General features: G+C 41.1%; 2 protein-coding genes across 3 annotated transcripts; both read right to left on the bottom strand.

The window, feature by feature from the left end:
* Positions 1-23,563: 23,563 nt before the first annotated feature.
* On the bottom strand, positions 23,564-37,990 carry LOC309359854 (F-box/LRR-repeat protein 21-like). Of its 2 annotated transcripts, none has more exons than XM_081894095.1 (7): positions 37,788-37,990; positions 36,871-36,956; positions 34,128-34,227; positions 28,495-28,954; positions 27,140-27,262; positions 26,524-26,695; positions 23,564-25,423 (listed from the first exon to the last, which is right to left on the bottom strand). In XM_081894095.1, the coding sequence occupies exons 4-7, from the start codon at positions 28,864-28,866 to the stop codon at positions 24,780-24,782; spliced, it is 1,311 nt and encodes a 436-aa protein (XP_081750221.1). In that variant the 5' UTR covers positions 28,867-28,954; positions 34,128-34,227; positions 36,871-36,956; positions 37,788-37,990; the 3' UTR covers positions 23,564-24,779. The 2 variants fall into 2 exon arrangements, with proteins under 2 accessions (XP_081750221.1, XP_081750222.1); XM_081894096.1 differs by having other exon boundaries at positions 34,128-34,222.
* An 11,985-nt stretch (positions 37,991-49,975) lies between these two features.
* Positions 49,976-58,897, bottom strand: LOC309359276 (uncharacterized protein; the record flags this gene model as incomplete). Its single annotated transcript, XM_081892743.1, has 7 exons — positions 49,976-50,201; positions 52,296-52,430; positions 57,553-57,579; positions 57,670-57,702; positions 57,803-57,849; positions 58,606-58,660; positions 58,880-58,897. 7 exons carry the CDS (start codon positions 58,895-58,897, stop codon positions 50,079-50,081), a joined length of 438 nt encoding a protein of 145 aa, XP_081748869.1. The 3' UTR covers positions 49,976-50,078.
* Positions 58,898-59,142: the final 245 nt, after the last annotated feature.

The raw sequence follows: 59,142 nt of genomic DNA, 5'->3' as shown, positions 1-59,142 counted from the left end.
TCCCATTCCCTTCAGATGTAGAGTGTAGTGCTGGCATGTGGGAATTTCATGCATTTCTGACTTGCAGCACACTGACTTAGGCAGGTCCTAATCCAAAACAAACATAAGCAGTCTGGAGATCTGCTCTTTTGTGGTTAAATGGGCATCAGGTTTACAAAGACTGCTGTCAGCTATATGTAGTCCAGAGAAGCAGCCAGGTGTTTCCCTACTATGATTTATGTCCGAATATGTTTAAATAAAGAGGTGCTAGTTGATGGTACTCAAAATGTTGGCTAGGCAATAAAATGCCTTGTATGCAGTCGATTGCTGCCATCTTGACCAAGGCTGATCAGCATCTGGTGAACCTGAAGATGAGGATGGAGTTCCTACCTGTTCTCCCTCCCTTATCCTTGTTAGCTGAAAGGCATTTGAAAATCCTTCCCAATTTCCTTCCTGGTGTTTGGCCACAGCATAGAGGCCATTTGTGTGCATGTTTGTGCATTTGTGAAATCACAGTTGCTTTGCCATCACCACCTTTCTTTTGCTTTTCCTCAATGTAAATCAGTGGTTGCAACCTCCTGGTGCATATCCTAATACCATGAGTCTTAAGCATGCATAACTTGCTGCAACCTCTGGACAGTGTTTCTAGTAAGTAGGACACCACCAAAATGAATGGCCCTGGCACTGCTTATGCGCAGATTTAAATCCCATTGGTTTTCTTGAGGATTTAAGCAACCCTAACTTTTATTTTTCATTTCTTTCAGGCATTAGGAAGCTGGCCCTCACGCCAATATCAGCACAGCAAATAGCTCATCTATACGGGATTTTGTTTTTTTCATTATGTTTTTGCCTTCCAAGTTTTCCTCGTTTTTCCAAATGTAGCAAAAGCTAGGCCAGTTCCTCTTTTTATGAGCTCTTCACATTCCATTCCCTGGGACAAGTCATTTGAGAGACATTTCCCCACCTATTCCAGTTCCGTAATCTGTTTCCTTTTCATATGGTTTCTTGATTAACCATTACGCTGTATTCTTTTAGTACTTATATACATTGCGGGTTCAAATAACATTTATTTCCTAACTTCCGTGTTGTTGGCATCTCTTCCTTGCATTTGAATTCTGTTGCCAGAATGTGAGCTGGTGAATCCAAAAGGGGTAAAAACGAATTAAATTAGCATTGCCACGGTGGCCTAGGACTTAATGAGATTTTTCTCATAAATAATTTCCAGATGTTAAGTGCAAGGAGGTTGCCACACACTGACATGAGCTCATGACAAGTTGCTCCCTCTTTGGTAATGACAGCTACCGTTCCCCGGGAGGGCAGCGTATGATTTCCTTCTACGTTTTCACTAAAAACGCCAAAGTGATTTTGCAGGAGTGTTTCTTTTTTCTGTTGCAAGCAAATCAATCAAACTCTTAGCAAAATGGCTCCTGCATGAATACTTTACTAAAGTTATGCTGCAGTGCTCATCATATCTTGAAAGTGAAGTTCCTTCAGATAAATTTGGTTTCAAAAGAAAAAGAAAAAGAAAGAAAGCTGGTGTCAGCACCTAGCACCCTTGGGAGGCTGTTGGGGCCGCAGCATAGTGGCAGGGTCCACTGCCAATACTTTCTCTGTTGTTGTTTAGTCGCTTAGTCGTATCTGACTCTTCGTGACCCCATGGACCAGAGCACGCCAGGCACTTCTGTCTTCCGCTGCCTCCCGCAGTTTAGTCAAACTCATGCTGGTAGCTTCGAGAACACTGCCCAACCATCTCGTCCTCCACCGTCCCCTTCTTCTTGTGCCCTCCATCTTTCCCAACATCAGGGTCTTTTCCAGGGAGTCTTCTCTTCTCATGAGGTGGCCAAAGTATTGGGGTCTCAGCTTCAGGATCTGTCCTTCCAGTGAGCACCCAGGGCTGATTTCCTTCAGAATGGATAGGTCTGATCTTCTTGCAGTCCATGGGACTCTCAAGAGTCTCCTCCAGCACCATAATTCAAAATCATCAATTCTCCGGCGATCAGCCTTCTTTATGGTCCAGCTGTCACTTCCATACATCACTACTGGGAAAACCATAGCTTTAACTATATGGACCTTATATCTGAAGAAGTGTATCTGAAGAAGTGTGCATGCACACGAAAGCTCATACCAAGAACTAACTTAGTTGGTCTTTAAGGTGCTACTGGAAGGAATTTTTTTTGTTTTGTATATGGACCTTACTTTCTCTAGAGCCCATCATTTATTGTGTGTGTGACCTGGCGCCCTGAATACTGCCAGGAGGCTGGCTCTAGCCACCTTTTGATTTCCCACAATGCCCCTCACCTAGCGTCACTCTGGGGAGTTGTAGAACTTGGAGCACTGCCACCACTTGGGCCTATTGACAGAGGATGGGGTCCTCTAGAAAACACTTTGCCCAGGTCCCCTCCAACCTGGAAGGAAAGAGAGGCCCCATCCTAGAACACTATCTTGGCACTTTATTAGATTTTGTTCTAGTTAATGTGCTTATTCCCACATGCATGTCACAATGTTTAGGGAGCACCTCTTCCTATAAATCTAATCTCCTCAATTGGGCCAAAGGCATGCTTGGTCTCAGTCTACCTGAATGGTAACATCTGTGCAGATGTTTTCTGCACATAATGCTAAGCCTTGGTTTATTGAACTGTGGTTTATTAAACCATGGCTTAGCATTTGGGCTGAACCCTGCCCATTGGCTTAACTGTGCCTTGTTCACTACAAACAAACCATGATATGGAGCCATGGTTTGTTATCGGCTCATGGACCTTGGTTTAACTATGGCTTGGTGTTACATGTGAACCCACCACCTCTCCTTAATCATTTTTTTTTTTTACTACTCCACCTCAGCCACTCCCTAAGCTACAAAACTACAAGAAAAGAGCATGAAAACTTCAGAGGAACAAGCCAACATTTGCTTGCTATCTGGGGGACAACTGTGGTTTACTTATGATATGTTTAGAAAACCATGGTTTGGCATTTTATGTTAACCAGACCTAGAGAGCAGAGCGTTCTTGGTGGTAGATTCCCTTCTATGAAAGTGCCACCCTACATGGAAAAGCAAAGCTCTGATCAAGCCCAAAAGAAAAATGGCCTGGCCCACTTTGGTTTTGGATTTTGATTCTGAGTTTTAGTCCCAGAGCAATCCTTTAATATCTGATCAAACCCAGATCCTGGCAACCCCTCCCCCCATTATTTCTGCTGAGATTTGTGAAGGGACAAAAGAAAAATCTATCCCGTTCCCTCTGCTAACCACCACCTATATTTTATATGAGCAAATAATATCCAATACAATAGCTCATATTCTATTGGCAATAATATTCACTTGAAATGCCAAAGCTTTTTCCTTCTATGTAATTTGAAAAATATTATTTGACTTTCTCATGCCTAATAAGATGTAGCTGATGTTCCGCTTCATAAAGTCTCTCCTTTTTGATGAGAGAAACTACTTCAGGCTTTGTGTCCTTGGGCACTTAAGGCACTATGTCAGTTTTTACAAAAGACAATCTTGAAATGTGTTCTGATGGAAATCTTCACATTCTACTATAAATTTACTGTCTGGACTTTTTGACACAAGTTCCTTGTCTTAGTCCTGTGGCTTCTACATGCTTAATTTCCATTACCGTTAATATAAATCATCGGTACAAACCTCTGCTGAATTATGGGGACGGGAGGTTTACAAAGCTCTTATTCCCCCGCCCCCCGCAACTGGAACCCATCCTGTCTTGATTTAATTCCCAAAGGTGACCTAAGGGACATGTGGCTCAAAACAAAACAGTGTGAGGAACGGAATGCACGAACGTATTTCCAGAAGCTGGTGTGTTTGCGCAATAATCGCTAGAGGTCTATAGCCTCTGAATAAAAATGGAGAGTGATACAACTTCCTTCCATTGGATTATAAACCTGATACCATAAAATATGCCATCAAAGACCCGAGTGAAGCTTACACTGTTTCGGGGGAAGTATCATGAAAAGGAAGCCACACACAGGAGGCAGCCATCATTACCTGGAAACAACATCATTTTTGCTTAATGGGAGAGGGGATGAGTGGGTGGTGAGCCTGGGGCTTCACAGGTGCATTGGCCAAACTGGTGCTCCCACCAGTGCTTCCACATGGCCCCAACCCTACCTTGCCTCTCCTGCTTCCACTAAGTGGCAGTGAAGCTGCTTCTGGGAGACTTGCTGCAGCCGGGCCAGCTGCCATGTATCAGTCTGCTGCTTGCAGTGCAAAACTGAAGCTTAAAGCATGGTGTCTGAGAGCTGGCTCAGGTAGTTCTTGATGTAGCAAGCCCAAAAGGCTAATAAACGACACACATGCCAGGAGTGCATTCACAAATGATAATAAGACTGGTGGTGTACACGCCATACATTTAAAGTCAGAAATGAGCTTTAAATGTATGAAGCCATTGTGCTTTGGATTTCAGTACATCACTGCTAACGCAGTACAGAAGCTTTTGGTAACACAGCAATTGGGAGAAACTCATCCATTTCCCATTTAATGTGTTCCTTTCATTTCATTTGTGGACACAGAACATTAAATCCCAACTTTTTGGGAAAATGCCACGGGACCACATGAATGCCTTCATCTTATTTTCAGCATAAGCACATGTCATAGCGCTGTCTAATAAATGCCTTTTGTTTAAAAAAGAAAAAAACAAGACAAACATTCAGATCGTGTTATTATACAATCTATAATCTCAACCCATTTGCATTCCAAGAATAGAAGACTTGGTGCTATTGAAGTCTGCATCTGAAGGACTGCTTTTAATTTACATCCCCAACTGAACCCATTAAGGGTAAATGTGAGACGGTAACTCATGTGTCCATTTTAGGAAGTGATGTAAGCAATTTCTTTGTATAATATTAGAACATGATGTGGCAGCAGTAAAGGCTGCGGAGTATAAACAATATGAGACTATGACGAAAGAAAGAGGATGAAGAAATCATGACAGCAGACATAACAAACATATTCTCTTTCTATGTCCTTTCCAGGGCATATCTACACTACTAGTTTAATCATCATTTCTCCTCTCTCTCCAAGGAACTCTTCTTCCTTGGGTTAGGATCTCCTGCAAATAATTCTCAGTACCCCTAACAAACTACAGTACAGTTCCCAGGATTCCTTGGGGGAAGGCATGACATGTAAGCTGGCATTAAATCATTATAAACTATGTATGGTAAAGTTGACTTTAGAGTGATTATGGGCTGTTGCAGAAACACTCTGCATCAGTCTTCTTAACACACACCGCTGCACTAAATAAACAGGACCCTCAGCAGCAGTAGCGTTGGAGCATGATGTCAAAATATGCCCCCTTAATGTTTTTACATGCAAAAGCTTGTCATAAAATTATCTAACAATTTCAATTAACACAAGTTAATTGAACACAAGTCGCAAAGCAAAACACACACACACACCTCAACACACAGACTGTAAATGTGCAAAACACACACATTTGGTGCATAAGAAGTAATATGAAGGATTTTGTTAATTTTTGGTTTTATTTAACACAAGGCTAGGTTTTCAGCCTATATATTATTTTCAATATGGTAACATAAATCACATGAAAATTGAGAGCAGATGTTACATAGCAAAAGTAGCTTGGGATTAGTGTGCTTAGGTTGTACTTTCATGGAAAATACCCACAGCAGGCTTTGAAACATGTTTTACGCATAGAGTAATGTGGCTACTTGAAAAGAATATTTATGTGTTGGACTCTTTTATTACAAGAGGTAACTCATCTTGTTAGTCTGGTTTCAGATGAGTCAAACTAAATTTACAGATTGTTTGGCTGGAGAAATACTTTCCAGTACGTTGTCATTTGTAATTGTCTATATCCCTTGGGTATAGAACCTTTTCACAGCTTCGTCTCCCAACTCTTTTTTTTTTTTTACAGTCCACAGAAGCCACTCCCATCCAATGTATATAGATGATTTTACTTTTTTCCATATGAAATGGGCTGAAGCTTCCCTTTCACTGGAAAATGGCAGGTCTTTGCTCCTCTTTAGACTCAACCACAGGGCAAGATTGTAGGAACGGATCAAATGGTATGAGAGGGCCAATATATTACCGGCCCAAGTTTAAGGTTTTGATAATGGTGTACCCTACACAACTTGGAGGGGCTGCAGAGCTGGCTATAGGAACACGTTTGATAAAAGCACGTGACAAAGGAGACACTGTTTATGAGAGATAAAGCGCGTGAGAGATACAGTGGTACCTCGGGTTAAGTACTTAATTCGTTCCGGAGGTCCGTTCTTAACCTGAAACTGTTCTTAACCTGAAGCACCACTTTAGCTAATGGGGCCTCCTGCTGCCGCTGTGCCGCCGCCACAAGATTTATGTTCTCATCCTGAAGCAAAGTGCTTAACCCAAGGTACTATGTCTGGGTTAGCGGAGTCTGTAACCTGAAGCGTATGTAACCTGAAGCGTATGTAACCCTAGGTACCACTGCATATGTTTAATTGCCATGTTCTTATTGGAGAGAGAGAGTACTCCAAATGAAATTAATGTAAGACTTAGGGAGTATATCTGCACACACTCAGCTGGGCCTAAAGAGCAGTGAGAAATTCTATTCCATTTGCATTTGAAAGTGAACGTACCTACAGTGGTACCTCAGGTTACATAGGTTAAGTACGGACCTCTGGAATGAATTAAGTACTTAACCTGAGGTACCACTGTAATTCACATATCACAAAACAAGATGTGAATGGAAATGCAACCATTTTTTCCAAATGAGCACTTCTCCGAATTTTGCGGTGCATTTGCCCACTCAGGTAATGCCTGCAAAACTGCATATACTAATATAAAGTGTCCATACAAATGCACATATACCCGTGAAAATAACACAGAGAAACGCATTACGTCGGGGGAAATTGCTTTGCATACATGTGTACATTAGGAGAAATTTGCACTAAATTTTATGGGGACTTAAAAAAGTCACGAAATGACGTGGAGAACTGATCTGAGGACAGGAAAAACGAGAGAGCAAGAGAAACAGAAATGGCTCTACTTGCCCATCCTTACCTGGGAGCAATAGGGTCTGGTACAGCTGTGTCGTTGGGCTTCCCTAGCTTGTCCTAGCTGCCCAATGTCATGCCATTCTGCCAGTTACCAAGGTGTGGGATGTGGCGGCAAGGCAGTGATGAGCTTGGGATAGGCACAGAGGTGGGGGCGTTGGGTTTTCTCCATCACTGCACCTGCGCCATGCTGTCCACTCCCCTCTCCTCTTAGTAACCAGCAGCAGTGTGCAGCACTGGGAAGCAAGGACCACAACACAGCCCCCTGGGAAGAACTCCCACAGAACTCCATGGGGCTTACTTCCTACTTGCCTTGTTTCTCTGGAATAAGCTCCACTGGACACAATGGGACCTACTTCTAAGTGAGTGTGCAAAGGGAATATGTTGCAACACAGAGAGAAAAGTAATCTCCAATGACAAAGGCTCACCCATTGCAAACCCTCCAGTCAAAAATGGTCCTGGGTCCATCAGTTGTAATTAATGGTCAGTGCTAGGGATTGCCAGCAGTTCCATAATATAATACAAATCCTTATTAGTCTAATATCTTGACTAGCAATGTGTATGGGCACCAAGGAGACCATATATTTATTCATGTTATTCTCCTTTCAGAGGTTATGCAGTTGGCCCATCAAATGTAGGAAGCACCTCTGATTTGTTGTGTTGCATATAAACAAATCAACAGCAAAAAAGCACCAATCCTTATATTGTGAAGGCTCATCAAACAATCCCAGACATGCCTTTGCTACCCACATCCTTTCCCCTTGACAGTTCAGTGCCCTGTCTTTCCCCACCCATGATTTATTTAAAAGTATTGCCTTTTTCAGTTTGCCTAACCGAACCTCATTTGACTAATCAAATTGTCCCAACCTTGGCCAACTGCCCCACAGTTGTGTGCGCAGCCCTAATTTTATGAAGCTTTTGAAAATCACCACATACGTGGAATTACATGTTCCAGATCCTACTACTATTTTTTTTTAAGGATGGTTCATGATTAAATAGAATGCTTAATCTGGGATTACTTTGTTCATAGCTTTGTAATTATACCTTTACTGTGCCAGGTTTCTGCTAGAGATCTGTCTTTCTTCAACCTTGCTTGTTCATGCAGCCTCTATTCCTTGGGGCTGCTTCATATCTAATTATTTTCCTGCTCTCTGTACAGGAAAAAATGTCTATGCTCCTCCGTACTGACTTTTCATGGGGTGGAGCTGCAGCTGGTGCAGAATGTGGTGGTCTGTTTGTTTGTTTTTTTACAATTTGCTGAAGTTAGCATATTTAACTAGTCCCTTGCAACTGCATTGGCCTATCATAAGGTTTTGGGAGCATTTCAGGTGCTGTTGCTCACCTTTAAGCCTGGATCTCTCATACACCTCTCCAAGCATAAGAACATATTCAGCTTAGAATTGGGGTATATATGTCTCTGTGGAGCAGGGCCTTTGCAGTGGTGACTCAGGATATTTGGAACTCTTTACCCAAGGGACCCAAAGTTTGCTGACTTTTCAAAAAATTCTAAGGTAACAATAGGGAGGATTAGCATGCTATTTTTAAGCTAGAACACTTAAATATCAGAGTGTGTGCATGGGCTGGTACACATGGCTGGGAACACATTTGATGCATGCCAGGAAGTTTAATCACAGAATGCTTGCTTAGGCTGCCTTCCCCTTCCCTGTGAAGCAGAGGCCTGACTCTGCCCAAATGAGTGGGAGGATACCACCAGGGTAAGATCCTGAAATGGGTAAGATCGACTGGTGGGGCCAGAGCAGGACTGGCCTGGCCATTGATCCATTGGATCATATGCCTGTCTAACTCCTGGAGGGGACCTGATTCAGCACCTTCAGTCATGCTAGCCTGAAGCTAGTGCAGCAAAAAAGACACCCTCCCCCTCCAATGCGGCAGTAGCTCCTCCTCTCTGATCATCGCTAGGACTGCTCTGCCCATTTCCTGGTTAAAATATTTATACCTCCAACTGTTAGTAGATTATAACAGAGTTCTGCAAACAGCCAATATAGTAAACAGTAAAACTCAATGAAGCGGCAAAAATAACTCCTGTTAAATCATTTGCATTTATTGTAAAACTCTTATGAGATTTTTAAAATTTTATTTTATACATTTTATCTCATTTTCCTCCACTGTCACCACCTCCTGCAGGATAATGTAGTTAGCAGCTTCTGTATTTTGTTTTGTTTGATATATTTTTATGGATAGAAGCTTCGCAGAGTCTTCTGGAGTACACAGAATATAAATACAAAGGAGTAAACAGTATAGGGTATTGGTTGTGTTCCTACTACAGGCAAACCTACTGAATTTGATGTGTTCAAAACTCTCTGCAAACCAAAACACAGCCATCTTCTGAAATTCACATTTCGCTGAATTTTGCAGTGCATTCTTCCTGCCAAGTCATGTGTACAAAAATTCACATACAAAAGGGAAGTTTGCATAAAAATACACATACAGTGGTACCTCAGGTTACAAACACCTCGGGTTACAAACACTTCAGGTTACAGACTCTGCTAACCTGGAAGTAGTACCTTGGATTAAGAACTTTACCTCAGGATGAAAACAGAAATTGTGCGGCAGCGGCGTAGCAGCAGTGGGAGGCCCCATTAGCTAAAGTGGTACCTCAGTCTAAGAATGGTTTCAGGTTAAGAATGGACCTCCGGAATGAATTAAGTTCGTAACCAGAGGAACCACTGTATTAGCAAAGATAACATACAAAACATATTATAATAGGCGAAATATAAATATCAGGGGAAATATGCTTTACCATGTGTATACTGGGAGAAAATTGAACTAAACCGCTGGTGAATTTTCATGAGCACGTTATAAATAAATATTCTCAAATTTATGTAGAAATGTGCAGAACTAAGAAACTGAGAGAAACCCAAACTGTCAGATTCACCTATCGTGATCCGAGAGCAAATGCCATCACAGGCCACTTCTCAAAGTGCAGGTGGAAGGGTGAGGAGGAAGAGAGTGGGCTTGATGTGATTCATCTGCACCAGTTTTACACACAAAGCTTAAACTCCATGCATTAAAATAACACTATCCATTGCATTAAACAATTTTCCACATTTAAGAAAAGAAAAATCAGAAGGCAGGTTTGTTAAGGAAGTGCCAGGATCCGTACTAAATAAGCCACATGGCTTTTGGCCATTGACTAAGAACTTTCCATAGTACAGTTTGCTAAACATCATAATTCCCATGGTAACCAATGCATTGCATTGCCATTCCTCTAATATATTGTGTACATTTTTCTGTTTGGAAGCAACAACCACACAGATACAACACTGACCTCGTTGCCCTTTGGAGCAATTCCTTCTAGAATATGGAAGCCAACCTTAGTCTCGCATGGCCCATGCAGGACACAGAAGGAACAGCATAAGCCAGAAGTATATACTTTTCACTAGAAAGATAAATAATGGGTACATAAAGAAAGTTAAAGCACAACATGAAAGAACCTTGCAATACCTTGAGCTCATCATCCCATTTGCACATAGAAACGGCATGAAATGTTTGGGTGTTTGAAAGAATACTGGCCGTGAAAAAATGATACCTCAACAACCCAAGCTATTATGAAAATGGCAATTAAAACCTATTGTTAAAATAAGTAATGTCGATCAAATGCCCCTAAAGAGATGTTGGCATCCATCTGTCTTGAGAGACAATGGAGTGCACCTCTGGGGGTGCAGTTAACTGCTGAAGGAGGCATACAAGACACCATCCAACCATCTTAGGAACTCCGTTCCGGCTTTGTGTAGAGTTTACTCCTTAGCCTTACCTTCTCCTGAAGATGTTCCGCAAGACAGCAGGTATAGATTTTTCTCATGAATTAGTATACCCACAAGGCAATGGAGGTTTAGTATCAAACTTTTCCTTCTCCTAGACAGGCTACCTTCCTAGGTTGACAAGCCCCATCGTCCCCTCATTTCCCTCCGCTGAAACCACCTCCTTGACCATTGGACCCAGTATCGGTCTTGTCCACTCCATCTTCCAGAGCCTGTCTTCACACGCAGGGGAAGAATTTGAGACCCATCAGCTACCTTAACCTGATTTAGCTGGCCAGTTGAAGCTGTTTCCAAGGTTGTGGCCACTGTCACGTGCTGTTGGCTTCTAGGAGACAAAGGTGTGAGCTGAGTGCAGGGTGGAGACCAAAAGTGGACAAACTACTCTAGAAGGAGCACGATGTACAGAAGTTCTGCTGCTCCCTTAACATCCCTTATACCCTCCAGTAAGATTCAACCCAGTAAGATTCAGCCCGGTTTCTGAGACTGGCAGCCTAGGTTGGTGTCCAAAATGAAAAGGCCCTGCTCCTGATAGATATCATATCGTGCAGCCCTTCAGCTCTGTTCCACATGAAACGTGGAAATTCAGAGATCATTCTCCCATGGGAATTGCAATGTGATGGCCTGGGATTCCAATTCAGAGGCTGAACCAGAGGAATCCCAGCCTGCACAGGAGTCCCCGCCTCCAGGGCCGGCTGAACTGGGGCAAGGCCTAGATTCTGAGGAGCCTGCACCTGTGTCAGATCCTCAGGAGCAGGCACCAGGTGAAACCATTCTGGCCCCAGAGGTGCTTGAGGACTCAGTGTCTACAGGTGAGCCTCCCCCGGGGCCCAGTAACCCTTCAGCCTCTCCTGAACTGCAGAGGCTTAGGGCAGAGAGGCGAAGGGAACTGGTTGCTCCCAGGAGGAGTACTCGCCTTAAGGCCAGGGGAGGTGGGGCTCCTGGGGGCTGGGACCGCCCCTGGCCTTAGAAGAAGATAAAGGTCAGTCAGCCCGGTCCCAGGTTGCGGGAGCAACGTCGTTGTTGGCTTCAGACCTTCCAGTGTTCCTGTTCCCTGCCCGGCCTCCTGCTCCTGACCTTCCAGCGTTCCTGTTCCCTGCCCGGCCTCCTGCTTCTGACCTTCCAGCGTTCCTGTTCCCCACCCAGCTCCCTGTTTCGGACCTCGCCTCTCATCTTGTGAACTCGGACTACGGTACCGGTACCTTCCCCCCGGGACCAGCACATGCAAGTTATGAACATTCCTGAACCATATTTTGTGGTCAACCAAAAGCTAAGTCCAGTTCATCTTTTCCCACTTTATCTCAATGATGGCTCAAAAATCTGTGTCTGTGACTTCCTGTTCCAAAGCACTCAGCTGAGCATGTGATAGGCAGCAGTGGCATGGTCTGTTCAACCTGTGGGAGGTCAGCATAGGGTCTTGAAAAAAAGCCACATCTGTTAAAGACTCAAGGAGTTGTGACAATAAACTCTTCCTTTAACTTACCCTCACATGAACACGGTCAGCAAATGCCTGCTACTTGCATGTTTTGTGCAATGCTTCATCTTTTGGAAGTCAGTTATTTGGACTCCTTGCAGTACAAGCAGTGGGATATGTAATAGGCCCACTTAGAAAATATATTAAAGCAGAATGGGAATTGTAAAATAACGCGAACCAAGAAGTCCAAGACGTTCCCAGCTTTTGATGTCTAATGAGCCGATTGCATGGAAACCTCCAGAAAAGAGCATAAGTTATGAATAAATACATCATCCCCCTTGGTCCAAGGCTTCCAAGTTTAAATCAAGTGCAGCGCAGTGCAAGTGCACATCATCCAGATGTTTCTCACATTACTATATTTCAAGGGTTTACTGGAAGTGATCTCATCATACATGGTTAATGTTGGTGACCGGCTCCGCATGTTATTCATATCATGATTTAGCTTTAAGATACTGGTGGATCATAGTGTTGTTTAAAATGGATAAAAATGTGCATTTAGCCACTCACAGGGAGACGAGGCAGAGCAACTTGGACGTGACAGGGCTGACTCTTAATCCATGTTGAAAGCGAGGAAATTAAACCCACGTATAAAGGAAATACCAATACTTTTTTCCTGGGAAATAAATTGAGTTTGGCTAATCTAGCAAATCAACAGCGCCACTGTCCTCCTACAGAGCAGGCCCTTCATTAAAGCTGCAATCAATCTCATGCAGGCTGGGGAAAAAATATGAGTCAGAGGACAACAAAAGGAAAGGAGAAATGCAGCCCAATCTGGTCTGTGTTTCCTTGGAAGCAAGCCTCACTGAGCTCCATAGGACGTAATCCCCCACAAGTGTGGGAGGGATCGCAGCCACAGAATTATTGGCTGTTATGGAGCCATGAACCTTATTTCAGTGGCTGAGACCATGTGGGACATGCGCAAGCTCCAGGGTTCTTTTCCTGGTCACTCCAGTTTAGAAGGAACAGGTGAAAGATCATGGCCTGGGGCTAGTTGAGCAAACAGTCTGACTGAAGATGCAGTCCCATGGACATCAAATAGCCTTTAACACACAGTTAATGTCCTATTGAATTTTACAGAAGGGCTATAGCTAAACCATACAGTATCTTTTTTGTATGCAGAAGTTCAATTCCTGGCATCTCCAGATAGGTCTGAGTTAGACCAAATACCTGATTCAGTAAAATGCAGCTTCTGACAATCCTTTGTTCCTAGAATTTAGACACACTTAACTTTCCCACAAAATTCACAGACTGGCAGGTCATGCATCCATAACAGCAACCAGAGGAGGAATGACTGCTGGGAGGAGCACAAAGAGAAGAAAAACCACGGTACATCATCAGCAACACAACCAGATGCCTTCATCTGCCCCTGCTGCAACAAAACATATCTCTCCCAGTCTCTACAGCCACAGCAAACACTGTAATCTTCCAACAGTTTGACTTTACCCCAAAAGTTGCACACCTCCATTGTATCCCAATATAGTCAGATGCCAACCAACCTTGGTGAACACAGTCTTAACAGTGAGTCCTTAGGTGACTGTGGAGGCCAAATTTGGATCCACACATACTTCCACAGTGCGGACATTAGTTTCCAGGCAGGAGTTGATCATGGTGAGGGTTTGTCAAATGTGCCTTCTTCTTAGCACATTTTCCCCTTTGCATATACCAAGTTATAGAGCCCATAGCCCATGGGGGAGTTTCAAAAGAAGTTTGTAGACACATCCTGAGAGTTTTCTATTCCAAACAAAATAGAGGCTTGTATGTTGAGTCCCATGCAATGCCCCCTACAGCCACTGGAAGCTGCCAGGCATAGTTGCAATACTGGAAAATGCATAGACTGCCATGATTGCCACTTGATAAACCTCCTTAAAGCGACTAGTCACCTCATTCATGCTATGGAGAAGTGGTCCTATTCATGATCAGTGACGAGTGACACTTGCTTCACTAAGCTAATTCAGTGTAGTGTGACTATTCATCAGAAGTGGAGCGCAGTGCAAGTACATCTAAAACAAAGCAAAGATATTCAAATAACTTTCTCACTGACTTCATTCAGTTTTCACTGCCTCTGGGCCAACAATGCATGCCAGGGTCCGTTAGGTCTGTCAGGCAGAAGATCAAAACAAGAGGCACCAGCGATGGAACTGGAACGAGCTGTATTCTCTGCAACTTCAGCCTTCGGTAACAAGGGGACCCTTTATTATTTTGCATCGCTGAAGTGATCTGCACGAGACGAGGCCACCTTTTGAACCGAAAGGAAAGAACATCTGGCAGCAAAGCATCTACCAGCTGTACAAACAGCGGTGGGGGCAGGGTGTTAAAACTGGGGGAGATCTGCAAGATACTAAGATTTGAACAATGGCTCACGCTGCTGAATCAGTATGTCACAGGGCACTTTTTCATTCATTGTATTTATATTCCATCTTCCTTCCAAGGAGCTCGAGGCAGCATACCTGGTGGTCCCCATCGTTTTTACCATGACAACCAGCCTGTGAAGCAGGCTAAGTTGAGAGACAGAGGCTGGTCCAAGGATCCCCAGTGAATTTCGAAACTGATGGGCAATTTGAAAGCAGATTCCCCCTAAGCCCTAGCCTGACCTTCTGCCATTCCACCCCACTGGCTCATTGGGGTTTAGGCATGTAGAAAACCATAGCTATGTAGAAATGCACAGGTAAAGGCTTACCTGACTGCCTCTGACTAAAGTGCATCATTCCCCTCCTTCGTGAAGGCTGCTTCGGAAGCATGCACATGGCGAATGCAATGTCTGATGTGGGCTCCCACAGGTACACTTAGGCCAGGATCAAGCAGGGAGAGAGGGGGCATGTGCCCCAGGCAGAAGGTTGGGTGGGGCAAAATAGCATCCTGCCCTGGCCACCACCCACAGGGCCTTACCTGGGGCGGTGGCTTTAAATGCAACTGGCACCGGCAGGGTGGGTAGGGGCCTCCTTTGGCTGAAGCAGCTCAACCAGTGCCAGATTTATGTATAAGCGAAACAAGCTATAGCTTAGGGCCCCACTATCTTGGGGGCCCCAAAAAATTTAAAGGGAAAAAACCCCTGGATGTACATTTCCAAAATATAAGATAAAAAAACAAAATAAAACCTACATACAGCAACAGTGTTTTGTGTTGTGTAGGCTCCTATGATGTATTTCACTGTTAATATACTTCTTAATTGTATTTCAGTTCAACAATTACTTTGATAAAATACATATTTTGTTATGTGAAAATTGCTTTAGATACCTATTAGGTCCATAAATTGCCATATAGCATATACTTCACACAAAAAACAGTGGCCATTTGTCATTGACAAAGGACAGCTGGACATATAAAGGACCCCGTTGCCTTCAGTAGCTTAGGGCCTCATCAAACCTAAATCCGGCCCTGAGCTCAACGCAATGCAGCACAACATGGGACAACTCAGAGCTCCACCTACAATGTTCCTCTCTTCCAGTGGTGGCACTTTCCTTTCCCTGCCCATTGTGGTGATGGGGGTCCAGACAGGGGTGGATAAAACCATTGAAGCTTAAGATTCAGGGCCCCTACTCCTGGAGGAATACAGGAAGTGACTTTAGTCCACATTGCTTTAAAATTTTGGGTCTAGTAGACCCGATATGAGTCACATGACTCAAATTGATATATTAATGTGTGTGTGTAATTTGGTATAAAAGGTAAAGGGACCCCTGACCATTATCTCCAGTCGTGACCGACTCTGGGGTTGCGGCGCCCATCTCGCTTTATTGGCCGAGGGAGCCGGCGTACAACTTCCGGGTCATGTGGCCAGCATGACTAAGCCGCTTCTGGCGAACCAGAGCAGCACACGGAAATGCCACTTACCTTCCCACTGGAGCGGTACCTATTTATCTACTTGCACTTTGACGTGCTTTCAAACTGCTAGGTTGGCAGGAGCAGGGACCAAGAAATGGGAGCTCACCCCGTTGTGGGGATTCGAACTGCCGACCTTCTGATCGGCAAGTCCTAGGCTCTGTGGAATAACCCACAGTGCCACCTGCGTCCCTGTAATTTGGTATATATTTCAACAATTCCAAAGTCTGACAGTCAGTAGCACATATGTTGTAAAGGTGTGGCACTCTGTTGTGGAACAACCCAATTGAAGAAGAATACAGTATTACCCAGATCTCATTGCTAATAGTGAAGGGGCCCATCATAAGAGTTCAAGCTACAGGCCCCCCAAAATGTAGGTTGGCCACTGGGTCCAAGACAAGCTTCCCTAATCTCCTTTTACCTCCTCATCCTTCTACATGAGGGATGATCACTTGGTGAAGCAGCTTCCCAATAGTCTAGGGTGTGGGGACACATCAGGGCTGGAAGGCAGGTGCTTTTTCTAGCAGTCATTAGGGAAAAGAGCCGGGAGACATACTCTGTTCTGCCACCCCCAATATCTGACCTCTAGAGAGGCACTTCTCTTCCTCCAGGAGGGTGGGGGAGGGCCACATCACCCATTTTTATTTTTCTTTATTGGAGTGGGCAAAGAAGTACACCTTTACAACTGTGCAGACCTGTGTTTTATATCTAGCAATTTATTGCAAAGCACTTTTGTTGATCTGTGCTGTATATAGAAATACACTGTAAATGGTTTATAGCGTAAATCACTTTGAGTGCCCCCTGAGAAATGATTCATAAATCAAATAAATAAATAATACATTTGGTCAACATCTACGACAGCATTTTTTAAATTAAAACTTCTCATGTGCTTTTAACACAGTTCAGCTATGGCCAAAAAGGCTAATAAAAAAACTGGCCTGCAAAGGTATGTTTTAATTATCAGTACTGGAAGGTATTTGGCAGCGTGCTAATGGACTTGATGTTGTGCCTTTGTGAAGCAAAAAACACATGGCAGTTAATTTTAAGTACTCCAGTGTTGTGTCACTATCCCTGAAATGAAACAGGAAGGGAGACGTATCATGCAGAGAATATCAAAACAATCATTTTAAATCCAAACAGGAAAAGAAAGTGGGAAATGTAGAATGAAGTACAAACGGAGATATGTCGCTCCCCCTGCTGACGATTATTGAATATAACCAGAGTGTTTCTCAGACTGCAAAATCAGGTCCATGCCTGCAGCAGTAAGAATCCTGGGTGTCCCTTATTTTCAAAACATTTTTGCTTCAAAGAATCCCAGTGCCAGGAGTGCCTGGCTTGTATCTGAAATATAAAACTTTGTACCAAGGCATCCACTGAAATGCTCATAGGCAGATGGCAAGAGCAACACAGGAAAAGTGAAGCAAGGAGATGAGAGCTACTCATCGCCTTCCTTTCCAAGCATCAATTATGTCTGCAGAAAACAAGGGCGATAGCAGTGACTGCCTAATGACTTTGTTCTCAGCCACAGCACCTTGCATTTTTATAACAGCAGAGGAGCCTAAGAAATCCTGCTGAGTTGAAATACATCAATGTCGAGCTTTTGCGAGTGACTTTGCCCAGCTCCTCAAAGAGGCTCAGATTCTGCTTATTGATCACCCCTGCCTGCTGCTCCTGCCATCTTCATAAGTTCACCTGCAGCTGCCTGACTTTATTCCTAGGCTGCAGGGTCCCTGGAAATTTTGTGCAGAATTAACCCAACAATGCTGCAAAAAAAACTATATTCTGAAATGGGCAATGTGTGTGGCTTGGGGGGCGGAAATCTCCGCCTCTGTAAAATGCACTTACTCCGCTTTGAGGATAATTAAGCCTACTTTGTAGCAGGGTGAGAATGTTCTCACAATTAAAGTCACGACAGGAAGACTGCCATCTTTCTGATGCCATCACATGACACGACCACATGGTACATGATGTCAGTGTGAATTAATATGATTCCAGATTGGCTGGATTACATAGCTGCCAGATGATGAAGAATCTTAAAACACATGTAGTGACTGCTGAGAGTCTTGAATAGAAGTAAAATGGTGCATGATAGACTAATTCTTCTACATAAATAATATTCACCTTTAGCCACAAAAATTCACCTCTGCTTTACTCTATTCATGCATTGGCTCTAGTTCAGCAAGCACCCACTTATGTGGGACTCTTATGGCTGTACGGTTAGGCCAGCTCTGTCAAAAGGCCAAAGGGGAACATGCTGAAGTAATTGATAGCATAAAGTGGAGGCCCGCAAAGATGTAAAACAGGGATAGAGATGAAAGGGTGGGTTTTCATTTGCTAAAAAGGAAGGATGTATGCATGGTTGAAATGGGATGACTCTGTGGAGCAGAGGAAGAAGTTACATCCAACATTTCCTCTGAAATGCCAAATGAAATGTTCAGTAATGAGGGCCAGATTATACATAAATATATAGTGTCCTTTTTCCTTTAGCAGCTGTATGTGTTTGGGTAATTTGTTTGGCAAACCGTAACATACTGGAAGAAGTCTTACTTTTAAATAACTTTCTGTATCAGTTCCCCCCACTTCAGATGCAATAGCAGATCACGGTTTGCCTCTTGATTCAAATGGATGAGAGGAAATCAGGGCATGTGATGGGAGCATGTAAGCCCAGGGTTTCCTCACGTAGTGACAGACTGTGCTTAGCATCATGTCTGAATCGAAGCATTGAATCCAACAAGCATGGTCTTGTCTACTTTGGCTCTTTTAAGCTCTTAGCGCTTGTTCTTAGCCCTCCTACATGGAAACTTTAACTGGAAATAATGCAAATTGGGCCTGGGAGCTCAAATGTGTGTAGCAGGAGCCAGCCACTGTCCTACAGCCCCTTCCCAATTATGACCCCCCCCCCACTGTGCATGTGTGCATTCACACGGCCTGCTCCCTGACTGCCCACAATATAAGGTTGTGCATTGGTGGGTAGGCTGGGTATGGGTGTGAAGCAGAAAAACTCTGCTTGTTTTCCCATGGGTACCAGTTGCCTTGGAAACTATCACCTCCGGCTTGTTATCTGGGGATGCTTTTAAAATGGAAAGCAAAGCAAAAGCCAGGACTGCTAATGGGTGGAAGGCTTGGAACTTGGGCCTATGGCTCCCTCTGAGCCCTTTCTGTTCCAGAGCATACGGTTTATGAGTATTTGTTTCCCACAAACACCACCTGTAACAGCTTACTCTTATGTTTTGTTTATATCCCGCCCCAATGCTTAACTTTCTCATGCATTGGAAGACTGCGGGAGGTTATTCTGCACAATCCCACTGCCCATATAAGGATCAAAGTGAGCATGCACATCCAAATGTTCATCATTGGGGAGACATCTATTTACAACGCAGCATAGGGTTTATGGAATGTTTGGAGAGGAATATGAAGGATGTGTTTGTAGCTGAGCTAGATTGCGCAGTCCTATTTTGGCTAATTTACAATGCAGTGCAATGCAGACTTACTTTGAAGTGCATCCCACTTATTTCAGACGTCTCAACTATCTGTAAGACTGCAGCCTTAATGGTTTCCCATGCCTATTGATATAATACATGACTCCTGTTAAGTCCAAACGTTACTACTTTAAGGGTACAGACAGAACCTACTTCTTGGTGAATGCTTTTAAGGTGATTGTTGCAACCTTGATCGCCCCCATCCACTTGCCTACACACCAGGGTTCACTATTGCTAACAGTTCAGCCCAGGATGAATTGGGAACAAATGTCAGAGGGCATCTCAAATATGTCCCTTATTAGGAACAAGCTCTAATGCACCTTGGGCATGAGAAAAGTCCACGAGAAATGCAAAACCTAGGCTGGAACTGCTCCAGACACTAGTGAACTGGAATGCATAAAACACAGACCTTACACACTTGGAACTTTTAAAACTGGAAATACATTTGTTTGTCTGGGGAATGTTTATTGGTTCATTTTTGTTTTATTATGTATCTTGTGTTCTCATATTGTATTTTTGTTGTTGTGAATCAGCCTGCAATCTTCAGCTGAGTAATTATAATGAAAGTGAGGATGAGCTGTCAGATGGCTTAGATTGTAGGCCCCCAAACGACATCTGGTGGTGGCAGCTGGAACATACAAGTTGTTTGGTCTAACACAAAAGGTATTAGTGACTGATGTGAGTATATTAGCAATTTACCTCAACAACATATGCATCCTGCTTGTAGATTTTTATTTTCAATTACAACTATATTCTGAAGGCTTACGGTTTACATACTGAAGGATGGAATGAACTGTTAATACACGCTTTATTATTATTTATTGAATTTATATACCACCCTATAGCCAGAGGTCTCAGGGAGGTTCACCCAAGCATATTGCTCTTTAGAGAAGCCAGAGCACATAAGCTATTCATTTAAACTGATGACAAACCACTGGAGCCACAACTGTGATCAGGCTATATCTGATTAGTAGTGTCAGAATGTAGATGATGTGGATAGGTGTCTTAAAAAATGGGGCACTTGTGGCTCTCTAGATGTTGTTAAGACTCCTATTAGCCCCAAACAACTAGCCAATGGTCAAGGGTGATGGGAATTGCAGTCCAGAAATTTCTATAGGGTTGCAGATTCCACACCTCTGCATTCAGATGTGCAGTTTTGGATCCAAATTAAGGCTCATCCAAATTTGGATTTCATATTCTAGTATTAGGAAGCCATATGGAACTACAACACAACTTGAACTGTTTCAATGCATTAGTACCTTCATCATTGTATGTTCCATCTGCTTCTAAACATTTCAGTCATAAGCTTATATACTTTTGTAGTTTTCTTTCCTCAAAGTGACATTTGTGCTTGAAGTAGCAAGTTTGTGCTTGAAATTCAGCAGGCAGAATGATGGCAGTGAGCTCTAGCTGTTGCTGAAATACTGTTTTCCAGCCCTGGGGAATCAGTTCTAGCCAGATGTTGGTTTCAGTATGGTCCACTTAAAACTACAGCACTCTTCATACAGAAAAGTTGGAGAAGTTAACAGCTCCCCAACCCTTGTTGTTGCCAAAATGTATCTGCAAAAGCAAAAACTGAGAGCTGCATCTACAACCTTAATACAGATGCAAAATGCTATTACCCATAAATAACTATATAGAAGTTGTTCCTTACAAGTTATCCCTAAATAGTTCATTCTGGAGCTTTGCAGCAGGCAGTAAAAAGATTGTAATCACTTTCCTCTACTTAAAAGGTGCAAGTTGTTTCTTTCTGGGAACAGACTTTTCTACCCCAACCTGGCAGTTCAAAAGCACATCAAAGTGCAAGTAGATAAATAGGTACCACTCTGGTGGGAAGGTAAATGGCACTTCCATGTGCTGCTCTGGGTTCGGTGTTCCGTTGCACCAGAAGCAGCTTAGTCATGCTGGCCACATGACCCGGAAACACTGTCTGTGGACAAACGTCGGCTCCCTCAACCAGTTAAGCAAGATGAGTGCCGCAACCCCAGAGTCGTTTGTGACTGGACTCAAGTGTCAGGGATCTCTTTACCTTTCCCCAGCACAATTTTTTACTTTTCATTGAACCTGCAATATGAAGCTGCCCTGGGTTTCAAAAGCAGCAACGGGGATAAGTATTTTTAGTGAAAAGCAAAGTTAAACCTTCCTTGACTTTTGAAAAGCAAAATGAAACACTCCATCTCTTCTCCAGGTGTCAAAAATCAAATTTCATTATGTGCATTTCCCCACACACTATATATAGTCAACATACATAGGAAGCAGATCTTTCAGTATGCTAGCCTTGCTTAACTGAAATGAATAAGCTCCATTCCATTTTATTTTCTTTACATATACGTAGTTTTGAAATAGTTTCATTGACAACATTATACATTATTTGATATATCACTGCTCAATAGCAGTAAGCGGTGTAAAATTATTTGTAGAAATGGCTCTACTTGGTTTTGTTTTACATACCAAGGATTAAACTTCTATAGCTTTCCATAATGTACAACAGATGGCTTTGGTTAAAAGTTTGGAGAACTGTACAATATGACTGTCGGCTTTGCTTTTAGGAAGCTTTGCGCAATAATGGTAGTGAGCTATGGTTATGAGATTCAAGAAACTCATCAGGAGACAAGCTGTCTTCCACTTTACTTCAAAGTCCCTGGCCTCTGCTGCTCTTCCAATCACACCTCACCAACTGCGCCCTAGTTTTAAAAATGCCCTTCCCATTTGTAGTGATAAAGTGGATTAGTACTTTAACTGGAGCAATTTATATGAACTGAAGGAAACTGGTTCACTCATCTTACAATTTTGCTTTCTCTAGTTTATGTGAACAACACATAACTTAAGGCTACAATACCAAACACACAGACTTCTGGGTAAACATTCATAGGATTACACTGAAATTGTGCATAAATGGTTACAAACAAAATCTGTACTAAAATTCTACACTGTTTATGCATTGAACATCCATTTCAGCTGTTGAGATTTGCATGGTTACAGTTTCAACAATTTTGTTAAGGTAACATTCTACTTGACATCAGCAAAGCCTGGTTCCTACAGTTACCCAAGGCTCAGAGCTGGAAATGTTATGTGAAAATGAAACACTCAGAATTGATCTTATGTGGGAGGCTTAGGTAATTTCTATGCCACTCTACTAAAATCCCAGCTGTCAGTCTAGGCAGAATCATGCAGCCAATCCTATGAATGTTTACTTCATAAATCTCGCTAAATTTAATGGGACTTTAAACTAAGTATATACAATCAAATTCCTGCTCCAACTGATAAAATGTGCCTGCCAAATAAAGTATTGCACGAAATAAAAGAGCATGAACTGAGCTGAAGTTAAACACCTGCTTCCCAAGTAGAAAAGGTGTGTACTATCAAATATTGAATGAAGAGAGCAGAGCTTCTGATTGTACCTCTAATCAGGCATCCCTTAAACATGACCATTTCTGCTTATTTCTGAGATATGTGGCATACGATGGTATGCACAATACACAGCAGTCTTGCTTACATCTCTGGGCTAGCAATCTCTGTATTTCATTCAGGATGAAAAATTTCGTCATCTGCACAACTTCAAACTACAGGAGAATGTTTTCACACTCTCCCATGGAAACCAATAGAAAAATGGTGCATCTGGGAAAGTAGATCAAACCTTTCTCCTAGACATGCTTGTTTTCAACATGAAGTACTTTTCATGGCAGGAGCAAACAGAAATACCAAAATATAGTACAAGTGGGCAAACTGGCCAAACTTTTTCCAATAGGGTTTTTCAAATGGTTCTTCCTTTCCCCTCTGTACTAAAGGTGTTTGTTTGTTTAGCAATGAGTTGCTTACACTTGCATAAGTTCAGATCCTGCAGCAGTACCAAGGCAACTGTTAAGATGCAAGAACCCTGAGCTTCAGTAGCGGGTTGGGAGGTTAGAAAGAACTGTTTTTTCTCTGTAAGGGGAGCACAACCTGAGAGGCTCCAACCAGAAAAGATGGGAATTTCTCTCTCACACACATGCACACAAATGCAACCAGGGGAAATATCTCTATAAACTTATGGGTTCGGGTAACCAGTATCTTTAATATCAGAACATTCAGAAACACAAGTTATTTTCCTGGAGAGGCATCACTTATAAGTAGCATCAATACTATACAGACATACATTATCTATCCTTTCTCAATGCTGGTATCTGTTTTATTTACATAATGGAATCCTGTGTACAGGAAGTAGTAAGAGTTCTCTCTGTGGGTTGTTTGGCAGAGAAGAAAAATCAAATGATTGCTTGTATCAGACTGGCAAGATGACAAAAGCTGCTGGAGAAAAGTGAACTTGCAATTCTACCACGCTTCAAGCTGTGCTTACAGCACATGTACGGGCAGTGATTGCTGAAGAGGATAACTTAATTTACAAGTGGCGGAAGGCTGAGATGTTTCCAAACTGCCTTTGCTGTGATCACTATGGCTGCCATCTGCAGTGCCACCATCCACCCGTAACTAGAAAAACCGTAAGCTCTCGGACATGTATTGACCAATGTTTTCTATACAGTTACATAAGCAATTTTTCAACTGGTTATAATAATTATAATAATAATTTATTATTTATACCCTGCCCATCTGGCTGGGTTTCCCCAGCCACTCTGGGCAGCTTCCAACAGAATATTAAAATACAATAGTCTGTTAAACATTAAATGCTTCCCTAAACAGGGCTGCATTCAGATGGTTAGGGGGGTTGGGGGGGGAGAGAAACAGTGAAATAGTGCATTTACACAGTTGTCCTGTTGTAGCTTGAGCATTGTCACAATACTAATACAAATATAGGCCTCAGGCATCATACTATAAGCTGTTGTTGTTTACAAGTTGTATATAACCACTGGTTTTAATTAAAGGAATAGTAACAGGAGAAACAGCACTTTAACTCAAAATCCAGACACCCATTAGGCAGAAGTTTACGAAGAAGGCCGAAGTGTTTAGCCACACCAGAAATACTAGTACAAAAGTAACTTGTACTAAACCAAGTGCTTAACAATTAAATACAAATCTGTTAAAAATACTCCAATTAACTGGAGGATAAACTAAGCACTTTATGGATATACTTTCAATGTATACACTATTCAGTATACTCTATTCCATTTTATGATTGGCATAGTACTGCCGGTATGCAATTAACTGAGGAAAATAATTCAGTATGTTTATATTTAAGATTCCTTATTTGCATAGAAAGCAACACCCTGTACAGCCAGTTCTGTCCAATTCGGCCATTTGCCTTATTATTATTTTTTACCATGTTGGCATCATATCAGGAAACCACATTCTTCCAAGGTGTTTGGAAACTTCAGAATGAATTTGATCCAGATTGTAGTCATTGTCTGGAATAAGCACTTCCTCCATAATGGACAGCTGGGTAAGCCTGCCTCCGCACATCTTTACAAACTCAATGAAGCCTCGACATGTAACTTCACATTCACCAAGCCCCATGGCAGTTAGATTCTTACAGCGTTCAGCAATGCGAATGAGTTCATCATCCAAGGGCTGTAGGCCATTAGCACAGACAACCAATTCAATCAACCTTGGGCAGTTCAGTCCAATACGTCCAAGCATTGATTTGCTTACTGCACGGCCAAAATAAAGATGAGTTACAGGTGTTTCCTCCCTGAAGAATGCATCAAATTCCTCCTCATATAGAAAGAAGTACATCACAATGTTGACTTTAGGGGAGTGTTTAATGAGAGCATCCCAGCTTTGTTTTTTGATAGTGTGAAATTCAATCTGTCCAGGATTCTCACTCACAACATCTATACGGAGATGTTCAAGATTAACATGCTTCTCACTTGAAAGAGCCAGTAACAATTCATCACTTAGTAGATAGTAATTAAGAGCGAGCTCCCTAAGGCCATGACACTGGTCAGCAACACAAAGAATTCCTAGGAATGACAAAAAGAAGGAAAGAAAAGTTAAGTACAAAGAAAGACTCTAATTTAGTTTACCTCTACCATGCTGAAAAACATTCCCAATTCCAGGACATCACAATTATCAGAAACCAGCATCAAGTTCTTAGGCTGTTATCTAACAACTTTTATGTGAAGCTTCATAAGATTGTGCCATTATGTACGTAGCCTATAATAAGAGCTAGGATTTTGCCTGCCATGTATATCTGTTTGAATGCATCACTTATTTATGTATTATTATTATGTATGTTTTAAATGAGGATTATTGGTAAGAAGGTCTGTATATTGTTCAGCGGATATTTTAGCAATCATTCTAGATTGAGGTCTAGGATACGAAATAATGCTTGTAAAGAACTGTTTTTGGAAGTTCCAATCACAATGGAAAGCAATGTAAATGCTCACTGAGAAAAATAATTGCACTTCAAAATGTAACTTTTTTGTACAGTCTGCTGTCTGTATGCATATTTTCTCTCAGTATGTTTCAAGAACAAAAACCTTCACAACAATTTTATTTACCCAAAAGGATTTGACACCTATGAAAGGCAGTACTTGTCAGTATATTAACAAAGCAAGCAACACAAGCATAAAGGACTCAAATCTTAACATAGTCAATTAGTGAAATTCATTCACCAAAATTTGAAGTCTATGGAGAATAAAGCTGTGATTTTCTTAATTGTTTTCAGTTTCCAAACATTATGCTGGGCCTACAAAGGTATTTCATCTGAGTAGCAGAGACTATGGCAGCAGCCACATAGCTTAATAAATCAAAGTTAATAGTTCATTGTCAACACACAGATGGCTCTTGCTTTGGGAATGTTTGTGTTTTGCTGCAACCCAACCATAAGGGCTAAATCATCTCTGGAGTGAAACAAGCCATAATCCTCTTTCAGATGTAATGCTAATAATGATATATACAGTTTATTTCTTCTGTAATAAAAGAATTTCATAAACTTGGTAAAATAAGAGGGAACCTTGATAATTATGAAGGTGATTTTAAAATAAATAAAATGTTAATTGAAGGAATTAATCATGAACTGCTACTTTTATATTACTTTTTGTTTTCTCAGATTACTTACCAGCTGGTGAAACATGAGGGCAACTGCTCATTTTGAGCAATTTTAAAGTGTCACTATTGTTTGCAACAAGGACCTTCAAGGATGGATCATCTACTGGTGTGTCTTCAATCTTGATGGAAGATAATGACTTGGAATTGACAAATACTACTGTAAGTGCTGATACGAAGTGAGCCTATTCAGACAAAAAAGGAGAAAGAAAACATTGGCATGCAGTTATATGACTTTTAAAATTTTATCCCCAAATCTTGTTTTTTTCAAAGGAAAAATGTATGAAAATACCAAACAAAATAAAAAATAACTGGCAGACAGGCCACTATGAAGTGGAAGCTCCTAACTCCATTTGCTGACTGGCTGAGGAAGTCAAAAATTTGACATTGAGCAATCAAATGTTATTTTAAAAGAAACCTGAAGCTCATGCTCATTTTACATCCTGCATAAAAATCTGGTACTGAAGTCCCAATAATACCGTGCCACTGCAATTAGCAACTATGCCCAACCTCACCCCTAATTACCCTAGAAATTCATTACATGCAGAGTAAACCTAACTTTTAGAACAGGACCCACCTCATTTTATTTATAAACATAATTTCAAGTTCAGAACTCTATGGAATATTACCTTGGAAACATTCATGAAACTTGGTTTTGCCGTTGAAATCAAGCCAAGTGTCTTGATAGAACAATTCACCAGCTGAGATAGGATGTCACAAGCTGCTTCTGCAGACTCTGTACTACTATCAACCTGAAAGGCAACACACAATACTTTAGTGAAAATCAACATTACATTGAATTATATTCATTATGCAATGTAGAGAGCCATGTGCTGCTTTGTACTTGCGCATTGAAGTTATTGCAAAGCACTTTTGATTCTTAGTGAGCACACCTGTCCAAAATTCTGTACTGCAACTTCATTAATGCTTCCCAGAGATTCTTGAGCAGCAACTATGTATTGCATGCATGACACAGAGTTTAGTGCTGATTTCATAAAACACAGCATCCCTGCGTTTGAAAAAGGAATGCAAGCAGTCTATGTCACTCCAAACCTGCTGGAAGGAAGTGTACCTTCCAGGATGTCTGGAGTGATTCAGTTTAATCCAAAGGCAGGTTGACAGTGACCACCTGATGCCAGACTTCTTGGTGGGGAGGTGGGAGAGGAACTGTTCGGTTGAAGTGAATGGTTTCTGGACCAGCGAGGGGCTTGAGATTTGTTTATCTGCTCATTAGTGCGTGCAAGTATTGCTTTGTTTATTGCTTGAGTACTGCCAATGTTTTTGTTACTGTTTGTAGGGCTGGTTTGTTTTTGTATGTAATATGAAATGTTAATCTATTATATAATCTCTCCCTTTTTCCAACAGCATTATATATGTGCATATATTTTTTCTTTAATGTAAGTCACTTAGACACCTTCAAGTGACTAAATAAGAATAATAAGAATAACCTGAAGCTATTACAGTATTACCCTTTCTCCAAATTGGTTCAAGGTGATGTAGAAAATCTATTCCTTTACCTTCACAAGAACACCGTGAAGTAGGTTAAGCCAAGAGATTGTGATTGGTCCAAAATCTGAATTTGAATCTCCTTGGTTTCAGGCTCTCTACTTTTCATTTCTACCTGAAATGCTCCAAGTAGGTGGTAAATACACTATACTTCACTTACTGAAATTGGTAAAGAAATAATGCTGAAGGTGCATTTGAAAAGTAAACCCTACCTAATTAACAACAACAAAAAGTATCCTGAATCCAGGAGATGCCCACATTATCTCTTAACACTGGTTTCCCTGGGAAGATAGGAATTGGAGACATAGAAAACGTGCAGTTGCCAGCACATTTCTATTTGATATTTCTACACTTAAAAAAACAGTAAACACTAGCCTAAACAAGTAAGTTTCTTTAAAATTGACAAATACATATTCTAAAATTCAATGTACATAATATATTCTTAATTATTACTAAAACACAAAAGAGACTTCTTTACCTTGAAGCTGACATACTGCAAATGATCAGCATGTCTTTTAATAATCTGTTGAATAAGATCTGGGTGAGTAGACTTCAAGTATGAAGTAGCAGGCTGATTAAGCTCAAATTCAAACTTTCTCCAGAGATCAGGAATATGGAACACTTCATTCCATCTCCGGCAAACTGAAGATGCACGGGCACGATCAACAAGAGGCAGGCACTGGAAGATGTGCAAGACTACGTGGTGTGGCAGACTTCCCCAGTCCATCAAGGTAAAAGGATGAGATGTAGCAAACAGGGTGTTGTAAAAACCAGTTTTCTGCTTTTTTGTCCTCTGTAGTGTTTGAAGAACTGGATTTTCAGCTTTAGCTGTCTGCCTGATCCTCTTCATTCCGAGAGCAAAATGATTTCAGGTACAATACTGTTGAGAGGTATAGAAGCTGCAAAGCTTTCTGAAAGTTTTCAAGTACTGTAGATCTCTATAAAAGTACATAGGGCCGTAACAAACAAAATAATTAGAATTCCAAAGTATATCTTGCAACTTTGCTTTTGTAAGCTATAATATTGTTTGATCCTTTGTCCCAGTTTTCAAAACAATGCATAAGGACTTAAACTTAAAGGGGGGGTGGGGCACATGCATGTTTCACTCCTTTTATTTGGAATGATCAGAAACAGTGATAAGGTAGTGTTCCCAATCACAGGGAGGTTTGCAAGCATGTTCAGCTGCACAGCTAGTCAAAAAATATTGGCAGGTATAAGCACAGTTTGACATAATTAGTTGGGAATCATGTTCTAATGACAAGTGATATATGAAACATATGGCTACAGTATTTTTCTTGTGGCAAGGAGTTCTCAGCTCTCCTAAAATAAGTACTGACATTTGCTCTAGAGTATCACAACTTACCCACTTCCAAATTTTAAGCAGAAACAGGAAATAAGTTTTCTTTGGTATTTCCCCCTTTTATACATGCCTTTTAAAGGTGTTTTTATTCATCTGCTGTAATTTCTACTCCCATTCTCCTTTCGCACTCAGCTCATATCTTATCTCCAACAGCCATTCCTCCATTCTGTTGTTTCTACATTCACTTCTACCCGATTCCCTTCCTTTCTATTCCTAGTTAATGATTGCTATTATATTTATTAACTTGCATCCCTGGCAACTTTTACTCAGCATGCAAAAATGGTGGCTGTGCTGACACTGATTCAACCAAAAGCTTATGGTATGCCAAGAGAATAGTTCAAGTACTGGGCATGCTGTGGCCTCCCTGAAAGTGGCCCAGGGCCCATCAGTAGGTCCCAGCCCACTGTTTAAGATTAACCAAATGAAAGTTTTAAATCAATTAAAAAGGTGCTTTTAATTTTGTGAATTATAATTTTTTGGTAGAAGTTCAAATCCTTTCATTAATGATAAAAATATTAAGAGGTTTAATCTTAAAGGTTAAATCTTCCACAAAGAAGGTTGTGTCCAACTGTGTCACTTACCAGCAGAACGTTTCACCAGCAGAGCGAAACAATTTTGGTAAATTCTCCCTTCTTCCTCCCTGCCCCATCTGTTCTGGAGAATCTTATAATTCAATACTGTATTTAGGACTTGGGGAATGGGGAATTGCTAGAAATTGTTTCCCCCCTTCACCTTGCTGAGTGACACCATTGGATAAAACCCAAAATATTTTAGCAATGTAAGATGAGGACAAGAAAGATAATCTTGTACCGTATAGGTTACAGAAATTTGCAGCCAAGACAGACATATAACATAGGAACAATGCTAGTTCTGTTCAGAGTAGACCCATTAAAATTAATGTATCTTAGTGAGGCCTAGTAACTTAAATGAGTCTACTCTGAGTAGGACGAACACTCACTCTATGTAACCCAATGTTGCTGGGGCTTTTTTTTGGGGGGGGGGGGAGTTAAGCTTAGAGGTCTTAAGTATGAGCCAAGATGGAGTTCATCAACCTTTTTGCTCTAGAACAAGTGGTTCTCTAATCCTGGCGAAGGCCTGGACCACTTAAGTAATCCATTTTTTAAAAAATAAAGAGCAGACAAATGCTGAAAGACAGTGCTTTTCCAGAGGAAAGATAAATAGTATATTGAAGCTGAAGGTTCACATTGCTCTAAGAAACACTTATATTCAGAGAAGATGAATAGCAGGCAAGCGGCGGGGGGGGGGGGGGGGTCCCAAAGAATGCTGCTGGAGTCCCTGGCTGCTAGCATCAGTCATTTATTGGGATAATTAAATGTGTCCTCCAATCACCAAAACATTACTAGCAAACAAGGACAATTTACAGCACACAAGTCCACTCTGAGGTAATTCTGACTGAATAGGCCTTACTCGCAGGTAAGCAAAGTGAGAACTACAGTCTTAGTAATAATATTCAGGTACTATTACAGTATCATCTCTAAAACATCAGCTGTGAAAGTCATAGTATAGTTTTCTGATACTTAGTTGACAAAGCAACCAAAATATATACCTATAAAATGACACAAACTATAAAGCTGTGACTGCTGTACGGTGGTACCTTGGGTTAAGTACTTGATTCGTTCCGGAGGTCTGTTCTTAACCTGAAGCACCACTTTAGCTAATGGGGCCTCCTGCTGCCGCCACTGCACGATTTCTGTTCTCATCCTGAAGCAAAGTTCTTAACCTGAGGTACTATTTCTGGGTTAGCGGAGTCTGTAACCTGAAGCATATGTAACCTGAAGCGTATGTAACTCGAGGTACCACTGTATTCATTTTATAATCTACCCCACAAACAAATGAGAGCATGTGACAATGGTAGTGTTAGCATACCATGCTAAATCATAGCTAATGGTTTACAGTGGTACCTCGGGTTAACATATGCTTCAGGTTACATACATGCAGCCAGTTTGACCAGAATGCAGAGCAATACTGTAGGAACGACTAATTCTGCACATCTAGAAATTATAAAGCTGTAGTTAGTACTTTTCTCTGAACAAATTAATAGTTAAGACAAAAACATTGCATGTGAACCAAAGTGTCTCCAAATAGATTCAAGCTTGCCCCCCCCCCCCGTTAAGTCAACTACAGCTTAATGGCTAGTTGTACAAGTCACCTAGCCTTGAATTAGAGGTGCACTTGCACACATACCTCTAGAGAATGTGGAAATTCCTGTCTAATACAAGTACCTTTATGGTGTCAGAACAGCCATCCCATTGATGAGTCATCCTGTCTGTGTGAAAAGATTCCTTAACTGGAGAGCAGGGTGGGGTCCTAGAAGAATGGCTGACCTATGAAGTCATCCGCCAAAGAAAAAACGACCTGCCAAGTCTAGGAAACCCATATGAGGGACGCAGTCAAGTTTTGGAACTATGACTTGTGCAAGTAAATCACTTCCTACTAGTGGTTTGAAATTCAAAATATCTGGAACTGATTAATTTCATGAAAGAAAAACACCAATGGAGCAAGACTTCTAACACAGAAGAATGTACCATGCAGTTTATAAAAGCTTGGCAAACCTGACTATATCCAAACATATGCCTTTATACTTCAACTAAGAAAATTACAACTGTTTAAGTATTGAAAATATGATAAACAATTCAAGGTTCACCCAGGCTCAGTTATGGTGTGTCCAGTGTTATATCGGAACGAAACCAGATACAGAGGACAGGGCAGCAAATGGCAGCAGGTCAGGGATGTCCCCTCAATACTTATTAGCAAGGCAAGCCTGCCTAGCAAGCTGACCAGGCAATTTCCATTCTGTAAACTAAGCACAATTTGTATTAACATGCTTGCAACAAGTAGGAAAACTAAAAGCCCTGAAAGAGCTTTGGACTAATGGAATGGAATGCCAACCCAGCAACAAATCATAGAACAGTTTTGAAGCTGGGATTCAGTAGTGCTGACTTCTTCCCATGATTGCTTCTTAAATTTGTTCTTTTGTAGGAAAGCTGCAATTGCTCTAATAGATTCTAATGAATCTCTGTGCAGTTAGGCAAAGTTCAGAAAAGGGAAAGATACTCCAAAAAGTATTGTGCAAAACAGGGAACTAAGGCTGCAATCCTATGGACACTTATGGGATGAAAGCAGTTCTCACAAGGGAAGGAAATAAAATGTAGGATCCCCTAAGAAGTAGTATTGAGCCAATACTTTCTAATTCTTTCATACCTGTATATAACCTAGAGTTAAGGCAGATCATCAAAGTGCATGAGATCAAATTATTCAGGAATGCGAAAACTCAAGAATAAGGCTGATAAGGAGCATCTTCTCTAAAGAGAGATGCAACTACATTTGGGGTCTTCAGAAAACAGGTGACCAGGGAAGGGGTTATGACAAGATTTGAAAATTAAGCATGTTGTGGATGAAGGGCACAGAGAAAGGGTTCTTTCCCCCCTCTCTCAGAACAATCTAACCGTTTCCAAGGAAGCTGTTTAGATTTAGGACTGAAAAAATAAAATACTTCACATAGAGCATAATTAAAGGAAATGGGTGCCACGAGCTATGGTGATGATCACTACTTTAGAGGGCTTTAAAAGTGATTAGCTTATGGTGACTAATGTGTCAATGACTACTTGTTAGGATGATTATTTATCCCTGCCACAAAACACTAGTTGTTCAGGAGCAAATACAAGAGAGGGCTATTTCTACATGCCCTGCTTGTGGACTTTCTAGCTGGTCACGCTGGAAAACAGTATGCTGAGCTTTGGTCTCATCCAACAGCTCTCTCCTTATGTTATCGCTGGAACATAAACTCCCATGAATACAGTGGGTTTTGCTTCTGAGTAACATGGATGGGAATCTGCTCTAAGACCTAAGACTCCTCCCTGCAAGAGAGAAGAGGATGTCAGGAACTCAGCTGTGACCAATAAAGGATGGGCCAGATTCTTTCAGCTTGGCTCGCGGAAAAGCTGCCCAGAAGATAACTAAAGTACAAGGAGTGGAAGATGTAAGGCAGAGATGGTAACTGTCTCTCACTGGCAGACTGCTAAGTGCAAATCATCTTTTTCTCAAAAGTTCTAAAACTCCCATTCTGGTTAGGCATTCTGGTTAGGCACTCTTCGAATGAATATACAGTGGTACCTCGAGTTACAAATGCCTCAGGTTCCAAATGCTTCAGGTTACAAACTCCGCTAATCTGGAAGAGTTACCTCGAGTTGAGAACTTTGCTCCAGGATGAGAACAGAAATCGTATGCCGCCAAGAGGCCCCATTAGCGAAAGAACGCCTCTAGTTAAAGAAGAGTTTCAGGTTAAGAACAGACCCCTGGAACAAATTAAGTTCGTAACTAGAGGTATCACTGTATTTTAACTATTAAGGCAGTATTTTGGTTGTAGATATATTATTAGATGCAGACATCTGGAACTGGATTTTAAAAGTTAGTAACAGTTGCTAAAAAGTTACATTAATATCTCATTGAAGATTAAAATACTCTTCACTATTAATTCTTTGAAATGAAGTGGTTGTCTTGATATTTCTTTTGCATTTTATTTCAAAAACATACAGAAGACATATTTCTGGTTTATTTAGCAACAGAACTTGATGGATATCATAGCATAGATAGCCTGTTTATTGCTGCACAAAGCACAGAAAGCACATCAATGAACAAATATTTATGGATAACATTCAGCTATTACTAATATGGCAATGTTAAACCCAAAGCAAACTATACAATACATTTTTGTACCAACATTCTCTTACCTAAAGAATGTGTCCAAATTATAGTTAACGCTGGATGAATGAACTGGGTTATCTGCGTCCATGAGTCAATCACCCACATCTGTCTGCTTGCACTTCTAGGCTAGGTAAAATATCAAAGAAATTTTAATTTAGTTTGCCAAAACAGAATTTCAGAGTGAGTTTGTAATCTTCCTATAATATGTGGGAATTTAAGAACTACAACTTCACAGAGTTCAGATTTTCACCTATTCTGACACAGAGAGAGGAAGATACAGTGGAACCTCAGGTTACGTACTGTCCTCCTTACGAATGCTTCGGGTAATGAGCTTTGCTAACCCGAAAGTAGATGCCCTTAGTTGCAAAGTTTGCCCCGGGATGCAAGCGGAAGTCGCATGCCGCCGGCGTGGCAGCAGCAGGAGACCCCATTAGCGAAAGCGTGTCTCATGTTAAGAATGGTTTCGGCTTAAGAACAGACCTCCAGAACAAATTAAGTTCATAACTGGAGGTACCACTGTACCAAAAAAGTCAATTTTCTTCTCCCTTGGAAACAAAGTTCCAGTTTTAGGAGTGGAAAATGTTTAACATTCAATCTGCAATCCTCAATCCAACGAACACCTTATAACTTCATCACTGGACCTGATAAATTATGTATAAGATCCTGGAGTGTGTGCACCTTTTTATTTTTTAAATTATGAGCATTCATTCTCATAAGGTGCCATTATAGATTCAACTGATCCCTTTAAACTACAAATACTTCCCAAGTGCAAAAAGCAATCTGGAGTTTTGCCACCACAGTTCCGCCCCCACCCTTTCCCCAAGGACTGATGCTGCTGTTGCATACACAACAGCTTGAATCCAACTCCTGATGGCAGGGGGAGAGCAGAAGATGGCTTTTCCATCTTCTTTCCCTAGCAGTCCCCTGAAATGCCTTTACTGAATAGGGTGAGCTATGGCACAGGAGACTGAAGGTAACTGCAAGAAGGTGGAGGCACCTTCCAAGAGTAGACAACATTCTCAACTGAATGTGCCTTCGGTGACTTCCCTCAGCAATCTCAGTCCCTTGAGCCTTGTGGCGAGGCTTTTCAGAAGGAGGAAAGTCACTCACTGCACACCTCTTTCCATCAGTACATAAAATCCAAGCCACAATCTTTCCCCTCTCCCCAAAATTTCCTATTAAAAAGAAAACCCTGAAGAGCAGACTCAACTGCTGTTTAAATTATTTTGTATTAAAACACACTTTTCACCATATGCTCCCTAATTGCGTTTTTAGTTCTGCTTTAATTCTGCCACGGTTTTATGTAACGGGTTATTCTGTTTTATATAATACTTTGATTTAGTTTTCTTTTTATATAAAACACACACAGAACTTTAAACAAAATATTTATCATGCAAAGACCCCAAAATGAATACTGAGCATTTATAGAGCAGTTTGGGTGACTCTGCACAGGATCTTTTTAAAAAATAGTATTTTAAAAAGGACACACACACTGCATATGCTTCTTTATAAGGCATAATTTCATAAAAATCAAGGGTGCCTTCAGATGATCATGCAGAAAGCCATACACCAGATCAGGACAACATCCCAACAGTGCCATATCTAACAAAAACCCAAGAATTCTAGATCTGACAGAAGTACACCTTTTTTTGATGAGGGGGTTTTAAGTACAATTTAGAAATTAAGAGAATATTCCTTTTCTCAGAGGTTCAGCCAATGATCTCAAACTGGCTAAAGTACAAATGCTGGAATAGAAATTGGTAAGCGTAGTGTGGCATGTGCAAACACAGTGGACGACTTGACCCAATTCATGGTATTTTCAGAGAATTAATGAACACAAACTTTGCCATTTGCAAGTCAAACTGATATGCTGGAAACTGCTTGTTTCACTAACTTTCAGTTCTGTCATGACACAGTACAGTTTTGAAAGAAGACAAGATAAAATGTCCAATCCAAAACACAGACAGTTGAAATAATTAAGTATAGACTCAGGTGAAAGAAGTTGTCCCATAATAACTCACATTACCATATATATTATGTATTGTCAATAGTTTAGTTTTCCATTATACAGGTTTAAAGTCATCTTGTATTCCGACAACTATTTAACATGAAGACAGCATACTTGCTGTGACCCAGTTGTATTAACTTAGACACTGAGAACCAAGTTACAGGTTTTAATGTCTCAAATGTAAACTGAGGGTTGTTTTGGAAATAAAAATATAATGTATTCTGGACTAAAGTAACAGGAAACAACATGTAATGGCTGTTAAGGATGATGTGCAAACATAATCATGTTATATTGCTTTATAACTCATTTAAAAACAGCTGTCATTTCTAGTTGTATATTGCCCTGTGATCTTCAGATGGTAGCAAAGAAAATAAAAAAAATAGTTGACACATTTCCACACAATTGTTTACCATGTGACTATGTACCTTTTGCACTAGATTCAGATATATGTTAATAACTGGAACTCATAGTTCTGCAGTAAAATCCATGTGAAGATGTAAACAGTCCTACTATCCTTATCTGCTGCATAGAAAATTGGTGTAGAAAAACTGACCATCTTCAAGAACTAAGCAAGGAATCAAACAGGATATTTAAAATCTCTACCATCTCAAAGAAAATTGACATTGGGTTTAACATCACCACTCTTAAGCGGTCTTTCAATGACAAGCTCACTGGACACATACCAGAAAATGCATTTTTAGCAAACAAATTTCATGATATATTAGCTCGTGCAGTTATTTGTGAAATAAAAAGCTACCTACTGTTGTTTGTTCAGTCTGGTGTTAAGCACTCAAACTTGCAATGAAGGTCCCTAGATTTTTCATTCAACACTGTTGTTTTTCAAAACCTGCTGGGTAAAAATCAGAATTGAGTCAAGTTAACAGTTCACTTTCCCCTACGAAGAAAAGAGCCCGTGTACTAAACCACAAGAGCACAATGTTAAGTATCAAGTAACAACTCATTAGGTGCCCAATACTAGCTGTGTGGGTTAATTGTTTTTCTTTTCTCCCTTTAAAAAAATCTTCCTGGTAAAAAAAGAGAAAAGCTTCCAGCAGCGAAAGCGCATCAACTGCACCGTTTTGTCCCACTGGCTGCGAGCACACTGACAGGCAAACGAAAGGCAGATAAGTCTATTTACCTGTCAGCAGCTGCAGGGCTGTTTATAAACAGTCGCTCAAGGCGTATACGGACGCGCACTCTTTTACGTCAGAAGCAGATTTTCAGCTCAGGGTGCATTAGGGGGCTAAGGGCTAATTACTGGCATCGCTTTATGATTTAGGAAGGCTACGGCTTTGCTTCTTCCTCGTGCCCCCCCCCAAAAAAGTCGCTTCTTTCTCCCTCCCTCGAGAACTGCCACCTACTTCCAAACAGGCTTCGTGACTTCTGCCAGGGGAAGGAAGGCGCGAGGGATCCCAACGGACGCCCCCAGCCGCGCACTTCTGGCGGACGCCCCACCGCCGCCCTCCGGGCCAATGGGGACTCGCGGCAGAGGCGGCTGCTCCTCTCCCGTATCCTGGCTCAGCCGCGCCTCCAACGCCCCCGACGCCTTCCAGGCCCTGAAAGGCGGCCGTTTCTCCGCCGCGGCCCCCCGCCCTCCCCCCCCAAACGGGCCTTGTTGCGTCTGTGGCGCAGGAGCTAATGCTGCCCGCCCCACCCAAGGCGCCCCCTCCCCGCTCACCTCAGAATCCCGAAGGCTCGTGCCAGGACGCGAGTGGCGGGCGGGCAGGCGGAGGAGGGAGGCAAGGAAAAACAAGTCGGCGGCGCCACCTCGACCCCACAACAAGCCCTGTCACTTCCGCGGCGGCGGACTGAAGGAGGAGCTGCCTCAACGCCTGACCCGCACCCACCCTCGCCTCCTTTCCTTCCCCTCTGGCGCATGCGCGAGCGTGCCCAGCTCCGTTGACCTAGATTCCGGCGCGTGCGCATCTCGATCTCCTCGTCGCTCACTTCCGCACTCTGCCGCTTCGCCGCGTTCTTTTTACGACAGGCGAGCCTTTCCCTCCCTTGGAGCCGAAAAGCAGGTCGGGTTCGGTTAGGTCTGGTGCGGGGTTGTAGTAGCGCGCGCATACGGGGGTGGGCGGGGCTGCGTGCCTCCCGCCACCATTTTGTGCTTGTCAGGGGTTGCCATGGCGACGCTTAAAATGGTAGAAAAGGCCTGTGCTTTAGCTTTAGGGAACTCCGCTTACACTAGGATAGCATAATAAATAACAAGATGAAAAAAATATTTTTAAATAATTCTAGTGGTACCTTAAAGATCAACTAAATATAAGCTTTTAAGGTATGAGCTTTCGTGTGTAATACACACTTCGTCTGATACTCTGAAGCAGAGGTAGGGTAGCAGGCGCAGTTGTTAATAGGGTTAGAGAATTATTGCCTCTCAATAGGAGCAGCTGTGACGAAGATGCCATTTGGTCATGCTGATGGAAGGCTAAAAACAGGAGGAAAAGGAAGCTGAGTGAAAAAAATCCAGTAGGGCATCTGCTGCTTTCACTGTTAGAGAATTATTTTGTAGACTGAGTGCATGTGTTTTAACACTTCATAGGGCTGGAGCCGAAGCACTTTTGAAATGTAAATGCTGTGGACGACTAACTTCTACTAGTCTCAGATGGCATAGCCAATGGCAGGGGCATTTATTGTGTATATGTTAAATTTATGGCCTGCCATTTGGCCAGGCTGGCAAATGCGCAAGTAATGGAGCTTCTGAACACAGTTTCAATACAGAGTAGATGGGAGTTGGGTGGGGACAGTATGTGGTCCAGCAACATCTGGACCACATCCCTGCCTAGGGAATGAAATCAGTTGAATTAAGTGGTCGCTTCATGTGCTGGAAGGATATTAAAATGGGGAGCATTCCCCAGTTTAGCTGACTGGCTAAAGGAGGCTGTTGGAAATGTGAACATCAGAAGGGTGCAGGGTGGAGCCAATGTGGTTGGTTGAGTGCAGCTGTAAGGAATAGGTTGATTCGAATGCAGAGAGTCATAATGCATAATTTTGGAATATCATGAACCCCTAATAGTCTGTAGGGACTTTGGAATTCCACCCAAAACATCAGGCTTGCCTTAACAGCCCCCTCCCTTTTCCCCTGACTCGTTTCCTGAGAAATGGGTTGCCTTTTCTAGGGGGTAGAGAACTTCTGCGCCTAGCACAGCCCCCCCCCATTTTTACCTGTGAGTCCATTTCCCCCAAACCATACCTACCACCTCCTTTGCTGACATGTGGCATCAGATGTAGGAGAGATAGTGACACAGCTACAAATAAACAAGCAGGAGCCTGAGCAAGTGAAACAAGCAGTGAAACCCTGAGCAAAGTGGACTTGTTGTCAAAACCGATTAACTCATTGGTGCTTACAGCAAGTCACAAGTTGCTATAAGCACAAGCATTTATTATTTATTTATTTATTTATTTATTTATTTAATTTGTATACCACTCTTCATCCAAAGATCACAGGGCAATTCACAACATAAAAATAACAAAATGAAAACACAAAAGACGTAACCAAAACCAACAAAGCGATGTGAAGGATGGTCCTACACATGTATAACTTGAATAGTGCCCACAAATGATTGTTATTATTATTATTTTGAGTCCTGCTGCCATTGTGGAGAGGAGCGCCACTCATTTGTCAAAGCCTGCAAGGAAAGGGTGGGAGAGTTCAGAATTGGGCCTGCTGGCTGGATCTAGTTCTTCACCCAATACCTTTTTAAATGATACTGGAAATGTGTTGAAATCCTGCACTGTTGCCTTTAGAAAGTATCAGGAGCCTACCACACATCATCAGAGGAAAAATAATCAATAACCTACCCTGGTACATTCAGTAGCTGTAAAAGGGCAGCACATTTATATGGCATCTGGGGGTAGATAGCTGGGGGTAGAGGTGGTCTTAGTGTGCTTCCAATTTTCCTAAAGACCAATGCATTTGCATGGTTTTACACCAAGGCAAACAGACACAATGTAGCACAAAGCATTTCAGGAGTAATTTGGAGGTATAGCATATTTAAATTTTGACCTTTCATCACATCCCAATGCACTCATCACCAAGCTATTGGATTGGGGTGGGTGACTTCTAGTAGCATTTCTGCTATTATTCTATGTACCAAAACAAACAATGCTTCATCCTTGATAAATTATTTATCAATTATTTTATTTATTTAAATTATTTATCAAGGAGATGCAATCCATGAATTCCTTTAGTCATTTGCGTATAGACTTGAAATTGCCTCTTTAATTGCTTACTTTTACCCCAATTGAACTAAGTATGTGCACAGAGAAGAAGACCTCCACATGCACAACAGTCAAAGGATGAAAATTTGCACTGCAGTTTATTTTGCAGTGTCATGCACAGACTTGTCTGGTGCAAATATAAATAGTTCAGGGTTAGAAAGGCAATAAAAGCTGCACAAGATTGTTATCACATAAATATACGTATTCAGATGAACTAGTTAACAGGAATAAATTTCAGAACACTATTCTAATTCTTTAAAATTGAAATAATGGTCTTATTATAATTAGATACTGCAGTTCTAATGAGCTGAAATTGCCAAGGAGACAGAAGTGGTAGCAGCATTAATACCTTCAAAGTAGGTTAGTATGTCAACATTCATGAAGGCTGGCTAGTAGTTCTGTTAGTCACCAGCAGTGTTCAGGGCTGTGTGCCATGCAATGTTCTTTAGTGGGTCTTGGCAATTTATTTAGTTCTTTATTTTTTGAAAGGAGGAATTATATCTCTGGGGTTTTCTTATATAAAAAAACTGCATCATAAAGAGAGTCAAGACATATACAGTTTGTCTGTACTTTCCAGCCTTCAAGGAAGTTTTGTGTTGCTTTAAAAAAATATAGGCAGTTTTAAAGAAAAGGGTCAACATGATGTGTCAGCATGATGTAACATCAGTTCTATAAATAAAATGCTAGTTCATCCATGCCATGGGTTCTTTCACCTGTTTAAAAATAGGTAAGACTGATAAGACAAACAGCATGTACTGTAGTGCATGAAATAAGCTTTTTGAACTTAAATTGATATAGAAATCTATTGTCACATAATCAAAACAAAAAAAATTCTTTCCAGTAGCACCTTAAAGACCAACTAAGTTAGTTCTTGGTATGAGCTTTCGTGTGCATGCACACTTCTTCAGATAATAATTGTCACATAATTTCAACAGTGACAGAAACTAGGCTTGCCAAATATTTTCCTGAAATTATTAAAGACACATCCCCATTATTTAGCACAACCCTACTCCATGGTATACCTAGCTTCAGTACAAAATAAATATTCATGTCAACTTAGCCGTGAGACAAAACAAGTTTGCCCATTATTTACAATACAATGCGATAATCTTTATTGTCATTGTCCCAGACAGAACAATGAAATTGAACAATCTACATAAGACATTAAAAAGCCAACAATACTCTAATAAAGAACCACTGGCAATGAAATCATGCCAAATTCTGGCAGGATATGGTGTAACTATCAATGGAATGGAATGCATTCTGGGACTTTATGCCAACGGTCTGGTTTTATCTGCATCAGACTTGCTTAACACTGGAAGGTTATTGAGTATAGAATTGGAAACCATTTTTTAATGTCTCTGGACTTAAGGTAAATTTTTAGCAATTGAAAATAATATTCTTTCATGCTCCCCCACAACTTCAGGAAGCTTCCAAAATATTACAAATCCCAGTAGTGAGAAAAAGCTTCAGATACTTAGGCATTCAAGTTACTTATCATCGATTGAATTTATTATTTCGGTCACAGACCAGTTCCAGCTCACACATACAGTATCAGGGAAGTCATAAAACACGATAGGGATACATTTGTGTTACTTATAATTTAAACAAATTACTGTATATTAGACAAATTATATCAAGGGATGGGAAACAACAAATATGGACATACGATGTTGGAAACAGAACACACAACACATCTATAAACCCTTGCAGGAACAACTATTGCCAGGACATGGAAATCATTACAATTGTTAACTATGGACCAATGGCATAGTGTAATCTGGCAAACAGCATTATTGGGAAAAACTGACACAATAATTTAAAAGTAGCAAGAGGCCAAAAGAAAGACAAATTTTAGGCAGTGATATGGATTTATTGATTACAGAAATAGTCCTGCATATGGGAGAACAATACCCATAGTTTACAGCACAGTCTGGCATGCATGAAGAACATCTTTCCTTTTACCATATTTCCCCTTTCCCCTCCCTCTCCTCTTTCTATAAATTCTAATGGATACAAAATGTCTTTTATTTATGGCCACCAATCCAAGCAATACATATTACTATACATTGTTTCATATTTGTAATCATTTTGGTATTTACATTTTGCTACAACTTGGCTAGTATATTCAGAAACGTTTGAGTGTTTCTTGTTTTATTTTTATTTTTATGTAATTGTTGCATTTCAATGCAACCATGTTAAAAATTTTAAAGAAGAAAATGAATAGAAACTGTGTTACAAAAAAAGTAAACACTCATATTTCCCATATTTTCTAACCCCCTTTATCATTGTATCCACAGTAGCTGTAATAGCAATTGTTTTCCTTCTCCAAAGTAATTAATAGCAAATATAAAATAATTACCTCTCTGAGATCTGTGGATAAAAGGTAGTATACAAATTTAATAAATAAATAAATAAATAAATAAATAAATAATCTATTGGTATTTTGTTTGGGGGTATAAGGCACAGGAACCACCATCATGAAAGAACTTCACTGGGTTCTGGTTAATTTCTAGTCACATTCCCCCCCCCCCGACCTTAGGCCTGAGGGCCAGGGCTTTTTTGATATTGTCATCCATATTGTGGAACTCCATTCTAGAGACATTCATCAGGCCTTCTTGTAGAAAATGTGTGAAGACCATCTTACTCCAACAACAAAATGAAAATTAATTGCATTCCGGAACTGTTTTTAAACAAATGTTATTGGGAGTTTTTGAAGATTTTAGATTGTTGCTAATTCAACACCTGTAGTCTTTCTGCCCATTTCATTATGTTGAATTGTTTTAATACCGTATTTTTCGCCCTATAGTACGCACTGGCCCATAGGACGCACCTCATTTTTTTGGGGGGGGGGAATGAATAATAATAAAAATTATTTCCCCCCCAGCCGCGGGGCTGGGGCGGGGAAAGCCTGAGCTTCCCCCGCCCCCCGCCCCCAGAACAGGCTGCTATCTGCAAGCCTTGCGAGCCTGGCGACAACTCCCGCCAGGCTCGTAAGGCTTCCGGACACCTGCGCGAAACTTCCCCCGACCCCAGGGGAGTTCCCCCGGGTGCGCAAGGCTTGCAGACACCTGCGCGAAGCACGGGGCGTCCTTCGGAGGGCGGATAGCTTCCTGGAGCCTGGAGAGCGAGAGGTGTCAGTGCGCACCGATGCCTCTCGCTCGCCAGGCATCAGCGAAAGCCTGCATTCGCCCCATAGGACGCACACACATTTCCCCTTCATTTTTGGAGGGGAAAAAGTGCATCCTATAGGGCGAAAAATATGGTATATTGAATTTTTACAGATTTGCTGTTATGGGTTTTATGTTTTGTTAACAACCCTGAGTATTTTTTTTTGCCACGTGGCAAGATACAGATTTTAAAAACAAACCACTTACCCAGGCTATCGCTAAAAGTCTTATGATAAGTGCCAAACTACACTGTTACCTCGATCATGTCTTTAAGTAAGTGTGCTCAATCTGACTGCTTTTATTTTGAAGAAAGATGTTCCAGACCTGGACTGGGCCCCTGTGCCAGTAGTCTGCTGAAATTGACCCCACGAGGGATGTCCAGATGTTTTTCTATAAATCTGTGCCAGTGTATAGTGCCCTCCATGTTTAATTTTTAATGAGCATTCCTTTATATTAGTGGATACTAATTTATATGGTTTAGATAGTCATAAATTGTCCTACAAATTTTCAGTAAAAGCTGCTTTTTTTTCTCATTTCAATCCCAGTAAAAGTCTACTGGGCATTTCCAGTCTGTACAGAGAGCTGATCCCATCCTTCTATTCTTATTACTCTGTACTAATAAACATCCTTTCAAATCCTACAAGTGGCTTTGACTAGCCAATACGTGCTGGAATTGATAAATCCTCAGCCAGCTAAGAGTCTGTGTCTCTATATTTCTGTAATGTAATTGGATTACCTTTTACATAAAAGTCACATAATCTGAATCCTTTCTCTTCCCATAACTATCAGGCCACCTCAGTGGGAGAGATGGGAAGCAGACTTAGTTGCAACTTTATTGTCTCTGGATTACTGATAAATCGATCAGTCAGAACCCAGACAAAGTGGAATGAAATGCTGGACAGAGCTGCGTTATAGTTTCCCCTTCCTCTCACAAAACATATTGCTTCTAGCATACACCATTGCATTCCCACTTCTCTCAGGTTTCCTCCAGATTTTTGCCCTCGACGGACACTCTATGTTCCCTTGCATCTGAGCAAGCAAGTGACCTGGTACTTTTGCAAACCTTAATGTTCCCTTAAATCTTCCGATACTTTCCTCTTGTGTGTGGTTAGTGTTTGGTACCACTGGCTGCATGATGATTGGAGCTTGGAATGAATTTGCCATTAGTATATACGATAGAAGGTGGTCCTGTGACTTTTGGAGGACGTAATAATGAAAAGGTTACTTTCAAACTCTCATTCCCATACACCCTGATTGCGACCGGAAACAATTCATGTTTAAGAAGCAGCAGTGCTGTGGCAGGCCACAAGGGGGTACTACCACATTATGGTTGCAAAAGTGCAACCTTCCAGTGCTGGCAGGAGACTATGCACTTTAGCAAGACATGCCAAGATCCTTATAAATGGTGTTTGCAGTTAGACTGCCATATCCTTCTAAGGCAGAGTACCTTCTCAGTAGTGGCGCCCGCCCTGTGGAATACCACCCTATCAGATGTCAAGGAAATAAACAGCTATCTGACTTTTAGAAGACATCTGAAGGCAGTCCTGTTTGGGGAAGTTTTTAATGTCTGATGTTTTATCATTTTTTAAATTATTATGATCATTAATTCTGTTGGGAGCTGCCCAGAGTGGCTAGGAAAACCTAGCTAGATGCAGGGTATAAATTATTATTATTATTATTATTATTATTATTATTATTATTATTATTATTATTTGTACTGGAGCCAGAAGACCTTGCCTGGATGTCATATTGTTTCACCTGTAATATTGAGCTGAATTCTCAGTAATCACAGACAGCTTCCACTCCTTTTTTTAGCACAGTAAGATTGCTCATGCTGTACAGGAAAAAGTTATGGAATTATAATTACCTTAGCTAAGGAAAGGCTGCTGTGACTGGCATTATCCAGCAGATGTCAATGTTGCATGTGTATGGTACACAAGCTGTTGGAACATAACACTGGGACCTGACGTGGGGACTCCCTTCTCTTTGCACGTAAAGCACATATCTCGCCAAAGCATTTGAAACCCAGAGTTGATCCTTCCCTTGAGGAATGTCAGGAATCAGGCTGCAGACTGGGACCGGTCACTGAGATGGGAACACTACTGGGTTGTAACTCTCTTTCAATGATGGTAATGTATCTGACCCATGCAAATTAATGATCTGTTTCTAAGACCAAGTAAAATAATGGTAGACTTACAGGACACACAGTCACCTCTTTTGTAACGGTCTCAGTCTGCTACTTGGCAGATTGCCAGCTGAAGACCAGCCATACGTTGCAACTCTCGGGCCTCGGTTCGAAGCAAACTTCCAATATTTGCCCACTCATACAGTTTACCATTCACAAAGCAGACCATTTGCAAATAGGACTTCCGTTTCTGAAATGGGCTTCACCTTCCACTCCTCCCCACACTCCCAAAATCTGCTCCAAAGAGTCCCCCACCCACCCAGAGCAGATTCTGAGGATGTGTGGAGGGCTGCAGGGTGGGAGAGAGAAATTTGAAGTCTCACTGCACAAAATATGAAGTTTATACTGCTCGTTCCCATGGGTGCCACTCTCTGGACACTTCAGTAAAATTAATCTGAGTCTCGAAAAGTGCATAGAGCTGAACTAGGAAGTGGGAAGGAGTGTCACGCTTCAAACTTCCTTCTTCAGCTCTATGTATTTTTAAAGGGAAGGGAAGATGACTATCCTCACCATCCCATGATCAAGGAGGCAGTGGGAGGGAATTCAGATACTTCGTTATACCCAAGTGTGCAGAAAGAACCCTATAACTGTTTAAAATGCTAGCAACAGTTCCATCCTTCAGTGTTTTGCCTGTTAGTAGACTACTAGAAAAAATGAGCTTTGTGTCTTCGTAGGGAGGGGTTCTCTACTTCAAGAGCCAAGGGCTTTTGTAAACTTTTATGGTTACTTTGCTCTTTTAGCTATGAAGAACCAAACCCTGTGTGTCAAGACCTCCTCTAGATTCCTTTTTTTCTGGCTCATGCTAGATGGGATGTTGTAAGAGTCTCAAGTGATTAAAAGTATTCTCTGGGAAGAGACCAGAGGGCATTTAGGGAAAGAACGGTGTCAAAACAGCAGGTACTAACAAGTTAGTAGATTGATTCTCATTATCCAATGTCAGTTGCCTTAAGGATGTTACTATTTAATTCATCTCTTGTTTATAGTTTCCAAAATAATTCTGAAGCATGTCTCCTTTGGGCAAGCTGCTCAGATTCTTACCAAATGCCCTTTTGGTGCTCTTGGATGTTTTATTTTTGTTGGCATGGACTGATGCTTGTTTAGATATTCCAGACATCCACTCCCAGCCTACTATAGGAACTGCTGGTCCTATTGGATGTTGACGAGAAAACTATCAGGAAAGTTTGGTAAATTGGAAACAGCGAAGCTTAAAAGCCCAAGAGCACAGCAGCTTAACTATAGGGCAACAAAACATAAAACATTTGAAGGAAACTGATAATTTATGTATAGCTAGTTTTGCTGGTGGTGCTGGTGTCAAGAAATAATGAGTTGTATCCAGGATTCTGCTAGCACAAGAGCACTTGCATTTCCTCTCCTTCCCTGCATGTCCCCCAAGGGGTGGTCCACCCCTCCAGAACTGATTTTGAGGGGGAATGGGGATCTGCAGAGGACCGAAAAAGAATCTCCATTGAATGCTTGGAAGTCTGTTGTCTCAGTGGTTCTTCAGTTTTGGGTAATTCCCAATATGTGTCAGAATTCGCATTTGCACTGCTTTGTTCAGACATAATATGAAGAGTTTAATAACTCTTAATGTCTTAAAATGAACACAAAGGTAGTTGATGCTCTGATGCTTCATTCCTTATACCAACTTTGCCTTTAGGTTACACTTCCAGCTGAATGGTTTATCCTTGCTTCTGTCAGCCCTGAACTTTCAGCGGGCACCGCTCCTGTAAAAAGAGACCCACACCCACAGATCCATTTCAAAATGATCCTACAGAAAATTGCCGAGTTACACATATTTTGTGAAAGAGGATGTACAATCGGAATGAAGAAAAAGAAAAGAGTTCCGGGGGATTAAGTGATGCAAGTCAAGCCAACCTTTGTTTATACTTGGTTAAAAAAAGGAGAGATTAATCTTATCTTGGGAAATGTCAGAATCAGTAGCATGGCAAATACTGAATAATCCATATAGGTTTGTGACATCAAGATAACAGATGGCTTGTTTTCGTTGAAAATATGTTTTAGCACCATTGTTCCTGTTCACTTTATCTAGCAGATCTTGCAAAACTCAGTTTGCCTTGTAGAATCTTAGCAATTTTGTACCCTAAAGAAAACTACATAATAGTAAGCAGCAGCTGACTGCATGACGATAGGTTTTACTGCTGCAAATAGTCTAGTCTGCCTTGAATTGCAACTTTGCTTTGATCAACAGTAGATAGCAAAGTGTATCCAAGTTATGTATGCCTGTGAACCTACTGGAGAGCCCAAACAGAAATTTGACCCTAGATAGCCGGCAAACAAAAACAAAACATTCCGCAGTCATAGACACCATGTATGTGCACAACCAAACACATGCAACTGTCCACATGTGCACCACAGTCACATGTGCACACACATCTCTGGCAGCAATTTGGCTTGAAAAAAGTGTTCTGTTGTAGGTGATATGAGGACTTCTTTGAGCCTAAATGCAGCGAGAGAAGGGCAATTTTGGTGTCAGTGGCAGCTGGGGAAGCAAGAGTTAGTTCTTGCTTTCCTAGTAAGAACCTCCTAAATTGCACACACTAAAACACCTTGATTGCAGTGAGGGTTGAACAAAGTCTTCTATTGGCTGCAATAGAATGCTTTGTTCAAGCCTAATAATGGCAGAGGTGAATTTTTGGTGGAGGGGAATTAACTCTCCCCCGTTTTAACCCACCCATATTGCCTCCTTGTGTCACAATAAGGACTGAAAAAAAAAACACCTATTGGCAACAGTTACAAGGTTTTTTTCAAGCCTGATTTCGGCACCAGGCAGGACCCTGTACATGCCCTAGGTGATCCATCCTGTAAAGGCTTCATAGAATGTGTTATGCTGAACTTTATGAGCAGTGTTATCTGGGCGATGAATTCACAGGCACTGGGTTATCAGAGTTTTGATTTGGGACAGATGCCACAGAATAAAAATAAAATCGGGATTAAGGAGTTTTCTCAGGATGGTGGAGGGTGTTTGTGCTGTGTCCCAGTGACGTAGTGGTGGTAGCACTTCTGATAGGAAATGCTCTGTAGACCGGGGGGGGGGGGGAATTGGTGTGTGAGAAATGTCCCTATTTTCATCTGAGGAATGTTGCAGGATACGAAGCATTATGAATAAAATGCTTGGGTCCCGATCCAAGTACCCATTCCACTAGCAGAAGACAGTTCAAGGTGCTAGTGCAACAGGGCTCCCCCCTTCACCTCACCCTCCGTTTCTCCCCCAAATCTGCTCTGGAGAGTTTGGAGAATCCCCAGATCAGTGCGCTGGGAATGTTGGGCAATAAAAAATGCTTGTGTTGACAGTATATTCTTAGCACTAAGTTGAATTCTGCCCCGTGTGGAGTTTGGCTTCTTGTGTACTTGTAATCCAGATAAACTCCAGGCCAGGGGTCACCAACCTACGGCCCGGGACTTGTTTATCCAGCCCGCAGTGACCCCCACTGCTGCCCACTACCACCCACTTTTACCGGCACGGAGCGGCGCGAGGATCCACTTCCAGTGCACACATGCACACAGGCCTCCTCTGACCTGGAAGTGCGCCGGAGATAGCATGTGTGGGCATGTACTGGCATGCGCTCCCCTGCCCTCTGACCCACTGCACAATCACCCCTGGAGACCCCCGGCCTGAGGCAAGGAAAGCTTGGAGACCCCTGCTCCAGACATTGTCTGGAAGAATCAGGTTGTGAAACTCTTAGTCAAGAACATAGCTGTCAACTTTCAGATTTGAAAATAAGGGATCAGCAGCCTCACCTGTCCCTGGGACAGTCTACAGGATATCTAACAATCCGGGATAGCAGTGGGAAATGGCGCTGGAATAAGGGAATTTCCCACCAAAAAAAAGGGAAGGTTGACAGTTATGGTCAAGAAATGCCCTTTAAAATAGGGTTTCTCATTAGAAAAGAGTATCATTGTGCAAATTGATTATTTTCAAGAGGTCCTCAAACTTTTTCAAAGAGATCATGATGGAAGCTCAATATGCAAGTAATAATAATAATAATAATAATAATAATAATAATAATAATTTATTATTTATACCCCACCCATCTGGCTGGGCTTCCTCAGCCACTCTGGGCGGCTTCCAACAAAAAAATATTAAAATACTGTACTACATCAAACATTAAATCTTCCCTAAACAGGGCTGCCTTTAGATGTCTTCTAAAAGTCTGATAGTTGTTCTCTTTGACATCTGGTGGGAGGGTGTTCCACAGGGCGTATCCTAGGCCTGTTTACTGAGAAAGCTCTTGGCACAATAATTTGGAAAATAAAAAAGGAGTAAAAAGCTAACATATGAAAATCTTTATTCTCTGCACATGTATATGGCAGTTCTGTGGTTTTACAGAAAGTTACTGAAAGGTATGGCCTTATGTCTCAAATACAGTAAATACTAATTTGAGATCCACCTCATGTTCTCCTGTGTTACTGCTTGAAGATGTTCTATAGCCTCGCGGAAAAATTTCTCTGTATCTCCGCTAGTGGAGTTGTCACACATTGCGTTGCAGATTACAGACTGTGGAAGGGGGGGGGGGGGACATGATGAATGGTCTAATACATTTTATCAAGCAAGTTTAAAGGACAGATTTATTGCACACGGAAATTCAAGTGCTTTTTATTTTCCCTTCCTGGCTTAGCAAAAGCAAATAGAAATAGTGTGATGTAGTGATAAATGTCTTTGATTATCAGTCAGGAAGTTCCCAGGTTCTTCTCTCGGCCCACCCACATTTTTTTCAAAACTGGCTACAGCTTAAAACATACCTAGAACATTTTTTCTCAATTCTGGTTGAAGCAAGTTGGGGAAAAGATGCATCAAAATGCAGCATTTCATGAGAAATGACAGGATCGATATAGATTGTGGCTAACATTGTGTATGCACTGCTTTCCAGCCCTGGATGTATAGAAAAAAGGCATCAAGTGGATTTAGGTCACATTTTTTCAGCCATAGTCCCCATCTGCACTGTTCTGATGGTAACATGAGACAGCTTTGCAGAGGTGTTGAAAGGATGTGAAGCATTCTGAAATATTTTGGAAAAGGGAATATACAATTGCTCAGTCTGTGCATGATTTTGGTGTTTAGAAAACTGCATAATCACTAGGCATACACAGTTTTGGTGGAAAACAACAGCAACAAAAAATTAATTAATTAACATACTTTTCTGTTTATAAGACTGGGTTTTTTTTAAAAAAAATGTCAAAAATTAGGGGGGGTCTTATACATGGATGGTGCCAAGGGTGTACTGGCGATTGGTTGTTGCCCAAAAACAGGGGGCATCTTATACATGGTGGCATCTTATAGACAGAAAAATTCGGTATGTCTCCCATCTGACTGGGTTGCCTCAGCCACTCTGGGCAGCCACCAGCAAAATATGAAAAACACAATAAAACATCAAATATTAAAAACTTCACTATGCAGGGACATTCTTTCTCTGAAGACAGGGAATAAAATGGTCCCTGGTTTATGATAGTTAGGTAAAACAACAGGTTGTTGTTCTTTGCACATTTACCTGAGAATACGTTCTATTGGACTTCTTGGTGCTTGCTTCTGAGTGAATAATAATAGGACCAAGCTGCTGCATTGATGGCATGTGTGGAAGGGTAGTTTTATCAGAGTGGCCTTCCCTTTGCCCACCATGGCAATTTTACCATTTTCAGTTTACATAAATCCCACATACTGTATTTAGCATCTTATAGGAACTAGTAGTTTGATGGTGAAGCCAGGACTTCACGCACTCAACATGACAGACCATCACGCACCTTTCCCCCCACTAGAGTGTCTCAAACCTATTGAGAACACCATCTTTCTCAACTTCACAAATTAAGTTAATTTGGAAATGCAGAAAATATTAAAAATAAATTGAAGGAACCTCAGAAAGAGGGGAAAGGAAGTCAAGTTTTGAAATGATAAAATGTCTGTAAATTTTTTGAAAGGTATAAACCTGAAAAATCATTTTTTAAAAAAGAGAGAACACCATCTTTGTCCTTCAAAACCATATGAACAGGCATTATTGGTGACTATCTCACTGTTCTGGAATTCTTGTGGGCCTTCCTTAGGATGCTAGTTATTAAGATAATAGATTTCTTTTACACTTTTAGCAGTTTTAAAATTAAAAATAGATTTTAAAAAACAGACACCCAGATTCCTTAAATATGTAAAAGGTCTGGGTGGACAGAAAAGTCTACCTCATGCTGAAAATACCACAAATATGACACTAGGTAAGCCCGTCTGAGAAGGCTAATTGGGGAAGCCACTTCTGAAGAGGTCATTTCCTGGGTGGCTTTTATTTTTGTACCGTTTACTGTCTTCAGTTTACTACTATGACAAAAACTCTTAAATGTTACTTCTTCAGTAAAAAAAGCTATTAAAAGAAAAAATAACTAGAAAATTAACCCCATTTGAGAAATTAATACAGAGATCCAGATTTCATACGAAAACTGTTGCAGAATTGTATGAACTGCTAATAAGTGTAGAACCAAATAGAAATTAGAAAGATATAAGGACAAGACTGAGAAATACAAATGGTGAATAATAATGTAGCTGTGTTTGTTAAGTATTATAAATATATAAACTCTTGTATGTATTTTATATTTATAGGAATACACCACCTACCTTGCATGCCTGTTTCCTCTTGATTTGTGTATAACGTTTATTAAGGCTCTTAATCTTCTCGGCACACCTGGAATTTGGCTTCAGATTCTGAATAGCTTCAAATCCTTTATCAAGACAGGACCATTTACAACCAGTCTGAGAAACATAAGTACTATTTTAACATCAAAACCAACTGCACTTATATCAATGACAACTGTGTAAAAAACATACTGTTCTGCTAACAGAATATAAAATAGAGTAATAACCCCATCCTTTATATTAGAAAATGGTATAAAACCATTGCTTTTTTTCTAAAAAACATTTAGGGGTACTCTCACCATTTTTAGTTCAAATTGGGAAAAATAAACACAGTGAATGGACAAAAGTAAAAAGATTCACAAAATATTTAGGGGTATACCCCCCCCCAAAAAAAACACTGCATAAAACCGTGATTAGGACTTGAAATATGCATATATTGGATCAGAAATTGTGGCATACTTCTCATAATATAAAACTACCATTTTATTGCTAACATTGTTATTCATGGTCAAATGTATTATTAGTGTGCGTTTATATTTCAGCCATCCTTAATGGTTAAGTGAGCGGAGGCGTAACTCACTGTGTAACAATTAGGGATGGTCAGACTTGCTCTGTTGGAGCTCATAATTGTCTCCCCATTTATTTCTCGCAGCATCATCTTGGTTGAACTTTTAGCAGATCCTGTAACTCAGGCATCCCCAAACTCGGCCTTCCAGATGTTTTTGGGACTACAACTCCCATCATCCCTAGCTTACAGGACCAGTGGCCACGGATGATGGGAGTTGTAGTCCCAAAACATCTGGAGGGCCGAGTTTGGGGGTGCCTGCTGTAACTGCTTTTTATTTTTATCTTCCTGTCCAGTCCATGCACTTGCAAACACTGCTGTGGCTCCCACTTTATGATGAGCTGTCACTCTCTAGGCAGTACTCAGTGCTAGTACTACTAATCGAGATTGACAGAGTGGTAGCACAGCTAAAAATCAGGGTAGAGAAAGTCCCACAGAACAACAGGTTTTCTTGATGACATGCTATTGCCCTCTGAGATGATTCTTCACATTTCTACATTATGGATCGAGGCGGGTCAGGACTGCTGATCCTTTTAGATTTGTCAGCAGCCTTTGACATGGTCGATCATGATCTTCTGGACCACCGCCTCGCAGATGTGGGGATACAGGGCATAGCCCGTAACTGGTTGTGCTCTTTTATCTCTGGTCGGGGACAGAGGGTGGCACTAGGGAGGGAAATGTCGTCGCGCCACTCCCTGGTGTGTGGAGTACCGCAGGGCGCAATTCTCTCCCCGATGCTTTTTAACATCTTTATGCGCCCCCTTGCCCAGATTATCCGGAGCTTTGGGCTGGGCTGTCACCAATATGCTGATGACACTCAGCTCTATCTGCTGATGGATGGCCACACTGACTCGGCCCCGAACACACTGACCAGATGCTTGGAAGCTGTGGCTGGATGGTTTCGTGGGAGCCGATTGAAACTAAATCCTTCGAAGACAGAGGTCCTATGGCTAGGTCGGGATAGCATGGGGATGAGGGACCAACTCCCTTCTCTTGCGGGGGCCCAATTAGTGCCATTCCGTTAAGAGTTTGGGTGTAATCCTTGACGCCTCCCTTTCCATGGAGGCGCAAGTTACAGCAACAGCCAAGGCGACATTTTTCCACCTTCGCCGCATCAAGCAGTTGGTCCCTTACCTTTCCCGCCCCGACCTGGCCACAGTGATCCATGCAACGGTCATCTCCAGGCTTGACTACTGTAATTCGCTCTATGCGGGGCTGCCCTTGAAGCTGTCCCAGAAACTCCAGCGGGTACAGAATGCTGCAGCGAGGCTCCTCACGGGGTCTCTGCCATGGGAGCATATTCACCCAGTGCTTTTCAAGCTGCACTGGCTCCCGGTGGAGTACAGGGTCAGATTTAAGGTGCTGCTTTTGACCTTTAAAGCCCTTCACGGCCTAGGACCCTCGTACCTACGGGACCGCCTCTCCTGGTATGCCCCACGGAGAGCCTCAAGGTCCATAAATAACAACACCCTAGTGGTCCCAGGCCCTAAGGAAGTTAGATTGGCTTCAACCAGAGCCAGGGCCTTTTCAACTCTGGCTCCGGCCTGGTGGAACGCTCTGCCTCATGAGACCAGGGCCCTGCAGGATCTGATTTCTTTCCGCAGGGCCTGTAAGACAGAGTTGTTCCGCCTGGCCTTTGGCTTGGAGCCAATTTGATTCCCCCCTCCCTCTCTCCCCCCCCTTTCTTTTCCTTCTCCTCCTGCGATGAGGCTACATTTTAATATTTTAATGTTCCATTATTTTAATGTTGTATTTTATTCTTGTTTTTAAGTTGTAACCATTCATCTTGTTTTTATTATTGCTTGTAAGCCGCTCTGAGCCCGGCCTTGGCTGGGGAGGGCGGGGTATAAATAAAAAATTATTATTATTATTATTATTATTATTATTATTATTATTATTATTATTATGTACTTTGTGTTCAATTCCTCTGTAGACCCTGTGCTTCCCTATGGTAGCCACTTTTAGACCGGCTACTTTAAAAAACCCCACAACAGAAGTGTGCTGTGCCCAACCTTGGAATGCACATGGGACGTTGCTGTTGCAACCAAGTCAGCCACTCAGTAGTTTTTTTAACCATTCAGATTTGACTTCTGAACTGACCAGTTATGGGTTTTGATGTCATAATTAATTATAGCCTTCACCCGGCCTGGCCTGATCTTTATTTCTATAAATTTTAAAGGGCAAAGGGAAACCAGATATGTAAGAACATAAAATTATCTGGTCTGAAGTGTAAGGGAGACAGATTGTTAAATGCTGTTGCAAATATATATATATATAGGATGTCTAATATACTTAACGTAAAAGTGCATAGGTCACCTAGGGGCCATTTAAGTTTTATTCTGAAAATCTCAAATCATGCCAACTTACATGTCTTTAAATTGGGCTCCCATGTATTTGTTCAGCCAGGCAACAAACTCCCAAAATAAGCTAAGCTTTGCCAGTCTTATAAACATCGGAGAAGGACTTTCTGTTTCCAAGAAGGAGGTAGGTGATCAGCAGACACTGGATCGTTCATGCACTTATCCCATATAACATTTCCAGTCCGATAAACAGCTCTCTATGGTTCCTTCATGAGAAAATGGTCTTAGAACAGAGTGGACCATCTGCTTGCCATAAAAATGTTTTTAAAAGCCTAGCCTCTAGGGTTGAGACCATCTGCATAATTACTTAGCAGTAAACCCCATTGAACCCAATGGATCTTATTTCCAATTAAATAATTTCATAGGATGAGATTGTGCATCTGTTGAATGCAGTTCTCAAGGCATAGCAGGGGGAATGGTTCACATCCAAACCTAGTATGTTTGGTTTTTAAAAAAACGTAGCTCTGGTGAATATTTTGAAATTAAGAGTTATGTCATTTTACCTACAAGTCTTCAGTTTAATGCAGTATTTAAAATGATTTCAAGAGAGCATTTAAAGCTTCTTTACCAAAACAAAAACAGTTGTATAATTCTAAATCTGAATTAGCCAAACTAAAAAAATAATAATTTAGAAATAACATATACTTTTGAGAATCCATTTGAAAAACATGGTCTAGTCCTTTGTCACTCAGAGATTATTTTTTTAAAATGTATGACAGGTTGACAAAATCCGACAGTTTTCCTGTAAATATTAGATTTCCCCCCTCATTTGTAGGGAGCAAGAGGGAATTTTGTTTCATGTTTTTTGCATTTTTGGCTGTAGTTTTTTAGATATATTTAAACATATATATGTTACAAAAATGATACAGTATGATCCATCCAGATTAAGCACTGTTAAGTACTATTCATAAGAGGAGTTCAGCACTGTTGATTTCTGTGAAACTTAAAAACTGCCACAGTTTCTATTTATTCACTTTGATGCATATTTCACATTTCAGAACCATGCACTTTTCATGCTGGTAAGATCAACAAAAGCCATTGGGCCACATTTCACTTCTTAAGACCCCTTTGTCTTAATCTTTTCATAACCCAAAATTTATAACATGTTCAAATTTCATTTGCAAACCCCATCCTTGCAATTTCAAGAAAGGTGTTGATTTTGATATAGTTGGTTAGCAGATCCAGATAATGGTTTTTTTTTTTTTTTGCAACAACTGTCTGGAAAAGAAATCTATTGAACCCACTGCTTCCACGTTCATATATTAAAAAATTCAACACGAATATATACCGTAGATGTACAGTACAGTGGTACCTCAGGTTAAGTACTTAATTCGTTCTGGAGGTCCATACTTAACCTTAAACTGTTCTTAACCTGAAGCACCACTTTAGCTAATGGGGCCTCCTGCTGCTGCTGCGCCGCCAGAGCCCGATTTCTGTTCTCATCCTGAAGCAAAGTTCTTAACCTGAAGCACTATTTCTGGGTTAGTGGAGTCTGTAACCTGAAGTGTATGTAACTCGAAGCGTATGTAACCTGAGGTACCACTGTATATGTTGCAAGCAGAGTGACTGCATGCTGTCTGTTTAACATATCTAAGTTGCCGATAATTTTTATTGGTGTTTACTGGTTTTAATTGTATGGTTTTATGTTGTAAACCACTCTCATTTTTTTCAATGAATAGTGGTATATCAATAAATTTATGTGAACCTTCGGGTAGAGGACGGTATAAAAATTAAATAAATATTAAATAAATAAATGAAATAATTTGTTGGGGGTGGTCTGTCTTATTAAATTGGATCTAGAGTTCACTTCTGCCAGTGGAAACAACCTCAGAGCAGCAGTGTGGGATCTCTGGAGCAGTGTGGGAGGTGTTGTTTGAGGCTCCAAGGGAAATGGGGAAATTGACAGCTATCATCTACCCCTCTCCATCAGCAGCATTCTTCTGCTAGATCAAAAACATTCTGTGAAACAGAAGAAGCATTTCTGCTTGTGGAAGATAAAATCCAGGTCTAACCAGTTAAGTTTTATGTTTATTTAAGATGATGATGATGATGACGACGACACTCTTACACATATTATAATTTTAAAAAATGCTCTTACACCTTTTAAACTAATCTGGGAACAACATTCTCAACTCCTTCTAATTAATAACAATTCCAAATAGACATGTTAATAACATTATTGGTATTAACTTGTTCATTCTTGCAAGAATTTTAAACAGGTGATAACAAATTGTTAAGAACAACTATGCATGTAAGTCAGGGGCTTCAATCTTCCAAGGTTTTTGTAATTTAAGTGTTTTAATTGTTTTCTTACCCACTTAGTAGGAAGACTTAAGTTTACCTGCAAAGGTGGAGAAAAATGAGCATTAGAGATCAGCATGGCTCAAATATCTGTAAAAATAATATTTGCAAAAAAGACTTGTACACTTACGAATTCTCTGTTCAGGCAGGTTTTACTGTTATTGTGAAAGGACAATATTATAACAATTTTATTGTAACTATGATCATTTTGTAAATAGAAAATAATGGTAATCTAAAAATAATATCAAGCTGTATATACTTACAAGGCTAATTATTTTATTTCTGAACTCATTGACATTGCACTGGTTCACTATGTTCAAACAACAAAAAGCCACATAAGACAGCATTGTGGAGTTCATTCTGTTTGATGCCAGCAAAGTTGCTAGAGAGACTCCTTTAAATTGAGATTTGATCAAAATCCCGTTTTTCACAAGAAGTGGGGAAAAGACTTGTCTCAGAACCGAAACTCAGTAGCCATTTCAGCTTCTTCTAAGGTAACGGTACATTTTAGTGCTAGTAAATTTGGAAATGAGTCATCTGTGTTTGTGGTTTTCCTTCAGACAGGGAAAATTTTATTTAACTTTTAACACGGTGATAAAATTGACTATGATTGAATAGTGTCACCATAGGAAGCCATCAGTGTATAATCTTGATGAAAGGAGGCACATTTTCCATACTTAGTAGATTCTTCCAGTTGAAACTTCTACCCAATATTGAAAAACTGTTGCATGTATACAGCCTCATTCTGAAGATACAGCATTTCACCTGATTCCAAACTGTGTCCTACAACATCATGGAATTTTCTTCTGATCACAACTGAAGAAACTCTTGTTCTCTTACTGTGCTTGGCAAAACTGCACCTTGAATTAATATCAAAGAAGCTTGCAAGTGCTGTCTTGAAGAACTTGGATTACATATTAGGTCCCAAAACTTGATATATACCACTATGATAAGTTGTCAAGGTGCTCACTATACACAGTAGCTGAGTAAGTGACGAAGCAGGTTGGTCAAAATGAGCCTATATAATTGCAGAACAATTGGTTCGTCTTGCTTCTGAGATACTTACCTTTCCACCCTGAATTTGCTGGGCTGTGCAAGTTGCAGAACCTGTCTTCCCTCGCCTATGGATAAGGCATTCTACGCATGTCGCATTTTTATAAATTTTGAAAATCCGTAATCCATCAAGTTGCTAGGCTTGTGACACATGCCAAATGAAAAATAACTTGAAGACAAAATTCATTATCCTCGGCTCCTTTTGCCTTCTTCACTATATCTCTTTATAGCATTTATCTCGTTTAAAGCTCTGTTTGACACCCATAGAGTTGTTGCAAGGAGAATACCTCCCTCTTTCTGTCCATGTCTCCCTGTTTCTATGCTTGCTTCTTGCCTACAAGACTGAGCAGCTTTCCTGGGGTGGAGCAAGGAACCCGCCTTTATCCCTGAAGAAGTTCCTGTTGATGTGAGTGTGTTGTTTGTACCTTTTTATGCATAAATCCGCAAGCAGGGCCTAGTATAATCTTAACAGGAATAGCTAATAATGTAGTTGGATCACTCAAACTGGTAACAATATTATCTGAATTCCCTGTTTAGGGAAGCTTTTAAT

The sequence above is a fragment of the Podarcis melisellensis genome (genome assembly GCF_964234715.1).
Source record: "Podarcis melisellensis genome assembly, chromosome: 2".
NCBI classification, from domain to species: Eukaryota; Metazoa; Chordata; class Lepidosauria; order Squamata; family Lacertidae; genus Podarcis; species Podarcis melisellensis.
The sequence above is the reverse complement of the archived record's forward strand: the minus strand, read 5'-3'. Positions and strand labels throughout refer to the sequence as shown.

Coding starts and splice junctions, on each gene's coding strand:
- LOC309359854 (XM_081894095.1), bottom strand. CDS start 28,866: ATGAAGAGGATCAGGCAGACAGCTAAAGCTGAAAATCCAGTTCTTCAA. Junction 27,263..28,494: donor TGCAGTATGTCAGCTTCAAG/GTAAAGAAGTCT, acceptor GTTGCCTTTCAG/GTTGATAGTAGTACAGAGTC. Junction 26,696..27,139: donor GTTTCATGAATGTTTCCAAG/GTAATATTCCAT, acceptor TTGTCTGAATAG/GCTCACTTCGTATCAGCACT.